The 50,986-nt window shown below is 42.4% G+C and overlaps 2 protein-coding genes across 2 annotated transcripts; one reads left to right on the top strand and one right to left on the bottom strand.

Annotated features, from left to right (window-relative positions):
* Positions 1-6,815: 6,815 nt before the first annotated feature.
* Positions 6,816-9,467, bottom strand: LOC106601622 (B-cell receptor CD22-like). The gene is made up of 7 exons (XM_045714022.1): positions 9,436-9,467; positions 8,551-8,775; positions 8,079-8,411; positions 7,752-7,967; positions 7,311-7,574; positions 6,939-7,202; positions 6,816-6,826 (listed from the first exon to the last, which is right to left on the bottom strand). The coding sequence occupies exons 2-7, from the start codon at positions 8,762-8,764 to the stop codon at positions 6,816-6,818; spliced, it is 1,302 nt and encodes a 433-aa protein (XP_045569978.1). The 5' UTR covers positions 8,765-8,775; positions 9,436-9,467.
* A 16,897-nt stretch (positions 9,468-26,364) lies between these two features.
* Positions 26,365-39,030, top strand: LOC106601620 (Kv channel-interacting protein 4). The gene is given in 10 exon segments (XM_045714021.1): positions 26,365-26,386; positions 26,497-26,643; positions 27,579-27,677; positions 29,080-29,204; positions 31,325-31,394; positions 32,777-32,955; positions 34,803-34,881; positions 34,884-34,906; positions 35,960-36,022; positions 38,324-39,030. Coding segments are annotated over 10 exon segments (855 nt in total). The 3' UTR covers positions 38,372-39,030.
* The last annotated feature ends 11,956 nt before the right edge of the window (positions 39,031-50,986 follow it).

Raw genomic sequence — 50,986 nt, 5'->3', positions numbered from 1 at the left:
GTAAGTTCCCCACCTGTTGTGTTTTGGGCGCATTAACTAATACATTTGATTTGATTTGTGTGTTTAGCTGCTGACATTGCTCCCTCTGACACTGGGTTTCTGAACATCACAAAATCCTAACCCGTTTTGGGGGAGTTCTACTAGCTGACATATGGAATTGGTTTAAGGTGGTCGTTACCATGGTTTAGATATTTGATTTTGAGTTTATAGTCCCCTTTGGTTAAAAAGAGACACTATATGTTTGTGAGAGCAGGCAGGTGACTGCAATTTAGTCTGCCTGGAACATGCCCCATATTCAATTGTTTCAATAAAAAATTGCATTTATTTGTCCCTGTCGGGGCAACTACTAAGCACCCTATGGCATCAGGCTTGCAGTGAGTCTCACAGTGACATCACAAGGGGGTCACACTTTCAGGTCACATGTCCAGTCACATGACCATACATACATACACAGTAAAACACATGATAACAACAGATGTCAGCCCCCCTTAGTGTTTGCACAACATGGTCATCATAGAGGAGGTTCACTGGGCAAAGATCCCCTCAAGGTTCTAATGATGACATCTCCTCATCTACATCGACATCATCTCCATCATCTGACATCAATGATGACATGTTTCTCAGTCATGCCGAGGGAGAGGGGGAAGGAAATCAGAGGAGCACTCTTCTCACTTTGATTTACACTTCACACACGTCATTCTATATGTCTAGTGTTCTGTCCCCCCAATCCACCACTCCCCCCCAAACCTCCTGTTCCTTTTAAAGTTGGGACACGGTCCCCTCATCCTCTTCTATCTTCATCATTCTCCTTCCTCTCTACTATCCAGTCACTGTGTGGTGGTCAGGGTTGCCATGGTTTCCTGTCTCTTCCTCTCTCCGGTCAGGCTTGTGTTTGAGGTGACATTTGTCACCATAGAAACAGCCGGTGGTCCTCAGAAGAAACACTGTCACCGTTGATGGGAGCCATCCTCCTGGTCCTGGGAGAGAGAGACAAACAGTATCAAAACACAAACACCTGCACCTGTGCTCCTGCTTCCTCCTTCCATCACTTTGTACATTTCAAAAAGTTTATGAGAGTTGATTGATAACACTTTAGAATAACTCATAATGATGTTTTGACAGACAGATGGATCTCCCTACCCTGTGGAGGCGTACTGGGAGGCTGAGGAGGTGATGAGGCCTATAGGGTTGGTCCTCTGAGGAGAGGGAGGGGTTCTCTACAGCCAGCGGTCTAGGTACCTGATCACCAGCCTAGTGCTCTCCAGCTCCACCCTCTGGACATGAGGACAAACAGCAGCAACAGTCAAAATATTTTGAATGGAACCAATAGCAAAGTCCCACAAGTACAATGGAACCAAAAGCATTGTCCCAAAAAGGTAAAATGGAGCCAATAGATTAGTCTCAAAAGTACAAGAAAAGGTGCACTTATTATTTGTAAAACCAGAGAGTCATTCTAATGTACTATCTTTGGTGAAACATAGCTAAACCTCACAATAAATCATTATTAGATGTACAGTATGTATTTCTATATTGTTGTAATACTGGCTGTCCTGGTACCTGATCACCAGCCTGGTACTCTCCAGCTCCACCCCCTGGACAGGAAGACAAACCGCAGGGCGTAGTCCAAATACATACAAATGAACCAGTAGCATGGTCCCAAAAAGTACAATGGAACTAATAGCATTCGTCCCAAAAGTACAATGAAACCAATAACATTGCATTGGATTTTATTACCGGCTTGTTTATCATTTGCCACCAGAAAGGAGTTGAATCGTTGTACTTTTCTCTCTGTATTGGACAGTGATACTATTTATGTGCAAGACTCATGCTCTCCACTGAAGGCTCTTGACTCTGTGTATCATGCAGAGACGTCTAACTCACCATTGTGATCTCTACAGTGCTGTCAGGTGGACATCAGTAGCAACACGCAGGCTCAAACACTGGTACATTCTTATTTAGAAGACCATTTAAGGAAAACTGCCATGTTATATATCCTCTCTTCTAGCATGAAATGAGAACACATACAAACTCAGATCTCAATCTTGTTTTATGCTAACAGTTCTGAAAATTAGAACCAAACATGAAAAAAAGTCCTTTCATTTCATTATTCAGCCCCTTGATCTTAGAATGTCCTTCATTGGAGGAGTTCAAAGGACAAATAGATGAACAGGTTATTGAGATATGTAGCTGTTTCAGTTGTCAGCCCATGTCACTAGTTTGTATTGCCTTATTTTAAGTCCCCGTCCCCCACAGGAGACCTTTTGCCTCTTGCCAGGCCGCCATTGTAAATAAAAATGTGTTCTTAATTGACTTGCCTGGTTAAATAAAGATTATCCAAAAGTGCAATGGAACCAATAGCATAGTCCCAAAAGTACAATAGAACCAATAGCACAGTCCTAAGCGTACAGTGGAACCAATAGTATAGTCCCAATAGTACAATGGGACCAATGGCATAGTCCCAAAAGTACAATTGAACCAATAGCATGGTCGCGAAAAAGTACACACTCCTTAAGGTCAAGCTAAAAAATTGATAGCACATCTCACATAGTTCAATGCATATGACAGCATTATGTTTCATCCCACCACTCACCTTTAGCCTCTCCAAGGTGCAAGTGGACACGTTGGGATTCTTGAAGTTGACAAAGGCACATAATCTCTCTTGTAGAACTCTGATACTCTCTCTCCCCCCACAACTACAGTACAGAATAAAGAATTAGAATGTAGAACTCTGATACTCTCTATCTCCCCCCACAACTACAGAACATAGAGAGTATCAGAGTTCAACATTCTAATTATATCTCCACACAACTAAAGTACAGAATGTAGGAGAGGAAGGGAGGGAGGTGACCACAGTCAAAATACAATGCATATAGGAACAGGGTGCTATTTGAGACAGCCTATAGAACCTATAACTGTAGGAATATATACTGTGGAATAACCAGAATTAAAACATACCCACCCACTGGAGTCCTGAGGGGAGGAGAGGACCACCACTGGAGTCATGAGGGGAGGTGAGGTCCACCACTGGAGTCCTGAGGGGAGGAGAGGTCCACCACTGGAGTCCTGAGGGGGAGGAGAGGTCCACCACTGGAGTCCTGAGGGGAGGAGAGGTCCACCACTGGAGTCCTGAGGGGAGGAGAGGTCCACCACTGGAGTCATGAGGGGAGGAGAGGCCTACCACTGGAGTCCTGAGGGAGGAGAGGTCCACCACTGGAGTCAAGAGGGGAGGAGAGGTCCACCACTGGAGTCAAGAGGGGAGGTGAGGTCCACCACTGGAGTCCTGAGGGAGGAGAGGTCCACCACTGGAGTCCTGAGGGGAGGAGAGTGGTTCGCCACTGGAGTCCTGAGGGGAGAGAGGTCCACCACTGGAGTCCTGAGGGGAGGAGAGGTCCACCACTGGAGTCCTGAGGGGAGGAGAGGTCCAGCACTGGAGTCCTGAGGGGAGGAGAGGTCCAGCATGTATTTCATGTACAGCATGTATTTCATTATTGTTGTAGTGTTTTGGGTAAATCAGAAATCAAACTCCTCTAATAATGGCTATGCTCCCTGTGGTGGGTTCTGGTAGTGCAGTCTGTATATACAATACCCCTGTGGTGGGGTCTGGTAGTGCAGTCTGTCTATACAATACCCCCTGTGGTGGGTTCTGGTAGTGCAGTCTGTATATACAATACCCCCTGTGGTGGGGTCTGGTAGTGCAGTCTGTCGATACAATAACCCCTGTGGTGGGGTCTGGTAGTGCAGTCTGTCTATACAATACCCCCTTTGGTGGGTTCTGGTAGTGCAGTCTGTCTATACAATGCCCCCCTGTGGTGGGGTCTGGTAGAGCAGTCTGCATATACAATGCCCCTTTGGTGGGGTCTGGTAGTGCAGCCTGTCTATACTATGGCGGGTAGCATAGCTGTTAGAGCTGAGTTTAGGAAACGCTGGCCTAGCCACTCATGGTTAAATGATTCATTGCCACCATCATGTGTCTAATAGGCAGAAATACAAGAAACAAGAGCTGAGTGGAAATAGTTATGAATCAGTGTATAATTAGTTAATCAAATAATCTATGTATTTATTGTCTTAAATGTTGATCTTGTTTACAACATGATGCTTATACTGTATTGACACTAAACCACACAGTAAAAACTGCAAAGGTAAACATGTATTTAACGTATATAAAGTACGTAATAATGAAAAATGTGATGACAAAACAAGTGATATCATGACACTGAACAATATAGCATTACATAATATACAATTATAATTAATATAAAATGTAAAAAACTGCAAATGTTTAAATGTATGTAATGGACTGATTACATTTTTTTAAATAAAAAAACAATATCGTATTGCATAATATTTTTTACCTTTATTTAACTAGGCAAGTCAGCTAAGAACAAATTCTTATTTTCAATGACGGCCTAGGAACAGTCTTGTTCTGCCTTGTTCTTGTTCAGGGGCAGAACGACAGATTTATACCTTGTCAGCTCAGGGATTCAATCTTGCAACCTTCCGGTTACTAGTCCAACGCTCTAACCACTAGGCGATCTGCCACCCCAATATAGGCTACCTGCCGCCCCAATATAGGCTACCTGCCACCCCAATATCGGCTACCTGCCACCCCAATATAGGCTACCTGCCGCCCAATATAGGCTACCTGCCGCCCCCAATATAAGCTACCTGCCACCCCAATATAGGCTACCTGCCACCCCAATATAGGCTACCTGCCACCCCAATATAGGCAACCTGCCACCCCAATATAGGCTACCTGCCACCCCAATATAGGCTACCTGCCGCCCCAATATAGGCTACCTGCCGCCCCAATATAAGCTACCTGCCACCCCAATATAGGCTACCTGCCACCCCAATATAGGCTACCTGCCACCCCAATATAGGCTACCTGCCACCCCAATATAGGCTACCTGCCACCCCAATATAGGCAACCTGCCACCCCAATATAGGCTACCTGCCACCCCAATATCGGCTACCTGCCACCCCAATATAGGCTACCTGCCGCCCCAAATATAAAATGTGGAATAATATATGACAGCAATACAAAGTAAATCATCATTAAACACTTCAGGAGAAACTTGGCCCAAAAGCTAAAAATATTAAAAAGCTTTTATCAATATTATCCATATTAGTTGCTGAGGAAAGTAGGACTATTGATGTTATAAATCCCTAAATGGCAAAATTCCATTGAAAAAGATCAGAAATATAAACTTCAACTATAGATATTAAACAGATTAGTACACAAGAAAAATATGGAAATGGGAAAATCCCATTGAAAAAAAGCAGAAGCATAACCCATTTATCATCAATATACATAATTATCATAATAAAATAATAAAATGTATATTCCAGCATTTACTCAAAAGTTAAAGATCATGGTCTGGAAAACCATCTAGATATGATAGCAAGATAATAGAGGTGTGATGCCTAGCTTTGGATTGGAACAGTAGCTCTTCAGTCCAGCTTCTGTGGTGCTTCTCTTCAGTCCAGGATCTGTGGTGCTTCTCTTCAGGCCAGGATCTGTGGTGCTTCTCTTCAGGCCAGGATCAGTGGTGCTTCTCTTCAGTCCAGGATCTGTGGTGCTTCTCTTCAGTCCAGGTTCTGTGGTGCTTCTCTTCAGAGGGAGATTCCCCTCACATTCTGAAAGAAGATATACTGAATTAGCACTCCCTTTAAAATGTTTATGGACACACACACACACACACACACACACACACACACACACACACACACACACACACACACACACACACACACACACACACACACACACACACACACACCCCACACCTTACTGCCAGGGTGTCATACTCTGGTGACCTGGTCTTCATGTTCAGAGGTGTGTACATGTCACTGTTGGGGTCACTGGTAGGGTCAGGATGGACATTCTGTGGACAGAGAGAGAGAGAGAGAGAGAGAGAGAGAGAGAGAGAGAGAGAGAGAGAGAGAGAGAGAGAGAGAGAAAGATGGAGTTGGAGAGAGGAAATGCATGAGTTCATTGAGACACTAGTCTTTCTAAAATTGTCTCTATACATATTCAAGTACTGTATAAAACAAACACACTAACAAACAATCAAAATGAATTATAAGAGACTTACTGCCAGAGTGTCATAGTCAGGGGACATGGTCCTCATGTTCAGACCTGTGTACATGTCACTGTTACAGTCAGGACGGACACTCTGTGGAGAGAGAGAGAGAGATAGAGAGATAGAGATAGATAGATATATATATATATATATATATATATATATAGAGAGAGAGAGAGAGAGATAGAGAGAGATAGAGAGAAATAACAATTAAAATAGTATGAAAGAGACTGTCGTGACACAGTAAATTAATGAAAATGGAGTTGTAACTCATGTAACTCATTCCTATAATCAAAGCCTGATGAGTTGTGTGTGTGGGTGTGGGGGGTCCTGGTGTAACTGATATAATCACCTGTGTGTCTGCTGTGGCATCACTTCCTCCTGTGGATCTCCTGTAAAGAGGGAAAGAGTGAGTTCTGCTCTCTACTGACCTCTAGTGGAAGTTGATATGTTTCTAATATAGTTTAGTAGTTAAGGGCTTTGGGCCAATGAATAAATGAATGAAGTTAATAACAAATCAGAGTGATAAGGTGAAAGAATAATACAAATATCAATTTTCCCTTCTCACTCACCTGAACCACATGAGTCCAGAGAGACAGAGGATGAGAACCAGAACAACCACTATGATTCCTACAGCAGCATTCAGAACTGAGGTCTGTTTCTCTATAATAAAATATGGATGACATTAGTACTGGCTTTTATAAACGACATAGTCCGACAATAACAAATTTGTTAACTCTGATCTAATCTCAACGTATATATAACTATAAAACAAAGTCTGATAAGCCAATGTATAATTATTAAGATGAGCATGAAATGTCATTTTGTATTGAAATATTGAAGATGAAAGTTCACCTGATAAAATGATCATCAGAGCTGTAGAGTTCCTAGATCCTCTTCCATTCCAGGCCTCACAGTGGTAATGTCCATTGTCCTTAGACTTGAACTTACTTATGTTGTACATCTGTCCAAATCCATTTAGAAAAGTCTCATTTTGAAAGTACCAGGTGTATTTGTCCACAGGTGGGTTGGCATCACTGCTGCAGGTCAGAGTCACTGAACTGCCCTCCACTATTTCACCAGAGGGACTGACTGACACTGAGGTGTTCTTTGGGTCATCTGGTGGACAATATGTAACAACATTGTTTTAAATAGTGTTTTACTTGTTATTGAAATATGAATTTAAATTTGATCCTCTAATCAAAAGATGAGGTTAGGTGTACTAACACTGAACGTCTACAGACACAGAAGAAGAGTTGAGACGTCCACATTTATTCTCAGCCTCACAGTAGTATTCTCCACTGTCCTCAGAGCTGATGGTGGTGAAATTGTATGTCTTTTCAGATCCTGTCAGTGAAGCTCCATTCTTCTTGTACCAGGTGTATTTGTCCACAGGTGGGTTGGCATCACTGCTGCAGGTCAGAGTCACTGAACTGCCCTCCACTATTTCACCAGAGGGACTGACTGACACTGAGGTCTTCTTTGGTTTATCTGATGTAAAATACCAAACATTTTGTCAAAGTAGTATTAACAATTAGTAAAATAAATATTTTTGTTGTAAAATGATTGATAAAGTAAGGCATGTCTATTTTGCATGAGTGCATGATACTTGCTAAGTAGAAATCAAATCAAATAGAATACTGTACTATTGTGCTGCACTGTACTCACACACTGCAGACGATCTGAGACCCTCACGGCCTTTTACAGCACAGGAGTAACTGTCTGCATCCTCACTGCTGATGGAGTACATGGGAGAGGAGGTATCTTGTACATTCTGTCCATTCCTGTAAAAGATGTAGGTGGGGTTGTCAGTCAGAGTACAGGTGGTGATACAGGTCAGTGTCTTCTGTCCCTCTGCAGCAGGAGTCACCTTCACCTGCAGACCTGAAACAATATGTATAAAACCACATACACCTCTGTGTTAACAGGATGGTTCATTTATTTTCTCCTGTAATTCAATATGATTTACAGTTGTATCATACAGTGTAGTATTACCTGTGACAGACAGAGTTGTTCCTGGGAAACTATGACCCCATTCAAAGTTGTCTGTTTTAAAAGTGAAGCGATACTCAGCTGAGTCCTCCTCTCTCAGATCTGTGATTCTCAGGATGAAGGGACCTCTGTATGTTCCAGTGTACTTCACACGACCTGTATACCCTGGGTCTCTGGTTAGGTCTTCAGGGGTCGACTTATCACTTCTAAACCAGAATGTTGATGTGGTGGAATAATAACCAACATAAGTACAGGATATGTCCACTGTTGACCCCTTCAAGACACAGATTCTCCTCTTGGTGTAAGTTACTCTGCTGCAGTCCTGATCCTGAACACCTGAAACACAGTGACAAAACAAGAGGACAACTGGATTATATTCTCAGTTCTTTCTAGAAATGATAACAGTTCTAATATTACATAGTGAAACCAACACACACAGAGGTTGTACGGTATTGTTAATTAAAGAAACACTCACACACTGCAGGAGAGTGGAGATCCTCATGGCCTTTTACAGCACAGGAGTAACTGTCGTCATAGTTACTGGAGACAAGGTCTTTGTACTGGGGGGAGGTGCTCTCATCTAGATGTTGTCCATTCTTGTACCAGATGTAGGTGGGGTTACCAGTCAGAGTACAGGTGGTGATACAGGTCAGTGTCTTTGACGTTGCCCACCGTGTTGGAGTCACCATCACCTGCAGAGCTGGAGTAGATCACAACATTAATACCCTGAATCACCTGTTCATAGTTTAATCACATGATGCAAGACATTCTCATACTCATTTCATTCTTCAATCTGTTTCATACATACAAATCCAATTTCTAGACCGAAATGGACAGTAGATATTAATTCAACAGACTAGCAGTATAAAGCATGTAACTGTACCTGTTACAGACAGAGTGACTCCAGGATCACCAGTATATAGAATGTTACTGTACCTGTGAAAGACAGAGTAACTCCAGGATCACCAGTATATAGAATGTTACTGTACCTGTGACAGACAGAGTAACTCCAGGATCACCAGTATATAGAATGTTACTGTACCTGTTACAGACAGAGAGACTCCAGGATCACCAGTATATAGAATGTTACTGTACCTGTTACAGACAGAGAGACTCCAGGATCACCAGTATATAGAATGTTACTGTACCTGTGACAGACAGAGTGACTCCAGGATCACCAGTATATAGAATGTTACTGTACCTGTTACAGACAGAGAGACTCCAGGATCACCAGTATATAGAATGTTACTGTACCTGTGACAGACAGAGTGACTCCAGGATCACCAGTATATAGAATGTTACTGTACCTGTGACAGACAGAGAGACTCCAGGATCACCAGTATATAGAATGTTACTGTACCTGTGACAGACAGAGTGACTCCAGGATCACCAGTATATAGAATGTTACTGTACCTGTGACAGACAGAGAGACTCCAGGACTTCGCCAGTATATTTCCCTCCAGTCTGATCTGTTATAAATCTGAACTTGTACGTAGCTGAGTCTTTCTCTCTCAGGTCTGTGATTCTCAGGTTGTGACCATTCTTCTTATCCCCATGATACTCCAGACGACCTGCATACTCTGGGTCCTGACCTAGATCTTCAGGTTCTACACCAGTCCCCCATTTAGTGAACCAGACGGTTGATGTGACTGTACCACTGGGATATCTGATAGAGCAGGACAGCTCCACTGTTGACCCCTTCAAGGTACAGATACTCTGAGTGGTGTAAGTCACACTCCAGCCATTCTGACCCAGTACCACTGAAACACAGTCACACAACACAATGGTATCAGAATGAAGACAAGGTCTATTGGCTCACACTGAAGGTAGGGTTTGTCCACACTTTGTTGTTGTAGTTGCTGATTTGAGTGTGAATGGAAACCAGAGATAAGCATCACTCAGTGAGGTGTGAAAGATAACTATTTAAAGTGAAGTGGAGATTCCTAACAGAACACACCAGAATAACATTATGATTCTTATCCTTTTAGAAATGTCTGTAGATTATTAAACAGAGCAACTAAAAGATAAGAATGAGACCATACCTGCTACAGACCAGAGAAAGACCACCAACACACTTCCTGCTGTTCTCAAGGCCATTGTTGCATCTCCCACCCTGCAGTCTTAGAAACATAAACAACAACTCACTCTATAGCTGGTGAATAACTACATACATACCATCAGGGGCAGCAGGTAGGGCTCTAGTCAAAAGTAGTGCACTCTATAGGGAATATGGTGTCATTTGGGATGCAGTATAACAACACATCATCACCACAGCCTTGAGTGGATGGTGTGTAAATAACATCATTATAATAGTTTGGTAATATGGTCTGTGTCAGCGATATCGGCAGGTAGCATAGCGATTAAGAGAGTTGAGCCAGTAACTGAAACATTGCTGGTTCAAATCCCCGACCTGGCAAGGTGGAAAAATCTGCCAATTTGAGCAAGGCAGTTACCACCAGGTTGAATGATAGCTCCTATCCCCAAGCTGTGAGACTACACAACAAGTCACACATACCTTTTATAGGATCTAGGATCTAGGATTAGTTTCCCATTTAGATCATATTTATATGGACCAGCAGGACCTGATCCTAGATCAGCACTCCAAGTCTGAGACCCTTGAGTACATGACTTATGGCTAAAAACAAACAACTATATTTCAAGATATCAAGAGTACTTACAGAGTGAAGGGGAGAGGAGGTCTTGTACAGTGAGTCAACTGACTGGTAGTGAGTGTGAACTGCTAGTAAGTGTCAGTTCTGTGGTTGATACATACTGTATTTAAAGTAGTCAGAACACAAGTAGCTGATAAAGAGGAAGGAAAGGACAGTTCTGTAAGACACTAACATGCATGACGTGCAGAAAAGCACGTCAGAATAGTGTTGACTATAACCTACTATTTAGAATGTTTATAATATCTTAGAATGTGTTTACTATAGTCTACTATTTGGAATGTTTATAATATCTTAGAATGTGTTTAATATAGCCTACTATTTAGAATGTTTATAATATCTTAGAATGTGTTGCCTTGCCCCTCTCAGTTCTACATGGAACAGGTCAAAGTTCTATATATTTATTATTATTTATCTAAGCCTTATTTTACCAGGTAGGTAAAATTCTCATTTACAGCAACAACCTGGGGAATATTTAAAAGGGGGATGAATGAGCCAATTCAAATCTGGGGATGATTAGGTGGCATGAGGGCCAGATTGTGAATTTTAGCAGTGGACACCAGGGTTAACACCCCTACTCTTACAATAAGTGCCATGCGATCTTTAGTGACAACAGAGAGTCAGGACACCCGTATAACATCCCATCCAAAAGACAGCACCCTACACAGGACAATGTCCCCAATCACTACCATGGGGCATTGGGATGTATATTTTTAGACCAGAGGAAAGAGTGCCTCCTTCTGGCTCTCCAACACCACTTCCAGTAGCTTCTGGTCTCCCATCCAGGGACTGACCAGGGTGAACGCTGCTTAGCTTCAGAAGCAAGCTAGCAGTGGGATGCAGGGTGGTATGCTGCTAACTGTTGGCCAGTTCCATGGACTTGTAAGTAAGCATTTCATGGTCTACGCCTTTCATTAGATTTTCCTTATTTTCTACAAACCCATTCAATTTACACTCCTCATCAGCTGCATCAAAGTGGTACTGAAGGTTCCAGTGTTCTAGACCGGAGCTCTCCCTACTGGCATCTCAACATTACTGCACCATCCTAATGATAATGTCCTCAATAATGTTGGACTAATAACAACATTACAAACTGACAATACATCAGATAGAATGGTGAAACACAACACTGGCTACTCGACAAAGTCACATTGAAGCACACAAACACATGTTTGTAGTAGTACACCATGCCACTGTCATTCTGTTACACTGACTGCGTCCTAAATGGCACCATAATCCCTATTTAGTGCACTACCTTTGACCAGAGCCCTATGGGCCTGGTATGACTGTGTGCATTTGCGTGCCCTCTCAACTTGACTGGCCTGCATCCCTGTCAATCACCCTTTGCACCCGGTGTTCATCCAACCAATCAGGGTGCTTGGATGCGCTGCAGGACACCGCCTCCCCTCACCTTTAGTTAGTGCATGGCATCTTTAGTCTTGAGAAGTGGTGTTGTGTTGCTGACAGACTTTTGACATGCAGTTCCTTACTGAAGTCTGAGACCAGCGAATATAACCACACAATAATATAAAATATATTCAAATGGAAACAGCTGTGTCTGCATGTATGTGGTGGTGGTGACCATCAAGAGTAGAGTGACGGGCCTCAACACCATGTTCTGACCAGACAGCACTATAGTGGACAGAACCTAAACCAATCAGCATTAAGTACGTAGCGGGTCTCGGCATTGTCAGCTAACCACTCAGACGAGATCCAGCTGTTTATACATGTAAAAACGGTCTGGATGACCTCTACTAATCCCTAGGTACTGACTCAGGAATGTGTGAAGGACCACAGGGATGTCTGACAAAGGGTTGTTATTGTGACCACAACAAGGCCCTCCGGTTCACTTTGGGTTCTTATACAACAGGATTTCTAGGAGGAAAGAGATACATGGAAATAGAATTAAACCTTCTCTCCAGCTGCTTCTTACCCGTTGTGCATTTTGTCCCTTCCTGCCTCCAGGCCAGGATGATTACATCATGCAGTCCATGCATCTGTTCAACAACGTCATTTAGTGACACTTCTTGTGGGTGTGGCCTATTGAAGGGACGCCAATATTTACCCCAACTGCCCCCTCCCCATGTTCTATCCCAAAAACAGACTCAATGGGGCTGTCAGGGGGGTAAACGATACCTCTCCATTGGATCTCCACTCTCCCATCCACCCCTCACCCCTCTCTTCCTACCTGGGATAGTTTGACACTAGTTAGGGGGTCAAGAAACATATGACATCACATTCTCACTAAACAATGATGTATTCTATTCTCTAACTACTCATTGGACAAAATTGTGGATATTCATCTAAGGACAAAGGCTTTAAATCAACAAATAATCTGAACTTGTTAACTGTGAGATGTAATATTATCAATCATGGAACATTCCGGTATGTTCCATCTTTCTGTGTTCCGGAGTGGAATGCCCTCGCTGATGGAACTACCTTCAACACTCCAAACATCCATGATGTCATATTGTGTCTGCATCATGTGTTTTAAAATGGCAATAAATAATATTTCATGTAACAGGACATTGCTCCTTCTGAAAGTGTCTGTGTTTATTTTGTACAGACATGATGATGATATTGAAGGTGAATAAACCACTATTGCTCTCCAAAACAATGTAAATGTTTTGTAAACACACACACACACACACACACACACACACACACACACACACACACACACACACACACACACACACACACACACACACACACACACAGTTATTCTTGACCCTGTTATACTTTGACAGTGAACATGACCCTACTGAATGGAGATCTGGGTATTACTGGCATACTCTACTCTACTGAACATGTTTTAAACATGCAATTGAATAAACTGAACTAAACTAAACACATGAAACCACAGTCCAGGATCAGTATTCACAAAGTGTATCAGAGTAGGAGTGCTGATCTGGGATCAGTTTAGCCTTTTAGATCATAATTATATGGACCGTCTGAGACACTTTATGAATACAGGCCCTGATGTAACAACCAAAATACAGTTCAATAAAAACCAACAAGTACAAAGACACAGGAAGTAATTTCATGTATGGCTAAAAACATCAAAACTAAAACTATATTCCAAGATATCATCAAGTGTACTTACAGAGTGAAGTGAAGGGGAGAGGTCTTGAACAGTTAGTCAACTTACTGTCAATGCGTGGAAACAAGAAGTAGTCTACTGTAAGTGTTAGTAGAAGCAGGCGTAGCCTGTGTGAGTTCTGTGGTTGACACATTTTAAAGTAGCCTAGTCTGGTCATTAACATGCAGCAACAGCATATCACATAAGGGATGTTACTGTATCTAAATAGAAAATGGTCTAAAGTCAGAATACTGTAGTTACATTTCTTTATTTGAGGAGTGGGCCTACATGTTTTACAAGAGACAAAATGTGACCCATTCCCATCACTCCTCATCAGCTGGTACTGAAGGTTCCAGAACAGATGAAAGGGGAGTATCATTGGTACCAGTGTTCTAGACTAGAGCTCTCCCTACTGACATCTCAACATTACTGCAGCTTCCAGGCTTCAAATGTCCCTACAAGTGTGATGAAAATGTACAAAATAGAAGGTAGAAAATGTCAAAAATATATATAGAATATAACAGTCACGCACATAAAAATACTGTGTTATTGGTACTTATGTTGAACTGGTGTTTGAATTGAGTGAACTAGTGAGCTCAGCTAGCTTGTTAGCTACATGAAGCTGCTGTTATTCAGCGATAAAACAATAATTTTTGTGCACAACACAGCTACTCTGAATGGACTGGATTGTGAACAATACGATGCGCTGCCGCTGAATTACAGCAAGACCCCATAGTTAGCTAACTAGCTAGCTCACAAGCTAACATTTAGCTATCAACATTAGCTAGCTAGAAACAACAGACAACATTGAGCTGTCATTATGCCAATGCCAAGGCAAGCTGCTCTGAGTTTCCAGTGTGTTCTTGTGTGAAAGAGGTGTCTTCAGCTCACTGATCTTCAGAACAACGGACCCAAAGTGAACCCTGACATGCATATAACTAAGTCTGTCTGTCTGTCTGGGATTATTGTGTCCCATTGTGTCTGCATGATTCGTGTTTCCTTTAAATGACAATGAATAATCTTTATTGCTGCTCCATTATTGTTATTTTATTGTGTGATCTTTTTTTATAGCATTTTGTATTATTTTCTTACATAAAAACAACTACATTGTTAGTTAAGCGCTTGTCTTTAACCATTTTACAGAAAGGTCTACACCTGTTGTGTTTGGCGCATGTAACTAATACAATTTGATTTGATTTGTGTGTTTAGGTGCTGGACATTGCTCCCTCTGACACTGGGTTTCTGAACATCTAAAAGTCTAAACCGTTTGGGGGGTTCTACTAGCTGACATATGAATTGTTTTAAGGTGGTCGTACCATGGGTCATTTAGATATTTGATTTTGATTTATAGTACCCCTTTAGTTAAAAAAGGAGAAGGACTCATGTTTGTGAGCGCAGGCAGTTGACTGCAATATATATTCAATTGTAATTCAATTCAATAATAGCATTTATTTATCTCCTGTAGGGGCAATTACTAGGCACCCTATGGCATCAGGCTAGCAGTGAGTCTCACAGTGACATCACAAGGGGTCACACATTCAGGTCACATGTCCAGTCACAAGACCATACATAAACTCAGCAAAAAAAGAAACTGCCCTTTTTCTGGACCCTGTCTTTCAAAGATAATTTGTAAAAATCCAAATAACTTCACAGATCTTCATTGTAAAGGGTTTTAACACTGTTTCCCATGATTGTTCAATGAACCATAAACAATTAATGAACATGCACCTGTTGAACGGTCGTTAAGACACTAACAGCTTACAGACGGTAGGCAATTAAGGTCACAGTTATGAAAACTTAGGACACTAAAGAGGCCTTTCTACTGGCTGTGAAAAACACCAAAAGGGTCCAAAAGCAGGGACCCTCCCTGCTCATCTGCGTGAACGTGCCTTAGGCATGCTGCAAGGAGGCATGGGGACTGCAGATGTGGCCAGGGCAATAAGTCCGTACTGTGAGACGCCTAAGACAGCGCTACAGAGAGACGGGACAGACAGCTGATCGTCCTCACAGTGGCAGACCATGTGTAACAACACCTGCACAGGATCGGAACATCTGAACATCACACCTGCAGGACAGGTACAGGATGGCAACAACAACTGCCCGAGTTACACCAGGAACACATAATCCCTCCATCAGTGCTCAGACTGTCCGCAATAGCCTGAGAGAAGCTGGACTGAAGGCTTGTAGGCCTGTTGTAAGGCAGGTCCTCACCAGACATCACCGGCAACAACGTCGCCTATGGGCACAAACCCACCGTCACTGGACCAGACAGGACGTGCTCATTACTGACGAGTCGCGGTTTTGTCTCACCAGGGGTGATGGTCGGATTCGCATTCATCGTCGAAGGAATGAGCGTTACATCAAAGCCTGTACTCTGGAGCGGGATCGATTTGGAGGTGGAGGGTCCGTCATGGTCTGGGGCGGTGTGTCACATCATCATTGGACTGAGCTTGTGGTCATTGCAGGCAATATCAAAGCTGTGCGTTACAGGGAAGACATCCTCCTCCCTCATGTGGTACCCTTCCTGCAGGCCCATCCTGACATGACCCTCCAGCATGACAATGCCACCAGCCATTCTGCTCGTTCTGTGCGTGATTTCCTGCAAGACAGGAATGTCAGTGTTCTGCCATGGCCAGCGAAGAGCCCGGTTCTCCATCCCATTGAGCACGTCTGGGACCTGTTGGATCGGAGGGTGAGGGCTAGGGCCGTTCCCACCAGAAATTTCCGGGAACTTGCAGGTGCCTTGGTGGAAGAGTGGGGTAACATCTCACAGCAAGAACTGGCAAATTTGGTGCAATCCATGAGGAGGAGATGCACTGCAGTACTTAATGCAGCTGGTGGCCACACCAGATACTGTTACTTTTGACCCCCCCTTTGTTCAGGGACACATTATTCAATTTCTGTTAGTCACATGTCTGTGGAACTTGTTCAGTTTGTCTCCGTTGTTGAATATTGTTATGTTCGTACACATATTTACAGATGTTAAGTTTGCTTAAAATAAACGCAGTTGACAGTGAGAGGACGTTTCTTTTTTTGCTGAGTTTACATACACAGTAAAACACATGATAACAACAGATGTCAGCCCCCTTAGTGTTTACAACATGGTCATCATAGAGGAGGTTCACTGGGCAAAGATCCCTTCAAGTTCTAATGATGACATCATCATCTGACATCAATGATGACATGTTTCACAGCTCATGCCGAGGGGGAAGGAAATCAGAGGTGCACTCTTCTTCACTTTGATTGACACTTCACACACTCATTATATATGTCTAGTGTTCTGTCTGGGATCTGTGGTCTGTGCCAGAGGACTACAAACGGAGCACAAATCTGTGCTTCTGCTTCCTCCTTCCATCACTTTGTACATTTCATAAGTTTATATGAGTTGATTGGTAACACCTTAGAATATCTCATAATGATGTTTTGACAGACAGATGGATGTCCGTACCCTGTGGAGGTGTACTGGGAGAATGAGGTGTTGAGGCCTATAGAGTTGGTCCGCTGAGGAGAGGTAGGGGTTCTCTAAGTCTAGTGGTCTGGGTACCTAATCACCAGCCTGGTGCTTTCCATCTGCCCCCCCCCGGACAGGTGAACAAACTGCATGTGCAAGACTCATGTTCTACACTGAAGGCTCTTGACTCTGTGTATCATGCAGAGACGTCTAACTCTCCATTGTGATCTCTACAGTGCTGTCAGGTGGACATCAGTAGCAACACACAGGCTCAAACACTGGTACATTCTTATTCAGAAGACCATTATAAGAAAACTGTCATTTTACATATCCTCTCTTCTAGCATGAAATGAAAACACATAAAAACTCAGATCTCAATCTTGTTTTATGCTAACAGTACCGAAAATTAGAACCAAGCATGGAAAAAGTCCTTTCATTATTCAGCCCCCTGATCTTGAATTCCCTCCAAGCCAACCTAAAACTCCAGGACCTGATCTTGAATTCCCTCCAAGCCAACCTAAAACTCCAGGACCTGATCTTGAATTCCCTACAAGCCAACCTAAAACTCCAGGACCTGATCTTGAATTCCCTCCAAGCCAACCTAAAACTCCAGGACCTGATCTTGAATTCCCTACAAGCCAACCTAAATCTCCAGGACCTGGTGTCTGGAGGATTTCAAAGTACAAATAGATGAACAGGTCGTTGAGACATGTAGCTGTTTCTAGTTGTCACCCCATGTCACTAGTTTGCATTGCCTTATGTAAGGAAGCCTGTTGTTTTACACCACACAAGCCTTCACACACACATAGAAACACACACACAACCACCATTTTTTTGTTGTTGTGTTTGTGCTGTTGCCAGGGTCCTCTGTCTGTGTTGTTTGTTTAGTCATACTTCTTTTTTTTATTCCCCGTCCCCACAGGAGGCCTTTTGCCTCTTGCCAGGCCACCATTGTAAATAATAATTTGTCTTTAATTGACTTGCCTGGTTAAATTAAGGTTAAATAAATAGTGTCCTAAAAGTACAATGGAACCAATAGCATGGTCCCAAAAGTACAATAGAACCAATAGCATAGTCCCAAACGTACAACGGAACCAATTTCATAGTCCCAAAATTGCAATGGAAACAACAGCATGGCCCAAAAAGTAAACTGGAACCAAATAGCACAGTCCCAAAAGTGCAAACTCCTAAAGTTCAAGATAAATAATTGAGAGCACAACTCACATAGTTGAAGGCATTTGACAGCCTTTAGCTGCATCCCACCTCTCACCTTTAGCCTCTCCAAGGTGCAAGTGGCCATGTTGGCATTCTTCAGGTTGACAAAGGCATATAATCTCTCGTGTAGAATTCTGATACTCTCCCCACAACTACAGTATAGAATGTAGAATTATAATGTAGAACTCTGATACTCTCTATCTCCCCACACCTACAGTACAGAACACAGAGAGTATCAGAGATCTACATTCTAATTCTATGTTCCGCTCTGCACTGTAGGTGTGGGGAGATAGAATTAGAATGTAGATCTCTGATACTCTCTGTGTTCTGCACTGTAGGTGTGGGGAGATAGAATTAGAATGTAGAAATCTGATACTCTCTATGTTCCGTACTGTAGGTGTGGGGAGATAGAATTAGAATGTAGAATTCTGATACTCTCTATCTCCCCTCACCTACAGTACAGAACGTAGAAGGGAGGAAGGGGACCACGGTCAAAACACATCCATTACAGCAACATTATCACAACCTAACATTATTAATGATCCCTAAATGGCATACTATTCCCTACATAGTGCACTACTTTTGAACAGGGCCATAGGGAATAGGAATATAGCAATAGTGTGCTATTTGGGACAGTCTATAGAACCTATAACTGTAGAGATGTATACTCACATTACATGATGTATTATTTGGATGTGGAATAACCAAACAACAGACTGGGTGTGATTTCAGTGAACAAAGTTTGTCTGTAATGATGAGAACCTTGTCTTAGACATGGAGATTCATGTTAGCTCCTGGAGCTAATGCTAATGACTTTAGCTCAGTGCACTAGTATGGTCTAGTGTCACATTAACAACCCAGGTATGATACCCAGAGTTAAACATACTCACCCAGTAGAGTCCTCAGGGGAGGAGAGGTCCACCACTGGAGTCCTGAGGGGATGAGAGGTCCACCACTGGAGTCCTGAGGGGATGAGAGGTCCACCACTGGAGTCCTGAGGGGATGAGAGGTCCACCACTGGAGTCCTGAGGGGAGGAGAGGTCCACCACTGATGTCCTGAGGGGATCAGAGGTCCACCACTGGAGTCCTGAGGGGATGAGAGGTCCACCACTGGAGTCCTGAGGGGGGGAGAGGTCCACCACTGGAGTCCTGAGGGGAGGAGAGGTCCACCACTGGAGTCCTGAGGGGAGGAGAGGTCCACCACTGCTTTCCTGAGGGGAGGAGAGGTCCACCACTGGAGTCCTGAGAGGAGGAGAGGTCCACCACTGTAGTCCTGAGGGGAGGAGAGGTCCACCACAGCAGAAGGAAGAGGAAAATGTTCAATCATTATTAAAACCAGAAAATAGTTCTACTTTACTATCTTTGGTGAAATATTGTAGTGAAACCTCACAATAAATCAATGTTAGATGTACAATATGTATTTATTTATTGTTGCAGTTTTTTTATTAAATAAAAAGTCTAACTCCTGTAAAGTCAATGGCTGTGCCCCCTGTGGTGGTGGTGTCTGATATAGTGCAGCCTGTCTATACTATGACCCCTGTGGTGGGGTCTGGTAGTACATCCTGTCTATACTATGCCCCCTGTGGTGGGGTCTGGTAGTGCAGCCGGTCTATACTATGAACCCTGTGGTGGGGTCTGGTAGTACAGCCTGTCTATACTATGCCCCCTGTGGTGGGGTCTGGTAGTGCATCCTGTCTATACTATGTCCCCTGTGGTGGGGTCTGGTAGTGCATCCTGTCTATACTATGTCCCCTGTGGTGGGGTCTGGTAGTACAGCCTGTCTATACTATGCCCCCTGTGGTGGGGTCTGGTAGTGCATCCTGTCTATACTATGTCCCCTGTGGTGGGGTCTGGTAGTGCAGCCTGTCTATACTATGACCCCTGTGGTGGGGTCTGGTAGTACAGCCTGTCTATACTATGTCCCCTGTGGTGGGGTCTGGTAGTGCAGCCTGTCTATACTATCACCCCTGTGGTGGGGTCTGGTAGTGCAGCCTGTCTATACTATGACCCCTGTGGTGGGGTCTGATAGTGCAGAGAGGAGAGATGGAGTGACAGACACACAGCCAGACACACACTCACAAACACACCCACACAGCAATATTCACATCAACATCAGAGGCAGTCGGTGACATGTCAGAGGAGGGAGGACAAATGTTTTTTGGCCTATCACAGCACATTGGATGACTGTCATTCACATTCCATTCACCCAGCTCAATGTAACATCAATAGGTTTAGGCTACTACATGTTATGATACTCTAGTGTTCCCTATAGCCATCATGAGGTTGTTACAACCTAGCCTATGAGTTAAAGTTTACAACGTGGGTGCACAGGTCGAGAGAAATTTGGAGTAATCAAGATGACAGACAGTGACACATTCAATACTGCCTTGCACACTCTTGCCTGCATCTAGCAGATATAGGGTGTAATCATTAGTCCAACATTTGCAAACGAGAGTTTCTGTTGGATTAATTCAGGTATGTTTATCCCTGTTTCATTTGATTCCGTTTAAGAAATGTTTTTATACAGAATCGGCTGAATGAATACACCCCTGTATCACACACAAACACACAGTTCACTTTCATAGCAGCCACATAGAACGAGAAGGATCACTTTGCCCGTTGTAGAACTCCTTCTCCCATCTTTGCACTCTACTCCTCTCACCTTTTCCCTTTGCTTGTGGACTTCAGTGCACAGCACATCAGCTGTCTGTGTTCCTACAGAAGCGGTGACTCCCCCCAACACCACCATTTTATCCAAGCCTCCTGTTCTCTTAGGAACACTGTCTCTCTTCCTCTTCTTCAGTCATCATATTCATTATTCTGTTCTTCCTCCTCTGTCAAATCCGGACAGTGCGTGGTGGTCAGGGTTGTCAGGGTGGTCAGGGTTGTCAAGGTGGTCAGGATGGTCAGGATGGTCAGGATTGTCAGGGTGGTCAGGGTTGTCAGGGTTGTCAGGGTGGTCAGGGTGGTCAGGGTTGTCAGGGTGGTCAGGATGGTCAGGATGGTCAGGATTGTCAGGGTTGTCAGGGTGGTCAGGGTGGTCAGGATTGTCAGGGTGGTCAGGATTGTCAGGGTTGTCAGGGTGGTCAGGGTGGTCAGGATTGTCAGGGTGGTCAGGGTGGTCAGGATGGTCAGGATGGTCAGGGTGGTCAGGATTGTCAGGGTTGTCAGGGTGGTCAGGATGGTCAGGATTGTCAGGGTTGTCAGGGTTGTCAGGGTGGTCAGGGTGGTCAGGGTGGTCAGGATTGTCAGGGTGGTCAGGGGTGGTCAGGATTGTCAGGGTTGTCAGGGTTGTCAGGGTGGTCAGGATTGTCAGGATTGTCAGGGTTGTCAGGGTGGTCAGGATTGTCAGGGTTGTCAGGGTGGTCAGGATAGTCAGGGTGGGCAGGATGGTCAGGATTGTCAGGGTTGTCAGGGTGGTCAGGATAGTCAGGGTTGTCAGGGTTGTCAGGGTGGTCAGGGTTGTCAGGGTGGTCAGGGTTGTCAGGGTTGTCAGGGTGGTCAGGATTGTCAGGGTTGTCAGGGTTGTCAGGGTGGTCAGGGTGGTCAGGATTGTCAGGGTTGTCAGGGTGGTCAGGGTTGTCAGGGTGGTCAGGGTTGTCAGGGTTGTCAGAGATTTCCAAGTTGTTGTGTAATGTTCATGTCCAATGGACGATGAGCACCAATACGTTTTATCTATAATTTCTCTTCATATGACATGGATTGAAAAGGATTTGACAGTAGATTGCCGACTTGATGCATGATGATGACTGCTTGTCTATCTTGCAAGCTAAGATTTTGAAAGTATGATGTTGACATGATCAGTCCACCAAAGCTACTGTAGATATAACGTGATTTGACTTCATTTTGTCTGTGGCCTATGACCTTGAGCCTTCTTGAACGGGCACTTCTGATGTAACTCTATGGCAGCCCCATAGATTTTACAGTGGCTTAGTGTTCCCATGAGTGCCAGAACACTGAGCCAATCACGGCGCAACTAGAGAACATTACCAACCTGTCACGTCCTGACCAGTGAGAAGGGTCATTTTACCATGGTAGAATGGTCAGGGCGTGGCAGGGGGGTTGTTTTGGGGTTGGTTCATTTCTAGGGGCATTTGTTCTAGTTTTCTGTTTCTATGTTTCATTTTCCATGTGTGGCCGAGTATGGTTTCCAATCAGAGGAAGGTGTCTTTAGTTGTCTCTGATTGGAAGCCATACTTAGGCAGCCTGTTTTTCTTTGGGTTTTGTGGGTGTTTGTTTTCCGTATAGTCTGGGTACCTTACGGAACTGTTGGTCGTTGTTATTTTGTTGTTTAAGTGTTCTCATAAAATAAATTAAGCATGAGCACACTACACGCTGCGCCTTGGTCTAATCCTTTCGACGCCTGTGACACAACCCCTATGCTCCGTATTTTCCGCTGGCTGCCCCCCCACCACAGAAGTCACTGAGCTAGGCTGAAACACCTGCATTTTTGAGCTGCAAAAAAGAGACCATGTTTGTACGCGGCTTTATTAACTCAATGCTTTATTTCTTTTTTTTTTACATTGTTTGCAAACTGATATGTGACACGTATTAATGCCGAAATAACATGCAACAAAAAGCTTGCTGCCAGAGGCCTGTGTAGCTGTCCACATGCTGTTGTAATGCTCTCTCTGTGACTTGCTGCCAGAGGCCTGTGTAGCTGTCCACATGCTGTTGTAATGCTCTCTCTGTGACTTGCTGCCAGAGGCCTGTGTAGCTGTCCACATGCTGTTGTAATGTTCTCTCTGTGACTTGCTGCCAGAGGCCTGTGTAGCTGTCCACATGCTGTTGTAATGCTCTCTCTGTGACTTGCTGCCAGAGGCCTGTGTAGCTGTCCACATGCTGTTGTAATGCTCTCTCTGTGACTTGCTGCCAGAGGCCTGTGTAGCTGTCCTCATGCTGTTGTAATGCTCTCTCTGTGACTTGCTGCCAGAGGCCTGTGTAGCTGTCCACATGCTGTTGTAATGCTCTCTCTGTGACTTGCTGCCAGAGGCCTGTGTAGCTCTCTAAGGCGTTGAAATATACACGCTGTTGTCTGGTCCTGGAATGGGTACTGTGCTCCTTGGTTTGAATCGAGCTGGTAGTAGGTCCAAGCTACAGAAATAGGCCCACTACTGCTCGCTATGGTGACTGTAGACCGTTTGAATAGGTGAGTAGCTGTGTGGTTGGGTAGAAAGTGTTCTTGTAGAAAGGTCTTGCCGCAGGCCTCGATGAGAAATCCTTCTAGAAGATCAGAGAGTTCAATCAAGTACTGGGTTAACTGAATGACAACAGAGACAGAATACAATATGGAATGTTATTAAATAGTTTGGGGTAGGTCTCTTCTCAGAGGAATGCTCCTCAGAGCCAGATGCTGATGACAGGTTGTCCTATGCTGGGCAGCTGGTATCGGAAACCCCCCCTCTTGGAGAACGGGGTTCTGATGACTAGCCTTCAGGTTGTTATGCTGCTGGTGGGGAGGAGGTGGAAGGTCATAACCCCCCCTCTTGGAGAACGGGGTTCTGATGACTAGCCTTCAGGTTGTTATGCTGCTGGTGGGGAGGAGGTGGAAGGTCATAACCCCCCCTCTTGGAGAACGGGGTTCTGATGACTAGCCTTCAGGTTGTTATGCTGCTGGTGGGGAGGAGGTGGAAGGTCATAACCCCCCCTCTTGGAGAACGGGGTTCTGATGACTAGCCTTCAGGTTGTTATGCTGCTGGTGGGGAGGAGGTGGAAGGTCATAACCCCCCCCTCTTGGAGAACGGGGTTCTGATGACTAGCCTTCAGGTTGTTATGCTGCTGGTGGGGAGGAGGTGGAAGGTCATAACCCCCTCTTGGAGAACGGGGTTCTGATGACTAGCCTTCAGGTTGTTATGCTGCTGGTGGGGAGGAGGTGGAAGGTCATAACCCCCCCTCTTGGAGAACGGGGTTCTGATGACTAGCCTTCAGGTTGTTATGCTGCTGGTGGGGAGGAGGTGGAAGGTCATAACCCCCCTCTTGGAGAACGGGGTTCTGATGACTAGCCTTCAGGTTGTTATGCTGCTGGTGGGGAGGAGGTGGAAGGTCATAACCCCCCTCTTGGAGAACGGGGTTCTGATGACTAGCCTTCAGGTTGTTATGCTGCTGGTGGGGAGGAGGTGGAAGGTCATAACCCCCCCTCTTGGAGAACGGGGTTCTGATGACTAGCCTTCAGGTTGTTATGCTGCTGGTGGGGAGGAGGTGGAAGGTCATAACCCCCCCTCTTGGAGAACGGGGTTCTGATGACTAGCCTTCAGGTTGTTATGCTGCTGGTGGGGAGGAGGTGGAAGGTCATAACCCCCCCTCTTGGAGAACGGGGTTCTGATGACTAGCCTTCAGGTTGTTATGCTGCTGGTGGGGAGGAGGTGGAAGGTCATAACCCCCCCCTCTTGGAGAACGGGGTTCTGATGACTAGCCTTCAGGTTGTTATGCTGCTGGTGGGGAGGAGGTGGAAGGTCATAACCCCCCTCTTGGAGAACGGGGTTCTGATGACTAGCCTTCAGGTTGTTATGCTGCTGGTGGGGAGGAGGTGGAAGGTCATAACCCCCTCTTGGAGAACGGGGTTCTGATGACTAGCCTTCAGGTTGTTATGCTGCTGGTGGGGAGGAGGTGGAAGGTCATAACCCCCCTCTTGGAGAACGGGGTTCTGATGACTAGCCTTCAGGTTGTTATGCTGCTGGTGGGGGAGGTGAGGGTCAGCCCCCCCTCTTGGAGAACGGGGTTCTGATGACTAGCCTTCAGGTTGTTATGCTGCTGGTGGGGAGGAGGTGGAAGGTCATAACCCCCTCTTGGAGAACGGGGTTCTGATGACTAGCCTTCAGGTTGTTATGCTGCTGGTGGGGAGGAGGTGGAAGGTCATAACCCCCCTCTTGGAGAACGGGGTTCTGATGACTAGCCTTCAGGTTGTTATGCTGCTGGTGGGGAGGAGGTGGAAGGTCATAACCCCCCCTCTTGGAGAACGGGGTTCTGATGACTAGCCTTCAGGTTGTTATGCTGCTGGTGGGGAGGAGGTGGAAGGTCATTGGAAGACTGCAGAACATCAAGTGAGAGACAAGGGATGAGTTGACATATAAAGGCTCCCTGAGATTTATGCCCATTGGTTGACAGAAAGGGAAGTGATTATTGCCCGAGTGAGCCCATAGGTTAATCAGAAAGCGGGGTGGGATAGCCTTAGCGTGCCATGCTCATTGGCTGAAGTTAATAGGTGAATGACCTTCCACACACTTGTTCATGGTGAAGAGGAGATGTGACGTTATGCTGGTGAGGTACCATTATAGTCACTACCATATCAATACACTATATACACTAAAGTATGTGGACACCCCTTCAAATTAGTGGATTCAGCTATTTCAGCCACACCCGTTGCTGACAGGTGTCTAAACTCGAGCACACAGCCATGCAATCTCCATAGACAAATACTGGCAGTAGAATGACCTTACTGAAGAGCTCATAAAAATCCTCTGTCCTCGGTTGAAACACTCACTACCGAGTTCCAAACTGCTTTCCCAGACGAGTAGAGGCTGTTATAGCAGCAAAGGGGGGACCAACTCCATATTAATGCCCATGTTTTTGGAATGAGATGTTCGACAGGCAGGTGTCCACATACTTTTGGTCATGTAGTGTACCTGCTATGAGGATGAGTGAGATAGGAAGCGATTTGAATTGTAGAGTTTACTAAATGAATGAAATGACGATCCATTCAGACTGGCCTGACTTTCCAAACTACATCTGATTGATTGATTATTGATAAATGGTATTGATTAATCCCTTATGAGTGAAGCATCATAGCGCTGCACTGGGTTTATGAGCAGCTTGTCATGAATTATGTATAATATCTCACTATACCTGCGTCACAAATGGCACCCTATTCCCTATATGGTACACTACCTGGTCAAGAGTAGGACACTATATAGGGAATAAGGTACCATTAAGGACACAGGCCTGGTTCTCATGCCAAGACACCACTCAGAGATTCTGTCACCAAACCTGGATTCTCACACCACTCAGAGATTCTGTCAGAGCCTGGTTCTCACACCACTCAGAGATTCTGTCAGAGCCTGGTTCTCACACCACTCAGAGATTCTGTCAGAGCCTGGTTCTCACACCACTCAGAGATTCTGTCAGAGCCTGGTTCTCACACCACTCAGAGATTCTGTCAGATGTCTATATTCAGTGTGTTCAAAATGAGAATTTCATTAAGCTTCAATAATCCGTTTGAAAGCCATTAAGGTACACAAGTGAATGGAATAAATCAACAACACCAAGCCATTCTCTCGATTGTGAAGATAGAGAATGATGACATCACAAGAAATAAAGAAAGAAGAAAGAAGAAGAAATCTACAAGATACAGTGGAAGGATTCTGATTATTTACATAATCCAATCAGAATGTATCTTTCAGTAAGACTCCTTCAACAACTACAGAAACAATAGCAACATAGCATGCTGCCTGCTCTTTTCATAGTCTACCTTGTTGTGTCTGATGGAACTGTGATAACACACACACACACACACACACACACACACACACACACACACACACACACACACAGAGCTACTGAACCGTGAGAAGGAAGCAGACCGGAACTTACGCTCCTGTGTTTACACCTCTGTCAGGTTACCATGGAGACTGCTGTTCTTCTCGGAACCCTCCGCTCTGTAGATGGAACCTGACAACCACGGCTGGTTACTAGTGGCCTGCCCTTTCTGATGATGATAGATGGATAGAGAGAGAGAGAGAGAGGAAAACAGGGGAACGGAGTAAAGGGAGAAAGGGCATGCATGGCTGACACACACATACAGTTAAAACACGGGTAGGTAAAATGCCATGTGACAAACTGATATACTGTATGTTCCATTAAAAGACCACTGGACCCTGATGCTGTTTACCGGCCATAGAGGGTCAGCGCAAGTTTATCAACTATCATAAGAGACTATAACCTAAAGCCAGATCAACAAACTAACTATAGCATCAGGATGGAATAATGACTACTTCAACTTGTGTGTGTGTGCATGCATATGTGTGATTTGAGTCCATTCTATGGGGTCGTGCCACCCTGCTCTAATCTGTGCTGTGATTGGTTACTTCCAGGTAACCCAGCATCCAACCACAGCAAGCGAACTATAAAACAGAGGTTCCTCAAGCTGCTGCCCTGCTGTCGCTCCAGAACCGCCCCCTCACTCAGTCAAAGCAAGTGCTCGTTTGCATATCCCCACTCCTTCCTCCGTTCCTCCGCCCCTTCAAGCCCTTGCTAAACAAGTGTAATAGGCAGTGGTGGAAGAAGCTAACCGCTAACTGCTAACTGCTAACCGCTACACAGACGAGTTGCCGTGTTGGATAGCTTTAGGCAGCTAGCTAACATAAATAGCATTCCTCTCTATTTGAGTTAGGATGTTGCTAAATTAGCTAAATTAGCTAGCTAAGTAAGTGAAAGGTAAACTAAGAAGAAGAAAACATATAACAAAATATAGCTATCTCTCTCTCTCTCTCTCTCTCGATGCTTCTCCTTGATAAAAAAGTTAAAAAGTAAACTACTCAAACTGCAGTGCTAGCTACCTGCAGTGGTTGAAAAAGTAACCAGTTGTCATATTTAAGTAAAAGTGAAGATCCTTTAATAGAAAATGACTCAAGTAAAAGTGGAAGTCACCCAGTAAAATACTACTTGAGTAAAAGTCTAAAAGTATTTGGTTTCATATAAACTTAAGAATCAAAAGTAAAAGTAATTGCTAAAATGCACCTAAGTATAAAAAATAAAAGTAAAAGTATTAATAATTTTAAATTCCTTATATTAAGCAAACCAGACACCACCATTTTCTAGATTTTTGTATTTTATTTACAGATAGCCAGGGGCACACTCCTACACTCTGACATCATTTACAAACAAAGCATTTGTGTTTAGTGAGTGCGCCAGATCAGAGGCAGTAAAGATGACCAGGGATGTTCTCTTGATAAGTGCGTGAATTTGACAACTGACAATCCTGCTAAGCATTGAAAATGTAACCAGTACTTTTGGGTGTAAGGGAAAATGTAAGGAGTACTTTTGGGTGTCAGGGAAAATGTAACCAGTACTTTTGGGTGTCAGGGAAAATGTAACCAGTACTTTGGGTGTCAGGGAAAATGTAACCAGTACTTTGGGAGACAGGGAAAATGTAACCAGTACTTTGGGAGACAGGGAAAATGTAACCAGTACTTTGGGTGTCAGGGAAAATGTAACCAGTACTTTGGGAGTCAGGGAAAATGTAACCAGTACTTTGGGTGTCAGGGGAAATGTAACCAGTACTTTGGGTGTCAGGGAAAATGTATGGAGTAAAAAGTACATTGTTTTCTGTAAGAATGTAGTGAAGTAAAAGTTGTCAAAAATATGAATAGTAGAGTACAGATACCCCCAAAAGTGACTTAAGTAGTACTTTAAAGTACAGTATTTTAACTGAAGTACTTTACACCACTGGTAACAAGGAACTGAGTATCACCGTCTTCTATCTTTATCTCTTTCACTTCTTCTTCTCTCTTTCTCACACACAATAGGGGGTAGTTACTAAGCATAACAACCATGCCTCTCTTCCCCTCCCTCTCTCTCTCCCCCCTCCTACAGACAGTGTAGTGGAGGATGGGGAGTTATCTACAGTGTGTTATAGACCAGAGGGGTTGGACCAGCTACTACAACAGACTAAGTTCACCAGGAGAGAACTACAGATCCTCTACAGGGGCTTCAAGAATGCACGTCTCTCCCTGAGGACTCTCTGTCTGTCTGTCTGTCTGTCTGTCTGTCTGTCTGTCTGTCTGTCTGTCTGTCTGTCTGTCTGTCTGTCTGTCTGTCTGTCTGTCTGTCTGTCTGTCTGTCTGTCTGTCTGTCTGTCTGTCTGTCTGTCTGTCTGTCTGTCTGTCTGTCTGTCTGTCACTCTCTTTAAAACCCTATCTCGCTCTCTCTTTCTCTTTCTCTCTCTTTTTCGCTCTCACTCCAATTTATTTCCAATTCAGATTGCTTTATTGACATGAAATACAATTTGTAGATATTGTCAAAGCAGTATAGTGGTACAGCATTTCAGTAAATATAGTACAGTGCAATGAGGATAATGAATACAGTTTATTTCAGTAGTAATAATAATAGTACATATAATCATGTATTCAGGTACAACACTACTGCTGTTGCATTGTGGAATCATGTATTCAGGTACAACACTACTGCTGTTGTATTGTGGAATCTACAGTCGATACATTTAAATAATAAAAATAAGTTTATGAAATTATTATAAAAAATAAAAAGAATAGCTAGTAAATAAACAATAACATGTACATGGATGATGGTTCCACTATGTATTCCTGTCAGTTATATACAATGTAAATACTTCAGGGAACTAGTGGTCATGGGATGTCCCTCAGGCTACATGGATGATGGTTCCACTATGTATTACTGTCAGTTATATACAATGTAAATACTTCAGGGAACTAGTGGTCATGGGATGTCCCTCAGGCTACATGGATGATGGTTCCACTATGTATTACTGTCAGTTATATACAATGTAAATACTTCAGGGAACTAGTGGTCATGGGATGTCCCTCAGGCTACATGCATGATGGTTCCACTATGTATTACTGTCAGTTATATACAATGTAAATACTTCAGGGAACTAGTGGTCATGGGATGTCCCTCAGGCTATGGCAGTCATATTCATGTCTGGCTGTAATATTTGCTGTTCCTCCCTCACCCAGAATAATTCAGATTTATGTCATTTGTAAATGCCCAGAAGTTGGGAATTGATTGAGATATTGTCTTGAAAGAATATTATCTTACTTGGGAGTATTTCTCTCTCTCTTTCTCTCTCTCTGTCTCACAAACATATTATACCTGTCTCTGTCTCTCTCTCTGACCCCCCCTCTCTCTCTCTGATTTTGTGTGTGTGTGTTATTTCTGTTGATTGTTCAATAGGAATGCCCTAGTGGTGTCTGTCTGTCTCTCCATCTCTGTGTGTTCTAACATTCTGTTGATTGTTCAATAGGAATGCCCTAGTGGTGTCTTTCTGTCTCTCCATCTCTGTGTGTTCTAACATTCTGTTGATTGTCCAATAGGAATGTCCTAGTGGTGTCTGTCTGTCTCTCCATCTCTGTGTGTTCTAACATTCTGTTGATTGTTCAATAGGAATGTCCTAGTGGTGTCTGTCTGTCTCTCTGTCTTAATGTGTTCTAACATTCTGTTGATTGTCCAATAGGAATGTCCTAGTGGTGTCTGTCTGTCTCTCCATCTCTGTGTGTTCTAACATTCTGTTGATTGTCCAATAGGAATGTCCTAGTGGTGTCTGTCTGTCTCTCCATCTCTGTGTGTTCTAACATTCTGTTGATTGTCCAATAGGAATGTCCTAGTGGTGTCTGTCTGTCTCTCTGTCTTAATGTGTTCTAACATTCTGTTGATTGTTCAATAGGAATGTCCTAGTGGTGTCTGTCTGTCTCTCTGTCTTAATGTGTTCTAACATTCTGTTGATTGTTCAATAGGAATGTCCTAGTGGTGTCTGTCTGTCTCTCCATCTCTGTGTGTTCTAACATTCTGTTGATTGTCCAATAGGAATGTCCTAGTGGTGTCTGTCTGTCTCTCTGTCTTAATGTGTTCTAACATTCTGTTGATTGTTCAATAGGAATGTCCTAGTGGTGTCTGTCTGTCTCTCTGTCTTAATGTGTTCTAACATTCTGTTGATTGTCCAATAGGAATGTCCTCGTGGTGTCTGTCTGTCTCTCCATCTCTGTGTGTTCTAACATTCTGTTGATTGTTCAATAGGAATGTCCTAGTGGTGTCTGTCTGTCTCTCTGTCTTAATGTGTTCTAACATTCTGTTGATTGTCCAATAGGAATGTCCTAGTGGTGTGGTGGATGAAGAGACATTCAAGTTAATCTACTCCCAGTTCTTTCCTCAGGGAGGTGAGTGTCTTTAAGTGTGTGTGCTGCACCCGTGCATGAAATTTTCTCTCTCTCTCTCTCTCTCTCTTTTTATTGTCATGACGTAACGATGTACATATTACCAAATCATACTTTAGAGATTTACAATACTAACATAATTATGATCAAAATTGTCAACGGAACAACAATAACCAAGGGTCAAAATAACCACACATTCAACAATAAGCATAGAGGACATGTGCAGGTTGGTTGGTCTGTCAGACACTGTCAAATCAAATCAAATTTATTTATATAGCCCTTCGTACATCAGCTGATATCTCAAAGTGCTGTACAGAAACCCAGCCTAAAACCCCAAACAGCAAGCAATGCATGTGAAAGAAGCACGGTGGCTAGGAAAAACTCCCTAGGAAAAACTCCCTAGAAAGGCCAAAAACCTAGGAAGAAACCTAGAGAGGAACCAGGCTATGAGGGGTGGCCAGTCCTCTTCTGGCTGTGCAGGGTGGATATTATAACAGAACATGGTCAAGATGTTAAAATGTTCATAAATGACCAGCATGGTCAAATAATAATAATCATAGTAGTTGTCGAGGGTGCAACAAGCACGTCCGGTGAACAGGTCAGGGTTCCATAGCCGCAGGCAGAACAGTTGAAACTGGAGCAGCAGCACGGCCAGGTGGACTGGGGACAGCAAGGAGTCATCATACCAGGTAGTCCTGAGGCATGCTCCTAGGGCTCAGGTCCTCCGAGAGAAAGACAGAAAGAGAGAAAGAGAGAATTAGAGAGAGCATATTTAAATTCACACAGGACACCGGATAAGACAAGAGAAATACTCCAGATGTAACAGACTGACCCTAGCCCCCCGACACATAAACTACTGCAGCATAAATACTGTCCCTCATCTTATGTTAGGCAGCAATGTAGTGCGCTGCCAACCCACAGCTCTCTGCATCTTCCCCCAACAGGACGGGTAGTCTACTCTCATCAGAGAGGTCTTTGAAACCTTGAATAAGGGTTTCAAATTTAGGGAAATTAAGCTCTCTAATTGTTTTATATTGTTGACATTTTTTCAGGAAATGCAGCTCTGTCTCGGGTTCTGCTGTGGTTGCACAGCCTTTCCTCTACAGGGAGCCAGGTTTTCCTTTGTCTAGCCTTCTCAATGGCAAGGCTGTTCTCACTGAGCCTGTACTTTGTCAAGGTTTTTCTCTCTCTCTCTCAGCCTTTCAGTCTCTCAGTATCCCCTTCTCTCACTTACTCCCCGGGCGCCGAAGACATGGATGTCGATTAAGGCAGCCCCCTGTACCTCTCTGATTCAGATGGGTTGGGTTAAATGCAGAAGACACATTTCAGTTGAATGCATTCAGTTGTACAACTGACTAGGTATCCCCCTTTCCCCTCTGTTTCAGACTCCAGCACCTACGCTCATTTTCTGTTTGAAGCATTTGACACCCACAAGAATGGTTCTGTGAGCTTCGAAGACTTCGTCACAGGCCTGTCAATCATCCTGAGAGGCTCTGTCACAGAGAAACTCAACTGGGCTTTTAACCTCTATGACCTCAACAAAGATGGCTTCATCACCAAAGAGGTATGGTACGATGTGTGTGTGTGTATGTATATACAGTTGAAGTTGGAAGTTTACATACACCTTAGCCAAATACATTTAAACTCCGTTTTTCACAATTCCTGACATTTAATCGTAGTAAAAGTCCCCTGTCTTAGGTCAGTTAGGATCAACACATTATTTTAAGAATGTGAAATGTCAGAATAATAGTAGAGAGAATTATTTATTTCAGCTTTTATTTCTTTCATCACATTCCCAGTGGGTCAGAAGTTTACATACACTCAATTAGTATTTGGTAGCATTGCCTTTAAATTGTTAAACTTGGGTCAAACGTTTCAGGTAGCCTTCCACAAGCTTCCCACAATACATTGAGTGAATTCTGGCCCATTCCTCTTGACAGAGCTGGTGTAACTGAGTCAGGTTTGTAGCCCTCCCTGCTCACATGTGCTTTTTCAGTTCTGCCCACAAATGTTCTATGGGATTGATGTCAGGGCTTTGTGATGGCCACTCCAATACCTTGACTTTGTTGTCCTTAAGCCATTTTGCCACAACTTTGGAAGTATGCTTGGAGTCATTGCCCATTTGGAAGACCCATTTGCAACCAAGCTTTAACTTCCTGACTGATGTCTTGAGATGTTGCTTCAATATATCCACTTAATTGTCCATCCTCATGATGCCATCTATTTTGTGAAGTGCACCAGTCCCTCCTGCAGCAAAGAACCCCCACAACATGATGCTGCTGCCCCCGTGCTTCACGCTTGGGATGGTGTTCTTTGGCTTGCAATCCTCCCCCTTTTTCCTCCAAACATAACGATGGTCATTATGGCCAAACAGTTCTATTTTTGTTTCATCAGACCAGAGGACATTTCTCCAAAAAGTACAATCTTTGTCCCCATGTGCAGTTGCAAACCATAGTCTGGCTTTTTTATGGCGGTTTTGGAGCAGTGGCTTCTTCCTTTCTGAGCGGCCTTTCAGGTTATGTTGATATTGGACTCATTTTACAGTGGATATAGATACTTTTGTACCTGTTTCCTCCAGCATCTTCACAAGGTCCTTTGCTGTTGTTATGGGATTGATTTGCACTTGTCGCACCGAAGTACGTTCATCTCTAGGAGACAGAACACGTCCCCTTCCTGAGCAGTATGATGGCTGCATGGTTCCATGGTGTTTATACTTGCGTACTATAGTTTGTACAGATGAACATGGTACCTTCAGGCATTTGGAAATTGTTCCTGAGGATGAACCAGACTTGTGGAGGTCTACAATTTATTTTCTGAGGTCTTGGCTGATTTCTTTTGATTTTCCCCTGATGTCAAGCAAAGAGGCACTGAGTTTGAAGGTAGGCCTTGACATACATCCACAGGTACACCTCCAATTGACTCAGGCTAATTGACATTATTTATCAGAAGCTTATAACTCCATGACATAATTTTCTGAAATGTTCCAAGCTGTTTAAAGGCACAGTCAACTTAGTGTATGTAAACTTCTGACCCACTGGAATTGTGATACAGTGAATTATAAGTGAAATAATCTGTCTGTAAACAATGGTTGGAAAAATTACTTGTGTCATGCACAAAGTAGATGTCCTAACCAACTTGCCAAAACTATAGTTTGATAACAAGAAATTTGTGGAGTGGTTGAAAAACGAGTTTTAATGACTCCAACCTAATTTTATGTAAACTTCTGACTTCAACTATGTGTATGTGTGTGTGTGCAAATATGTTTTCTTTCTCTTCTAAACTATTCCCGCATCCTCCCCTCTGTGTGTGTGTGTGTGCGTGTTTGTGTGTGAAAATGAATGTGTGCATGTTTGTGCGTGCATGTGTATTTGTGTGTGTGTTTGTGTGTGCGTCTCTGTGTGTGTGTTTCAGGAGATGACTGATATAATGAGCTCTATCTATGATATGATGGGGACGTGTACGTACCCCTGTATGCAGAACGACGCCCCAAGGAGCACGTCGACATCTTCTTCCAGGTAACACAACTAACCACAGATCTAGGATCAGATGAACATCTTCTTCCAGGTAACACAACTAACCACAGATCTAGGATCAGATGAACATCTTCTTCCAGGTAACACAACTAACCACAGATCAAGGATCAGATGAACATCTTCTTCCAGGTAACACAACTAACCACAGATCTAGGATCAGATGAACATCTTCTTCCAGGTAACACAACTAACCACAGATCTAGGATCTGATGAACAACTTCTTCCAGGTAACACAACTAACCACATATCTAAACCTTGATTCAATCCTAATCTGCTTGTAGACAACAGTACATTTTAAAGGCCATGTTACTGCGTTAGTGGAGATCACATTCAAGGTAAACTGAGAAGATGTCGGCTCAATTGGAAATTACCTTTAAATGCTTTAGCACGGTATCTTATTTATCCCAGGGTTAGATAATTCTACCTCCAGTGTTTTCTAATTCGATCCAGGCCCCAGGGTTAGTTAATTCTACCTCCAGTGTTTTCTAATTGAATCCAGGCCCCAGGGTTAGATAATTCTACCTCCAGTGTTTTCTAATTGAATCCAGGCCCCAGGGTTAGATAATTCTACCTTCATTGTTTTCTAATTGAATCCAGGCACCAGGGTTAGATAATTCGACCTCCAGTGTTTTCTAATTGAATCCAGAACCTAGGGTTAGTTAATTCTACCTCCAGTGTTTTCTAATTGAATCCAGGCCCCAGGGTTAGATAATTCTACCTCCAGTGTTTTCTAATTGAATCCAGGCCCCAGGGTTAGTTCATTCTACCTCCCGTGTTTTTCACAAAGGGTTTTAAAAGGACCCTCTAGACATAACCTCCTCATTGTTCAATTCTGACTTTGTGAACAACCAAAAGGTCAAATAGAGGTTACTTATATTTGTCCTGTTTCAGCTGTAGGTGTGTAACCTGTACAGTGTGTGGTGTGGAATGGAAATGTGTTTGTTGCATATCCCACTGAGACACCCTTCGGAGTGTGGGGTCACGGCCAGGGATCAGAGTAGCATATTCAACTGTTTCTCTGTTTCACTCTGTCAGAAAATGGACAAGAACAAAGATGGCGTGGTCACCATTGAGGAATTTCTGGAGTCTTGTCAAAAGGTCTGTGTGTGTGTCTGTCTGTGTGTGTGTCTGTCTGTGTGTGTGTCTGTCTGTGTGTGTGTCTGTCTGTGTGTGTGTCTGTCTGTGTGTCTGTCTGTCTGTCTGTCTGTCTGTCTGTCTGTCTGTCTGTCTGTCTGTCTGTCTGTCTGTCTGTCTGTCTGTCTGTCTGTGTATGTCTGTGTATGTCTGTGTATGTCTGTGTGAGTGCATGCTTGTGTGTGTGCATGTGTTACATTTCAGCATGATTCTACAGGATGTGATTATGAATGATGTGATTTAATAATATTTAAAACGTCACAATGTGAAGTTTATTTCCACAAATGTGTGTTTTTCCATCAGAAATGATTGCTTATGGGTACCTTCATGTGTGTGTAATGATGTGTCACATTTAACTGTGTAAAACCTTGCATTGTTACTTTTTTCTCTGAGAGTGACATGGATATACAGTTGAAATCGGAGGTTTACATACACCTTAGCCAAATACATTTAAACTCAGTTTTTCACAATTCCTGACATTTAATCCTAGTAAAAATGTCCTGTCTTAGGTCAGTTAGGATCCCCATTTTATTTTAAGAATGTGAAATTTCAGAATAATAGTAGAGAGAATGATTTATTTCAGCTTTTATTTCTTTCATCACATTCCCAGTTGGTCAGAAGTTACAGAAGTTACAGTTATACACTCAATTAGTATTTGGTAGCATTGCCTTTAAATTGTTAAACTTGGGTCTAACGTTTCAGGTAGCCTTCCACAAGCTTCCCACAATACATTGGGTGAATTCTGGCCTATTCCTCCTGACTGAGTTGGTGGTGCTGTGTCAGGTTTGTAGGCCTCCTTGCTCGCACACGCTTTTTCAGTTCTGCCCACAAATATTCTATAGGATTGAGGTCAGGGCTTTGTGATGGCCACTCCAATACCTTGACTTTGTTGTCCTTAAGCCATTGTGCAACAACTTTGGAATTATACTTGGGGTCATTGTCCATTTGAAAGCCCATTTGCGTCCAAGCTTTAACTTCCTGACTAATGTCTTGAGATGATGCTTCAATATATCCACATAATTGTCCGTCCTCATCCTCATGATGCCATCTATTTTGTGAAGTGCACCAGTCCCTCCTGCAGCAAAGAACCCCCACAACATGATGCTGCTGCCCCTGTGCTTCACGCTTGGGATGGTGTTCTTTGGCTTGCAATCCTCCCCCTTTTTCCTCCAAACATAACGATGGTCATTATGGCCAAACAGTTCTATTTTTGTTTCATCAGACCAGAGGACATTTCTCCAAAAAGTACAATCTTTGTCCCCATGTGCAGTTGCAAACCGTAGTCTGGCTTTTTTATGGCGGTTTTGGAGCAGTGGCTTCTTCCTTTCTGAGCGGCCTTTCAGGTTATGACAATATAGGACTCGTTTTACTGTGGCTATAGATACTTTTGTACTTGTTTTGTATCTCTAGGAGACAGAACGCATCTCCTTCCTGAGCGGTATGACGGCTGCGTGGTCCTGTGGTGTTTATACTTGCGTACTGTTGTTTGTACAGATGAACGTGGTACATTCAGGTGTTTGGAAATTGCTCCCAATGATGAACCAGACTTCTGGAGGTCTACAATTTTTTTCTGAGGTCTTGGCTGATTTTTATTGATTTTCCCATGATGTCAAGCAAAGAGGCACTGAGTTTGAAGGTAGGCCTTGAAATACATCCCCAGGTACACCTCCAATTGACTCAAATTATGTCAATTAGCCTATCAGAAGCTTCGAAAGCCATGACATCATTTTCTGGAATTTTCCAAGCTGTTTAAAAGGCACAGTCAACTTAGTGTATGTAAACTTCTGACCCACTGGAATTATGATACAGTAAATTACAAGTGAAATAATCTGTCTGTAAGCAGTTGTTGGAAAAATTACTTGTGTCATGCACAAAGCAGATGTCCTAACCGACTTGCCAAAACTATAGTTTGTTAACAAGAAATTTGTGGAGTGGTTGAAAAACGAGTTTAAATGACTCCAACCTAAGTGTATGTAAACTTCTGACTTCAACTGTATGTCTTTTTGTCTCTCTGAAATGAAATAATCTAGTGATGGGTTAAACAAATGCATGTCTGTCACTGAACAACCCCATGACATGATGAGATGTGGAAAATCACACCAATCTTCCCTATAAGTTATTGAAACAAAAAAGCTAATTTACTAACATTGGATATTAAACTTTTTATTTATTTAAGAACCTGTTTCTGCTTTCGTACTGTTTAAACCTTTTCTCTAACTGCTTCTTACCTGTTGTGCTTTTTGTCCCTTCCTGCCTCCTGTCCAGGATGAGAACATCATGCAGTCCATGCATCTGTTTGACAACGTCATTTAGTGATACTTCCTGTGGGTGTGGCCTAAAGGACAGCGTTCCCATATTTAGCCCCATAGCCTCCACCTCTAGCTCCCCTCTATCCCCAAACACAGACTCATTAAGGCTGTCAGGGGGGTAAAAGGTACCCCTCCATGGATCTCCACTCTCCCATCCATCCCTAGGCCCTAGACCCCCCCCCTCCAAAAAAAGAGACACCCCTACCTGGGAAGATCAGACAACAGTTAGGTGGGCAATAGGTACCCCTCCATGGGTCTCCACTCTCTCATCCACCTCTAGCCCATCTCTGCTCCCCAAAAGAGACACCCCTACCTGGGAAGGTCAGACAACAGTTAGGGGCTCAAGAGCCACGCTGTGTTGGAGACCATAGCACTCATTCTATATGACATCACATTCTCACTATGCAATAATGTCCTTTATTCTCTATTACTAGTTGGACAAAATGGTGGACTCAAAAGGCTTTAAATCAGGCAATAATCTCACTGCCTGGTCTGAACTTGTTAACTGTGAGATATATTATTATCAGTCAACGAACGTTCTAGAATGTTCCATCTCTCAATGTTTTGGAATGGAATCCCCTGGCTGACGCAATTACCCACAACCCTCCAAACATCCATATTGTGTCCTATTCACCTCATTGTCTATGGAAATATGGGCGGTGTCTGTTTAGGTTTTTTGTGGGTGACTTCCAGTTAAGCGCTTCCGGCCAATAGTTGGGAGCTAGCTAACTCAGTATCGCTTCTCACAACTTTACAAACATGGATTCACATAAACGGTCATTTTATGTTGGGTAAGGGGTTGCCACGGTAATTGGCCGAAATAGAAGCCGTTCATGGAGCAGGAGTGTTTGACCCCCCAAACTTTTTTGAGGAGCGAGTGCAGTTGTGAGGCGCCTTTTGATTTGCAGCCACCTCCTAAGGACGAGGAGTCTCTTCGGCTTTGGCTCAAAGCATTGAAAAGATGCTGTAAAGAGGTCAATGGAACTCGACCAAAACAATCGAATTGCCATGGAAACGCGTGAGGATAAAATCCCAAATCTCCTCATTGCCCCCAGCAAAATGAACCTACATTTAGGCTTTTATTTACAGTATAGAGTATGTGTGCTATGTTGTGGTAAAAATCTGAGTTTAATGCTTGTATGGATGTCAACCACAGGAGGTTGGTGGCACCTTAATTGGGGAGGTCGGGCTCGTGGTAATGGCTGAAGCAGAATAGTTGGAATGGTATCAAATGCATCAAACACATGGTTTCCATGTGATTGATGCCATTCCATTTGCTCCGTTCCAGCCTTTATTATGAGCCGTCCTCCTCTCAGCAGCCTCCTGTAATGTCAACCCCAATGTTCAGGTCATTGTCACCAACTAACTACATTACAGTTAAAAACTACTTTGACTACACCACTGATTTCTGTATGCTAGCTATGCTACCAGCTTATATGAAGGGGAGTTAGCATTTATCAGTCACTCCTTCTAAACCTGAAAATGGACAACTTCTAAATTATGCAGCAAAGACAGCCAAATATATTCAAATCAAACTTTAGTAACCACATTGTGGGCCTGTTTACAATACATAAATCACGACGGATTGATGAATATCCACTTTGTTATATCAGATATGTTGAATGTGCACCAATCCGGCGTCCCTCTTATATCCCCCACGGTCTGTGTTCCATTGACCTCTTTACAACATCTATAGTGTCTGCATGATGTGTGTTTTAGAAATGACAATAAGTAATATTTAATGTAACTGGTTGTGTGTGTACTGTAGGTGCTGGACATTACTCCTGAAGGTGTCTGTGTATATTTTGTACTGACATGATGATGTGATGATAATAATGGAAGTGAATAAACCACTATTGCTATGCAAACCAATGTTAATGTATTATTTGTAGTTACTGTATGTACTGTACAGTACAAGAGGTGTGATTTTGAAAGCTACTCTGAAGATACTGTTATAACAAGGTGAAAACAATGACAATGAAGTTTAATCTGAACGGTTTATTAAACACAATCCACTCCTAATAGTTTCCAATATTTTGTATTTTTATAAAAGCGATAAGAGACGTTGCATCAGGACACTGAGGAAAAATATTACCACAACTTTGTCATAAAACCAATAATAAATGTATATGAACATACCAAGTAAACATATATTATGTATCATCTTACAGTACTGTATACTGTAATAGAATAGTACTGTATAATATAATAGAAAAGAAATGGTACTGTGTACTGTAATTGAATAGTACAGTACTGTATAATGTAATAGAATAGTACTGTATAATATAATAGAATATAATAGTACTGTATACTGTAATAGAATAGTACAGTACTGAAGAATGTACCGTAATAGTACACTACTGTAGAATGTATCAGAATATTACTGTATAATGTAACAGAATAGTACAGGACTGTATAATGTAACAGAATAGTACTATAGAATGTAATAGAATAGTACTGTATACTGTAAGAGAATAGTACTGTATACTGTAATAGAATAGTACAGTACTGTGTACTGTAATAGAATAGTACTGTATACTGTAATAGAATAGTACAATATAATTTAATAGAATAGTACTGTATACTGTAATAGAATAGTACAGTACAGTATACTGTAATAGAATAGTACTGTACTGTATATTGTAATAGTACTGTATACTGTAAAAGAATAGTACTGTGTACTGTAATAGAATAGTACAGTACTGTATACTGTAATAGAATAGTACAGTACTGTATACTGTAATAGAATAGTACAGTACTGTATACTGTAATAGAATAGTACAGTATACTGTAATAGAATAGTACTGTATACTGTAATAGAAAAGTACTGTATATTGTAATAGAATAGTACTGTATAATGCAATAGAATAGTACTGTATACTGTAATAGAATAGTACAGTACTGTATACTGTAATAGTACTGTATAATGTAATAGAATAGTACTGTATACTGTAATAGAATAGTACTGTATACTGTAATAGAATAGTACTGTATACTGTAATAGAATAGTACAGTACTGTAAAATGTAATAGAATAGTACAGTACTGTATAATTTTATAGTACAGTACTGTATACTGTAATAGAATAGTACAGTACTGTATACTGTAATAGAATAGTACTGTATAATTGAATAGAATAGTACTGTATACTGTAATAGAATAGTACAGTACTGTATACTGTAATAGAATAGTACTGTATACTGTAATAGAATAGTACTGTATACTGTAATAGAATAGTACAGTACTGTATACTGTAATAGAATAGTACTGTATACTGTAATAGAATAGTACTGTATACTGTAAGAGAATAGTACTGTATACTGTAATAGAATAGTACAGTACTGTATACTGTAATAGAATAGTACTGTATAATGTAATAGAATAGTACTGTATATTGTAATAGAATAGTACAGTACTGTATACTGTAATAGAATAGTACTGTATACTGTAATAGAATAGTACTGTATAATGCAATAGAATAGTACTGTATACTGTAAGAGAATAGTACTGTATACTGTAATAGAATAGTACAGTACTGTATACTGTAATAGAATAGTACTGTATAATGTAATAGAATAGTACTGTATATTGTAATAGAATAGTACAGTATTGTATACTGTAATAGAATAGTACAGTACTGTATAATGTTATAGTACAGTACTGTATAATGTAATAGAATGGTACAGTACTGTATAATGTAATAGAATAGTACAGTACTGTATAGTGTAATAGAATAGTACAGTACTGTATACTGTAAAAGAATAGTACAGCACTGTATACTGTAATAGAATAGTACAGCACTGTATAATGTAATAGAATAGTACAGTACTGTATAATGTAATAGAGTAGTACAGTACGGTATACTGTAGAATAGTATAGTACTATGTCATGTAATAGAATAGAATATAAACAGAATATAAGAAATGTATTGTTCCTGAGAGCAAACATCAACAAGTAATTAAAACATATGTATAACGTTCTTAGCCTTCATATAAAATCTAACAAGTTTGATTTTATGTAGCATAAAAAATATTAAATATATGCATTCTGCAGCGATACGCCATCCTATCTGGTTTGTGCTTAGTGGGACTATCATTTGTTTTTCAACAGGACAATGACCCAACACAATGACCCCTCCAGGCTGTGTAAGGGCCATTTGACCAAGAAGGAGAGTGATAGAGTGCTGCATCAGATGACCTGGCCTCCACAATCACCCCAACCTCAACCCAATTGAGATGGTTTGGGATGAGTTGGACCACAGAGTGAAGGAAAAGCAGGCAAAGAGTGCTCAGCATTTGTGGGAGCTCCTTCAAGACTGTTGGAAAAGCATTCCAGGTGAAGCTGGTTGAGAGAATGCCAAGACTGTGCAAAGCTGTCATCAAGACAAAAGGTGGCTACTTTGAAGAATCTCAAATATAAAATATATTTTGATTTGTTTAACACTTTTTTGGTTACTACATGGTTCCATATGTGTTATTTCATAGTTTTAATGTCTTCACTATTATTCTACAATGTAGAAAATAGTAAAAATAAAGAAAAACCCTTGAATGAGCAGGTGTGTCAAAACTTTTGACTGGTACTGTATATACAGTGCATTCGGAAAGTATTCAGACCCCTTGGCTTTTTCCACATTTTGTTACGTTACAGCCTTATTCTAAAATAGATCAAATAGTTTTTTCCCTCATCAATCTACACACAGAACCCCATAATGACAAAGCAAAAATGGAAATATCACATTTACAGAAGTACTCAGACCCTTTACTCAGTACTTTGTTGAAGCACCTTTGGTAGTGATTACAGCCTTGAGTCTTCTTGGGTATGATGCTACAAGCTTGGCACCTGTATTTGGGGAGTTTCTCCCATTCTTCTCTGCAGATCCTCTCAATCTCTGTCAGGTTGGTTGGGGAGCGTCGCTGCACAGCTATTTTCAGGTATCTCCAAAGATGTTCGATCAGGTTCAAGTCCAGAGCAGCTGGGCCACTCAAGGACATTCAGAGATTTGTCCCGAAGCCACTCCTGCGTTGTCTTGGCTGTGTGCTTAGGCTCGTTGTCCTGTTGGAAGGTGAACCATCGCGCCAGTCAGGTCCTGAGCGCTCTGGAGCGGGTTTTCATCAAGAATCTCTCTGTACTTTGCTCCGTTCATCTTTCCCTCAATCCTAACTAGTCTCCCAGTCCCTGCTGCTGAAAGACATCGCAACAGCATGATGCTGCCACCACCATGCTTCCCCGTAGGGATGGTGCCAGGTTTCCTCCAGACGTGACGCTTGGCATTCATGCCAAAAACTTCAATCATGGTTTCATCAGACCAGAGAATCTTGTTTCTCATGGTCTGAGAGTCCTTTAGGTGCTTTTCGGCAAACTCCAAGCAGGCTGTCATGTGCCTTTTACTGAGGAGTGGCTTCCATCTGGAAACTCTACCATAAAGGCCTGGTTGGTGGAGTGCTGCAGAGATGGTTGTCCTTCTGGAAGTTTCTTCCATCTCCACAGAGGAACTCTGGAGCTCTGTCAGAGTGACCATCAGGTTCTTCAGCACCTCGCTGACCAAAGCCCTTCTTCCCCGATTGCTCAGTTTGGCCGGGCGGCCAGTCTTGGTTGTTCCAAACTTATTCCATTTAAGAATGAGGGAAGCCACTCTGTTCTTGCGGACCTTCAATGCTGCATAATTGTTTGGTACCCATCTCCAGATCTGTGCCTCAACACAATCCTGACTCGGAGCTCTAAACACAATTCCTTCGACCTCATGGCTTGGTTTTATCTCTGACATGCACGGTCAACTGTGGGACCTTATAAACAGGTGTGGGCCTTTCCAAATCATGTCCAATCAGTTGAATTTACCACAGCTAGACTCCAAGTTGTAGAAACATCTCAAGGATGATCAATGGAAACAGGATGCACCTGAGCTCAATTTCAAGTCTCATAGCAAAGGGTCTGAATACTTACAGTGGGGGAAAAAAGTATTTGATCCCCTGCTGATTTTGTTCGTTTGCCCACTGACAAAGAAAGGATCAGTCTATAATTTTAATGGTAGGTTTATTTGAACAGTGAGAGACAGAATAACAACAAAATATCCAGAAAAATGCATGTCAAAAATGTTACAAATTGATTTGCATTTTAATGAGGGAAATAAGTATTTGACCCCCTCTCAATCAGAAAGTTTTCTGGCTCCCAGGTGTCTTTTATACAGGTAACGAGCTGAGATTAGAAACCCACTCTTAAAGGGAGTGCTCCTAACCACAGCTTGTTACCTGTAAAAAGACACATTGTCCACAGAAGCAATCAATCAATCAGATTACAAACTCTCCACCATGGCCAAGACCAAAGAGCTCTCCAAGGATGACAGGGACAAGATTGTAGACCTACACAAGGCTGGAATGGGCTACAAGACCATCGGCAAGCAGCTTGGTGAGAAGGTGACAACATTTGGTGTGATTATTCGCAAATGGAAGAAACACAAAAGAACTGTCAATATCCCTCGGCCTGGGGCTCCATGCAAGATCTCACCTCGTGGAGTTGCAACGATCATGAGAACGGTGAGGAATCAGCCGAGAACTACACGGGAGGATCTTGTCAATGATCTCAAGGCAGCTGGGACCATCGTCACCAAGAAAACAATTGGTAACACACTACGCCGTGAAGGACTGTAATCCTGCAGCGCCCGCAAGGTCCCCCTGCTCAAGAATACATATACAGGCCCATCTGAAGTTTGCCAATGAACATCTGAATGACTCAGAGGACAACTGGTGAAAGTGTTGTGGTTAGATGAGACCAAAATGGAGCTCTTTGACATCAACTCAACTCGCCGTGTTTGGAGGAGGAGGAATGCTGCCTATGACCCCAAGGACACCATCTCCACTGTCAAACATGGAGGTGGAAACATTATGCTTTCGGGGTGTTTTTCTGCTAAGGGGACAGGACAACTTCACCGCATCAAAGGGACGATGGACGGGGCCATGTACTGTCAAATCTTGGGTGAGAACCTCCTTCCCTCAGCCAGGGCATTGAAAATGGGTCGTGGATGGGTATTCCATCATGACAATGACCCAAAACACACCCGGCCAAGGCAACAAAGGAGTGGCTCATGAAGAAGCACATTAAGGTCCTGGAGTGGCCTAGCCAGTCTCCAGACCTTAATCCCATAGAAAAATCTGTGGAAGGAGCTGAAGGTTCGAGTTGCCAAACGTCAGCCTCGAAACCTTAATGACTTGGAGAAGATCTGCAAAGAGGAGTGGGACAAAATCCCTCCTGAGATGTGTGCAAACCTGGTGGCCAACAACAAGAAACGTCTGACCTCTGTGATTGCCAACAAGGGTTTTGCCACCAAGTACTAAGTCATGTTTTGCAGAAGGGTCAAATACTTATTTCCCTCATTAAAATGCAAATCATTTTATAACATTTTTGACATGCGTGTTTCTGGATTTTTTTGTTGTTATTCTGTCTCTCCCTGTTCAAATAAACCTATTAAAATTATAGACTGATAATTTCTTTGTAAATGGGCAAACGTACAAAATCAGCAGGGGATCAAATACCTTTTTCCCCCACTGTATGTAAATGAGGTATATCTGTTTTTTATATTTAATACAGTTGCCAAAAATGTCTAAAAACCTGTTTTCAATTTGTCATTATGGTGCATTGTGTGTAGTTTAATGAGGATTTGTTTTTATTTAATCCATTTTAGAATAAGGCTGTAACGTAACAAAATGTGGAAAAAGTCAAGGGGTATAAAGACTTTTCTGAATGCACTGTATATTATGTGTATCATTGTACAGTACTATATAACATAATAGAATAGTACAGTACTGTATAATGTAACAGAATAGTACAGTACTGTATAATGTAACAGAATAGTATAGTACTGTATAATGTAATAGAATAGTACAGTACTGTATAACGTCATAGAATAGAAACAGAATAGAAGAAATCCTGAGAACGAACATCAACAAGTAACAAAAAAATACTTAGATTGTTCTTAGCCTTCATATATAATCTCATAAATTTGATTATAAGTGTATATCTTTTTTTATATACATTTAAAAAATATATATACACTTATAATCAAATTTAGGAGATTATTGGGGTCACTTAGAAATGTCCTTGTTTTTTGAAAGAAATTGTCCATTAAAATAACATCAAATTGATCAGAAATACAGTGTAGACATTGTTAATGTTGTAAATGACTATTGTAGCTGGAAACGGAAGATTTTTAAATGGAATATCTACATAGGCGTACAGAGGCCTATTATCAGCAACCATCACTCCTGTGTTCCAATGGCACGTTGTGTTAGCTAATCCAAGTTTATCATTTTAAAAAGGCTAATTGATCATTAGAAAACACTTTTGCAATTATGTTAGCACAGCTGAAAACTGTTGTCCTGATTAAAGAAGCAATAAAACTGGCATTCATTAGACTAGTTGAGTATCTGGAGCATCAGCATTTGTGGGTTTGATTACAGCCTTAAAATGGCCAGAAACAAATAACTTTCTTCTGAAACTCGTCAGACGATTCTTGTTCTGAGAAATTAAGGCTATTCCATGTGAGAAATTGCCAAGAAACTGAAGATCTCGTACAACGCTGTGTACTACTCCCTTCACAGAACAGCGCAAACTGGCTCCTAACCAGAATAGAAAGAGGAGTACGAGGCCCCGGTGCACAACTGAGCAAGATGACAAATACAGCATTGTTTATAAGACAAAACCGACCCTAGATCAGCACTCCAACTAAGTTTGAATACACTAGTCCTGTGTGGCTCAGTTGGTAGAGCGTGGCGCATGGTTTCCATTCCCAATGGGGCCCCGGCATGAAAAATGTATTCACACATAAGTCGCTTTGGATAAAAGCATTTTCTAAATGGCATTTCTTATGATACATTATTATACTTAGTTTGACTATACAGGTCCAGATATATAGGGTTTCTGTCAAACTTGTGTTCAGGTCTTCTTGGTTCTGGGTTTGTTGTGTTCAGGTCTTCTTGGTTCTGGGTTTGTTGTGTTCAGGTCTTCTTGGTTCTGGGTTTGTTCTGTTCAGGTCTTCTTGGTTCTGGGTTTGTTGTGTTCAGGTCTTCTTGGTTCCTGGGTTTGTTGCGTTCAGGTCTTCTTGGTTCTGGGTTTGTTGTGTTCAGGTCTTCTTGGTTCTGGGTTTGTTGTGTTCAGGTCTTCTTGGTTCTGGGTTTGTTCTGTTCAGGTCTTCTTGGATTCTGGGTTTGTTGCGTTCACTTCTTTTCTCAGGTCTTCTTGGTTCTGGGTTTGTTGACTGTACTGTAGAGAATAGAGGAGTCCTCCTCAGCTGCTTGTGCCACCGTGGGTCTGAAGAGAGAGAAACAGAAATGAAATAGAATCTGCATCCCCCAAAAACCTTCTAATACTCTTTATAGTGCATTACTTTGACAAAGGCCTATATGGTTCTGGTGAAAAGTAATGCATTAAATAGGGAATAGGGTTCCATTTGGAACACATAACAGTTCCTCAAAACCAGCACTCTCTCATTATAGACATAGGAATTGTCTTGAGATTTCCATTGTTGGGTTTGTAGTTTAAGGAAATGACATCACTAGTGGCCACTAGGGGTAAACTCTTTTGCTTATTAATGACATCATGGTCTTCTCGTCCAATAAGCAGCAGCATATGAATGAGCTGTAAACAAGAATTCAGCTTGTTTACAACCAAATCTAAAAACATTATATGTAAATAGTATGTTATAGGAGGATCAGAATATTATTTTGCGATTTCACTCGATTTTGAGGAACTATCCCCAACCATCTATTCACTTCCTCATCCTCGTTGTTCAGTGGGCTCCAAAACACCCCCAAAACATCCTTTTAAAACAAAACTCTAACTAGTCTATAGTGATGCATGTCTCTAGATGTTGTACACATGAAATTGTGTCATTCAGAACTTTATCCCCAACGTTATGTTCCATGTTGTTGAGACTTCGAACGATGCCTCTCGTCCGTTCTAGCAGCATGATACACAGAGAATAGAACAGTTGGACGGGGAAACAGCACGAAGTCACACAAAAATGGAATATAACGTTGTGGATAACGTTTGGAATGACACAATTTAATGTGTACAACTGTTACATCTAAAGACCTGCATCACTATACTGAGAGCTTTCTGTTTCTAAAAGACAGTATTTGGGTGTTTTTGGAGCATTTGTTCATGTTTTTGTCACGGTTGTCGTCAGGAAAGGAGGACCAAAACGCAGCAGGAATGTGGATGCTCATCTTGATATTTGTTGAAACCAAGAAAACACCAAAATAACAAATGACGAAGAACTCACGAACAACCAAACAGTCTTGTAAGGCTCACCACACGCAAAACAAGAGACAATCTCCCACAAACACTAAACCAAACACATACCCACATATAGGACTCTCAATCAGAGGCAACGAGAAAGCACCTGCCTCCAGTTGAGAGTCCAACCCTCATTAACCCAAAACATAGAAATACAACTAACTAGACTAACATAGACATACAGTAACAAGGAACAGTGCCCAAAAAACCCCGGAATACATAAATCAAATACCCTTCTAAAAAAAACACCACCCCGAACCACATAAAACAAATACCCTCTGCCACGTCCTGACACAAACTACAATAACAAATAACCCTTATACTGGTCAGACGTGACAGTTTTGAAGAGCCTCCGTACTACACAACGAGACGAGGAAGTGGTTTCTCTAGTCAGGGCAAGATTCTCTAAAACAAGTGAAACTCAAACAAAAAGTTTTTCTGGACCTTTCTATAACATGGCATTTACATTAAAAATAGAAATTTGGTTGTAAAAGCCAACTTCTCCTTCTTAATGTGGTGTATCCAAATGCTCTAGAATGGCTCTATGTTATTTTTAATGGCAGAATATGCTCACCGTTGGCAGCACTGGGGAGGTTGAATTTCACAGCATCGTACTGGACATCCTCGTCCTGTTGCTGTGGTTGAGGCAGCTGGACGGTGGATACAGAGGCACTTCCTGGTTTTTGAAGCGAGAGAAGTGGACGCTGGCATAGTGAGCGACATCATCCTGGATGACGGTGGCTGCTGTCTTCTGTAGTAGGAGGCCATGCTTGAGACGTTTTCATACACGGACCAGTCTGATAAAGAAGAAGGACAGACAACATAATGAGTAGAAATGTTCCACAAAGCAATACAAAATAATCTGATTGTAAACAGACTCCACCTGTTTATTCTCTGATATGTCTCTTGTGTCAGAGGTGGATATGAGGCCTTCTTCCTGGTTTGCACATTAATTAATACATTTACCATTTAATGAATCAAATGAACAAAGTAAGTTAATAAAAAGACTAGAGTGAAATAATCTTTAAAAGAATCACTCACACTGTACACACCGTAAGCCAGAGACAGAGGATGAGAACCAGAACAACCACCTTGATTCCTACAGCTGCGAGTCAGAACTCGAGGTCTGTTTCTCTGTAATAAAGCCATGGATGATCAATCATGGCATTTTATAAACTGAAAACTCATAGTCCAGGACAATGACTTACAACATTTGCTCCGATCTAATCTCAACGTATATAATTATAAAACAAAGTCTGATAAGCCAATTATAATTATTAACAGAGCATAAAATGTCATTTGTTTGAAATATTGACGATTAAAGTTCACCTTGGTAAAATGATCATCAGAACTTAGAGTTAGATCCCTCTTCCATTCCAGGTCTCTGGCGTCATGTATCCAGTCAATCACTCAAGACGAACTTTATATATTTATTTTCATCTGTCTATAATCCATTTAAAAAGTCTTATTTTGAAAGTACAGGTGTATTTGTCCAGGTGCTGGTTATCTGCTCTCAGAGTCACTGAAATCGCAACCTACTACTCATTTCATGAGGGTTATTTACTGACTTATGGTGTTCTTTTTTTGATCATCCTGTTGGACAATATGTAACAATGCGCAACATTGTTTTCAATAGTGTTTTCATAGAAACAGAAATGTCTCAGATCAAAATGGGATTGAGGTTAGTGCAACACTCGAACGTCCACAGACACAGAAGAAGCAGTTGAAGACGTCCATATTTATTCTCATCTCTCCAGTAGTATTCTCACACTGTCCTCCTCGTAGAGCTGATGGTGGTGAAATTGTATGTGCCTAGTCCCGTCATTGAAGATCCAACCTTCTTGTACCAAGGTGTATTTGTCCACAGGTGGGTACGCATCACGCGCCGTCAGAGTCATGAACTGTCTCCAACATTTCACCAGAGGGACGACTCGACCGAGGAGCTCTTCGGGCCTCGTCTGGTAAGAGGAGAATTTGTCTGAGTGGATATGACAGTATATACGGCGTTGCCAGACCGTAGTATATTTATAAAATGTCATGTCAAACATCAATGATCTGTTAAGTCAGAGAACTATCACCTCTTCACACAAAACGTCTAATAAATACAGGTGCAGATCGTTATAGCTAGGACTAATTCGCTTAATTCCAATTGTTTCGCTCTTATCAGGCAAACACTGAGCAGCAACTTACCTTTTCACACTTCACACATCCATGTTTATGGTCCTAGACTGTGTCAACCCATCATTCTGGGCCTCACAGTAGTACTCTCCAGTGTCAGATGACTGGATTTGATTGAAGACATGCTGTGGTCCTGTCATACTCTGATAGTCACC

Source organism: Salmo salar, unplaced genomic scaffold, assembly GCF_905237065.1.
Source record: "Salmo salar unplaced genomic scaffold, Ssal_v3.1, whole genome shotgun sequence".
Classification (NCBI taxonomy): domain Eukaryota; kingdom Metazoa; phylum Chordata; class Actinopteri; order Salmoniformes; family Salmonidae; genus Salmo; species Salmo salar.
This window is presented reverse-complemented; position numbering and strand designations above follow the sequence as displayed.

Coding starts and splice junctions, on each gene's coding strand:
- LOC106601622 (XM_045714022.1), bottom strand. CDS start 8,764: ATGGTGACTCCAACACGGTGGGCAACGTCAAAGACACTGACCTGTATC. Junction 8,412..8,550: donor TCTCCACTCTCCTGCAGTGT/GTGAGTGTTTCT, acceptor ACTGTGTTTCAG/GTGTTCAGGATCAGGACTGC. Junction 7,575..7,751: donor TCTCAGATCGTCTGCAGTGT/GTGAGTACAGTG, acceptor ATTTTACATCAG/ATAAACCAAAGAAGACCTCA.